Source organism: Pimephales promelas, chromosome 4, assembly GCF_988280905.1.
Source record: "Pimephales promelas chromosome 4, fPimPro1.hap1.1, whole genome shotgun sequence".
NCBI lineage: Eukaryota > Metazoa > Chordata > Actinopteri > Cypriniformes > Leuciscidae > Pimephales > Pimephales promelas.
The window spans coordinates 36,983,440-37,055,047 of NC_142772.1; the positions used below are offsets into that span (position 1 = coordinate 36,983,440).

Sequence of the window (71,608 nt, forward strand, 5' to 3'; positions counted from 1 at the left end):
TCTTCTCAAAACTCTGGATTATGATAGAGGGCTGTGAGACTTTGACCTGAGTGCAAAAATGGAGGCTCTAGACCCTTCCAGAGCTGAGATATCAAAATTCAAAAATTCGCTCCGTAAAAAAAACGACAGTGTTACCCCTTTCGTTTTTTTCCGTTTTCGGGCGAAAAATTTAAGTTTCTCCAATCTTCTCAAAACTCTGGATTCTGATAGAGGGCCACGAGACTTTGACCTGAGTGCAAAAATGGAGGCTCTAGACCCTTCCAGAGCTGAGATATCGAAATTCAAAATTTCAACCCGAAAAAAAAAACGACAGTGTTACCCCTTTCGTTTTTTTTCATTTTCGGGCGAAAAATTAAGTTTATCCAATCTTCTCAAAACTCTGGATTATGATAGAGGGCTGTGAGACTTTGACCTGAGTGCAAAAATGGAGGCTCTAGACCCTTCCAGAGCTGAGATATCGAAATTCAAAATTTCAACCCGAAAAAAAAACGACAGTGTTACCCCTTTCGTTTTTTTTCATTTTCGGCCGAAAAATTAAGTTTCTCCAATCTTCTCAAAACTCTGGATTCTGATAGAGGGCCACGAGACTTTGACCTGAGTGCAAAAATGGAGGCTCTAGACCCTTCCAGAGCTGAGATATCAAAATTTAAAAATTCGCTCCGTAAAAAAAACGACAGTGGTACCCCTTTTGTTTTTTTTTTTTCGGGTGAAAAATTAAGTTTCTCCAATCTTCTCAAAACTCTGGATTCTGATAGAGGGCCATGAGACTTAAACCTGAGTGCAAAGATGGAGGCTCTAGACCCTTCCAGAGCTGAGATATCGAAACTCAAAATTTCGACCCGAAAAAAAAAACGACAGTGGTACCCCTTTAGTTTTTTTTTTTTGGGGCGAAAAATTAAGTTTCTCCAATCTTCTCAAAACTCTGGATTCTGATAGAGGGCCATGAGACTTAAACCTGTGTGCAAAAATGGAGGCTCTAGACCCTTCCAGAGCTGAGATATCGAAACTCAAAATTTCGACCCGAAAAAAAAACGACAGTGGTACCCCTTTTGTTTTTTTGTTTTTCAGGCGAAAAATTAAGTTTCTCCAATCTTCTCAAAACTCTGGATTCTGATAGAGGGCCATGAGACTTAAACCTGAGTGCAAAAATGGAGGCTCTAGACCCTTCCAGAGCTGAGATATCGAAACTCAAAATTTCGACCCGAAAAAAAAACGACAGTGGTACCCCTTTTGTTTTTTTGTTTTTTGGGCGAAAAATTAAGTTTCTCCAATCTTATCAAAACTCTGGATTCTGATAGAGGGCCATGAGACTTAAACCTGAGTGCAAAAATGGAGGCTCTAGACCCTTCCAGAGCTGAGATATCGAAACTCAAATATTCGACCCAAAAAAAAAAAACGACAGTGGTACCCCTTTCGTTTTTTTTTTGGGGCGAAAAATTAAGTTTCTCCAATCTTCTCAAAACTCTGGATTCTGATAGAGGGCCATGAGACTTAAACCTGAGTGCAAAAATGGAGGCTCTAGACCCTTCCAGAGCTGAGATATCGAAACTCAAAAATTCAACCCCCCAAAAAAAACGACAGTGTGTTTTTCAGAGGGCCATGAGACTTAAACCTGAGTGCAAAAATGGAGGCTCTAGACCTTTCCAGAGCTGAGATATCGAAACTCAAAAATTCGACCCAAAAAAAAACGACAGTGGTAGCCCTTTCGTTTTTTTTTTCGAGGCGAAAAATTAAGTTTCTCCAATCTTCTCAAAACTCTGGATTATGATAGAGGGCCATGAGACTTAAACCTGAGTGCAAAAATGGAGGCTCTAGACCCTTCCAGAGCTGAGATGTCAAAACTCAAAAATTCGACCCAAAAAAAAAAACGACAGTGGTACCCCTTTCGGTTTTTTTTTCGGGCGAAAAATTAAGTTTCTCCAATCTTCTCAAAACTCTGGATTCTGATAGAGGGCCATGCGACTTAAACCTGAGTGCAAAAATTGAGGCTCTAGACCTTTCCAGAGCTGAGATATCGAAACTCAAAAATTCGACCCAAAAAAACCCGACAGTGGTACCCCTTTCGTTTTTTTTTCGAGGCGAAAAATTAAGTTTCTCCAATCTTCTCAAAACTCTGGATAATGATAGAGGGCCATGAGACTTAAACCTGAGTGCAAAAATGGAGGCTCTAGACCCTTCCAGAGCTGAGATGTCGAAACTCAAAAATTCGACCCAAAAAAAAACGACAGTGGTACCCCTTTCGTTTTTTTTTTTCGGGCGAAAAATTAAGTTTCTCCAATCTTCTCAAAACTCTGGATTCTGATAGAGGGCCATGAGACTTAAACCTGAGTGCAAAAATGGAGGCTCTAGACCCTTCCAGAGCTTAGATATCGAAACTCAAAAATTCGACCCAAAAAAAAAAAACGACAGTGGTACCCCTTTCGGTTTTTTTTCGGGCGAAAACTTAAGTTTCTCCAATCTTCTCAAAACTCTGGATTCTAAAAGAGGGCCATGAGACTTAAACCTGAGTGCAAAAATAGAGGCTCTAGACCCTTCCAGAGCTGAGATATCGAAACTCAAAATTTCGACCCGAAAAAAAAAAACGACAGTGGTACCCCTTTCGTTTTTTTTTTCGGGCGAAAAATTAAGTTTCTCCAATCTTCTCGAAACTCTGGATTCTGATAGAGGGCCATGAGACTTAAACCTGAGTGCAAAAATGGAGGCTCTAGACCCTTCCAGAGCTGAGATATCGGAACTCAAAAATTCGACCCAAAAAAAAAAACGACAGTGGTACCCCTTTTGTTTTGTTTTTCGGGCGAAAAATTAAGTTTCTCCAATCTTCTCAAAACTCTGGATTCTGATAGAGGGCCATGAGACTTAAACCTGAGTGCAAAAATGGAGGCTCTAGACCCTTCCAGAGCTGAGATATCGAAACTCAAAATTTCGACCCGAAAAAAAAACGACAGTGGTACCCCTTTTGTATTTTTGTTTTTTGGGCGAAAAATTAAGTTTCTCCAATCTTCTCAAAACTCTGGATTCTGATAGAGGGCCATGAGACTTAAACCTGAGTGCAAAAATGGAGGCTCTAGAACTTTCCAGAGCTGAGATATCGAAACTCAAAAATTCGACCCCAAAAAAAAACGACAGTGGTACCCCTTTCGTTTTTTTTTTCGGGCGAAAAATTAAGTTTCTCCAATCTTCTCAAAACTCTGGATTCTGATAGAGGGCCATGAGACTTAAACCTGAGTGCAAAAATGGAGGCTCTAGACCTTTCCAGAGCTGAGATAACGAAACTCAAAAATTCGACCCAAAAAAAAAAAAACGACAGTGGTACCCCTTTCGGGTTTTTTTTCGGGCGAAAAAATAAGTTTCTCCAATCTTCTCAAAACTCTGGATTCTGATAGAGGGCCATGAGATTTAAACCTGAGTGCAAAAATGGAGGCTCTAGATCTTTCCAGAGCTGAGATATCGAAACTCAAAAATTCGACCCAAAAAAAAAACGACAGTGGTACCCCTTTCGTTTTTTTTTTTCGGGCGAAAAATTAAGTTTATCCAATCTTCTCAAAACTCTGGATTCTGATAGAGGGCCATGAGACTTAAACCTGAGTGCAAAAATGGAGGCTCTAGACCCTTCCAGAGCTGAGATATCGAAACTCAAAAATTCAACCCCCAAAAAAAAAACGACAGTGGTACCCCTTTCGTGTTTTTTTTTTCGGGCGAAAAATTAAGTTTCTCCAATCTTCTCAAAACTCTGGATTCTGATAGAGGGCCATGAGATTTAAACCTGAGTGCAAAAATGGAGGCTCTAGACCTTTCCAGAGCTGAGATATCGAAACTCAAAAATTCGACCCAAAGAAAAAACGACAGTGGTACCCCTTTCGGTTTTTTTTCGAGGCGAAAAATTAAGTTTCTCCAATCTTTTCAAAACTCTGGATTCTGATAGAGGGCCATGAGACTTAAACCTGAGTGCAAAAATGGAGGCTCTAGACCCTTCCAGAGCTGAGATATCGAAACTCAAAATTTCGACCCAAAAAAACCCGACAGTGGTACCCCTTTCGTTTTTGCTTTTTGGGCGAAAAATTAAGTTTCTCCAATCTTATCAAAGCTCTGTAATTCTGATAGAGGGCCATGAGACTTAAACATGAGTGCAAAAATGGAGGCTCTAGACCCTTCCAGAGCTAAGATGTCGAAATTCAAAATTAAAAAAAAACGACAGTGGTACCCCTTTCTTTTTTTTTTTCAGGCGAAAAATGAAGTTTCTCCAATCTTCTCAAAACTCTGGATTCTGGTAGAGGGCCATGAGATTTAAACCTGAGTGCAAAAATGGAGGCTCTAGACCCTTCCAGAGCTGAGATATCGAAACTCAAATTTTCGACCCAAAAAAAAACGACAGTGTTACCCCTTTTGTTTTTTTGGGCGAAAAATTAAGTTTCTCCAATCTTCTCAAAACTCTGGATTCTGATAGAGGGCCATGAGACTTAAACCTGAGTGCAAAAATGGAGGCTCTAGACCCTTCCAGAGCTGAGATATTGAGATATTTATAATGGCATAAATGCTACGTGGGATCTCAATATCTCAGCTCTGGAAGGGTCTAGAGCCTCCATTTTTGCACTCAGGTCTAAGTCTCATGGCCCTCTATCAGAATCCAGAGTTTTGAGAAGATTGGAGAAACTCAAAATTTCGACCCCCCCCAAAAAACGACAGTGTTACCCCTGTCGTTTTTTTTTTTTGTGCGAAAAAATAAGTTTCTCCAATCTTCTTGAAACTCTGGATTCTGATAGAGGACCATGGGACTTAGACCTGAGTACAAAAATGGAGGCTCTAGATATATCAACCCGGTCACACTAAATGCGTCTCGCACGCAGTGCATTCATAGTGCAATGAATACGGGAAAATTAGTTTTTAAATGCATAGAAAACGCACCGTGTGTAATATACGTTTGGTTAGATTATGGCAAGCCAAGAGGTTCAGAATTACACCATAAATTAATCGCGTTTATTGCCATAGTCATTAACATATAGTAAGGATAAGCATGACGTGTACGTTGCCTAATTGCAAGCTTGTTTCAGAAATGGTGACAATTTTTTTTCCATCATTATTGAACATCATTATTGGAGTATTAGGTTGAATGAGTTAAATTAAATGTTTTATTAATCATTAGAAAATAGACATTAAGAAAATAAATTATGCAAGTACTTTTACTTTTAATACTTAAAGTACATTTAAAATCAGGTACTTTTTACTTAAGTATGGTTGTCATTGTGTTACTTCTACTTTTACTAAAGTAAATATTTTTCTGGTTATTTGTACTTTTACTTAAGTACTGAGATTCAGTACTTCCTCCACCACTGGTATTATGCAGAATGAATGAATGAAGGAGATATGATGACTTTAGACTTAATTTAATCCCGGTTCAGTCTGTGTTTTGGGAACTAATGAGCCACAAGAGACATTTTTTACCACCAGCTAGGATGTTCTAGAGATTTTCTGACCTCTGAACACCAAGTAAAATCAACTTAAATATTTTCGCATGGTTCACCGGTTCAAGATGTGGTAATAAAAAGAGTGTACTTTCAGCTTTGGATGAATCATCAACTGGAGAACTATCAAAAGATTAAACTGGACATTGGAGGACTAGTCCTACTATTAACATGTGCTGAATGGCAAAGTGCTAAATTACAAGTAATCATTTATGAATTCAGTAATTAGGAATAAATAAAGAAATGTTAAATTTAAGTCTTACAAACAACAGAAACTCTTCAGATGGCACTGTGAAAAGCTTTTGCTCAAAAATGGCACAAAGACCAAAAGACATTGGATCAATCAAACAATCTTCACAGGTTTCTTTTTTTATTGTGTAATGTTAAATATTGAGCTCCTGTGCAAAACCTGGAATGTAAGTTACCTAAGCACAGAATATTCAAATGAAAGATAGAAATCAAAATCAGTATGATTAGTACATTAAAAAAAAAATGGAATGAATTCAGTAGCTCACCAAAGTGTCACATTAAACTGAGTAAAAAAAAAAAAAAAAAAAAAAAGAACACTACTCTGATGAGTCAGAACAGAATAATTGAACAGGTCTATGATGGTTAAAATACTAAAACATCTCCATTTACGATAAAATTAAATGACTGACAGGATCACAACTCTCAGACTTTAAGCTTTGCCCAGAACAGCAACACAGATGATACAATGAATTTCATTAAATTAATAAATTCTAAATGACTTGAACTGAAAAATTTAATCCACCACCCATTTGAATAGATTCAACATGTTTGGCACTTAGGAACCTCTTGTGGGCCAAGTAGGGCTTCTGCAGGACATTTTTCAACCACCAAGAAGATCATCTGTAGAAGCATTTGAATAGAACACAGCCTTATGACGCTCTCTGATCTTTACAGCACTAGATCAACACTCTGAATGACCTTCGTGAGCCAGAATCATGTTTCAACACTGGATGCTAAAAACAGCAGGATGAAAATGAAATCCTAATGTCACTCAAGGAATGTGCTCAGCTATGGAGTGAAATGAGCATCTCTGCACAGCAACATGGTAGATATTCCAACGATATTCCAAAATTGCACTTTTGTGAAGAGCTGAGTCAGCTGAAAATACATTCAAGAGATCTAAAGCACTCAAGAGTCCTATTTACAGTCCCGAGTCTTTGCTTTACCTCAGAGTTGATGGTTGCAGCAGAGCATCTGATGTGGCTCAGTGTGTCGATGCTGATATGGAACATATATAATACGGAAAGAGTATTTGGTTGGGCCAGTTTGGCATGAAGTGCAACATCACTGTATATAAATCTGTTGCAAATTGAGTTCACAGATCCGCCCAGCGTCCCGCAATTCATAACAGCCCTTCGTTTTCAAAGCTGCTGTGCATGAGAGAGAAGGCAAACGGTACAAACTTGACACCAGCGCCGCTGTAGAACTTATTTTGAAACTCCACCCTGAGGAGAAAGAGTTCATTTCCATTTTAATCATTTGTGTTCAGCAACTAACTGATGTCTAAATCTCGCCTGAGCGTGATGGACAAACAATATTTGGTGATAGTGGTGTTGTACTGACCAGTGGAGTCTGAGAGCATGAAGAAAAGCTGAAAGTCCCTCCATCACCAGCAGGATGGACACAGTGAGCACAGCAAACAGACCAAAAGCAGGCACCAGGAGCACAACACCCCAACTGGTGTCCACACGTAGGCCATCCCGCATCACCATCGCCCACAATACCTCAGAGAGCTCTGGATCACAACAAAACAAGTTTAGCATTCTTTTATTTTAAATGGACCATATTCTAGCCATTTTTATGGCCGATTGGCACTTGACTGGCTGTCACAAATGGTAAGTAATTTGGATTTTTGAGTCTAGACCAGAGATTCGCTACCCATTTAATTTAAATATAGGCATGAAAACGGGTTAGGGGTAAAACAGGTGAGTATACACTCACCGGCCACTTTATTAGGTACACCTGTCCAACTGCTCGTTAACACTTAATTTCTAAGCAGCCAATCACATGGCGGCAACTCAGTGCATTTAGGCATGTAGACATGGTCAAGACAATCTCCTGCAGTTCAAACCGAGCATCAGTATGGGGAAGAAAGGTGATTTGAGTGACTTTGAACGTGGCATGATTGTTGGTGCCAGAAGGGCTGGTCTGAGTATTTCAGAAACTGCTAATCTACTGGGATTTTCACGCACAACCATCTCTAGGGTTTACAGAGAATGGTCCGAAAAAGAAAAAACATCCAGTGAGCGGCAGTTCTGTGGGCGGAAATGCCTTGTTGATGCCAGAGGTCAGAGGAGAATGGCCAGACTGGTTCGAGCTGATAGAAGGGCAACAGTGACTCAAATAACCACCCGTTACAACCAAGGTGGGCAGAAGAGCATCTCTGAACGCACAGTACGTCGAACTTTGAGGCAGATGGGCTACAGCAGCAGAAGACCACACCGGGTGCCACTCCTTTCAGCTAAGAAGAGGAAACTGAGGCTACAATTTGCACAAGCTCATCGAAATTGGACAATAGAAGATTGGAAAAACGTTGCCTGGTCTGATGAGTCTCGATTTCTGCTGCGACATTCGGATGGTAGGGTCAGAATTTGGCGTCTACAACATGAAAGCATGGATCCATCCTGCCTTGTATCAACGGTTCAGGCTGGTGGTGGTGGTGTCATGGTGTGGGGAATATTTTCTTGGCACTCTTTGGGCCCCTTGGTACCAATTGAGCATCGTTGCAACGCCACAGCCTACCTGAGTATTGTTGCGGACCATGTCCATCCCTTTATGACCACAATGTACCCAACTTCTGATGGCTACTTTCAGCAGGATAATGCACCATGTCATAAAGCTGGAATCATCTCAGACTGGTTTCTTGAACATGACAATGAGTTCGCTGTACTCAAATGGCCTCCACAGTCACCAGATCTCAATCCAATAGAGCATCTTTGGGATGTGGTGGAACGGGAGATTCGCATCATGGATGTGCAGCCGACAAATCTGCGGCAACTGTGTGATGCCATCATGTCAATATGGACCAAACTCCCTGAGGAATGCTTCCAGCACCTTGTTGAATCTATGCCACGAAGAATTGAGGCAGTTCTGAAGGCAAAAGGGGGTCCAACCCGTTACTAGCATGGGGTACCTAATAAAGTGGCCGGTGAGTGTACAAAATATCATTGCAGTTTCCTTTTTGTATTATTTTTTTTTTTTTTGGCACAAAATGTAACGATCATTCATGGATGTGTTACTCACGGGCATGTGCCAGGCTGAGAGCCCACAGGCGGAGGTATGATGCAGTGTTAGAGATGCAGCCCAGACAGTACTCTATAGTGTGGATGGACTGATTGAGGAACAGATCTGCAAAATCAAGCTGTAGAAGAAAGGAAACATTCTTAGGCTCATAGGGAAAGTTGTTTATTCACACCAAACTGGTTGGTTCCGAATGTCTCACCTCCTCTGATTGGCTGTCAGAGCTGGAGGAGTGGCTGTCCAGACTGCTGCCTTCCTCCATATCATGAACTTGCATGAGAGAGAGCTCCTCCTCACTGTTCCGTCGCACACGCTGATACCCCTACAGAGAGAGAGAACATGAGCCAACAGGCTTCAGCTAACTGGAGAACACACACAAAAAGAGGATCCCCTCACCCTGTACATGTTCAGCCGGTCTCTGCCCTTGTGTTGCCAGTAGAGGTAGAGAGGTTTTCCCAATATTAACACAGGCACAGAGAACACGGCCACAATGACCAGGAACACTTGAAGCCCGGCCTATGTGTAAGAGGGAAAGTAAATAAAAATAAACCAATCTTTTTAGCATGTAAAATTAGAATGACTGCACATCTGGTTCTTTGAGTCTAACCTGTCCAGGGAAAAGAGGTCGGTTAGTGTCTCCCTGCATCAGGAACATGTTGATGAAGTGGATGAGGATGCTGGGAGCTGTCTGAGAGTCTCGGACTGTGAAAAACAGCCACTTATAGATGATCATGAAGACCAGATAGCCGAAGAGACACAGCAGGAAGAGAAGCTCGGGAATGAATATCAGGTACAGATTATATGTCCGTCTGAAGTGCCTGAACAGAAGAACAAATGAAGCATTAGAAGGATCAAAGTCACAACATTTAACACGGATCTATTGAAAATAGCTTTTCAAATATCCCACAGGTGATTGAAAACGCCAAGGACGACTCCAAAAGTCATGTGGATTATTCCTACAATCACAGACATCTTCATCTTATAGGAGTTCAGGAAGGTGAGACGGTTTGATGCCAGGTTCCAGATCTACAGAGAGAGCAAATCAACTATTATAAAATACATTTTATCAAGACTCATAGCTTTTCATTCACCTAAGAAGTACAGTGAAATGCATACATTCCTAATCGTGCATTGTGGCAATATCCTACGTTAAGTTGCAGAACTCCTGCATTTCAGTTCTTATTATTGTGTTGTTTATATATACTGTGTCGTTCACTGGTAAGTACATTGTACATTGATATTCCACCCCAGTGGATACACAATATACAACATATAATCTATGCTATATACAAAACAGACTTTCTCTGTTACACTTGTTTTTATAGGTGATGGTAAACTGATTCATTTGTTTTGATTATATCGTAATAAAATGAAGTCAGAGACCTACCGGGTCTATTCCCACAGGATATGGCCCTTTAAAGACTCCTGTGATGTTTGGATTCAGTGCAAGCAAGCGGTTTGAGCTGACAGTGCTCCAACTTAGGAAGAGGAGAAAAAGAGAGCATATTAAAGTCACAAGAAATCTGATGTTCCCTACAAATAAAACTGCATTGCATCATCTCCACCAGCACAAGGCTTCAAATTTTGCTGTCAGCGTTGTGGATGTCTTGTAAAAAATTCAAGAGGATTTCAAATTTACCATTTATTGACTTCATTAGATATATGATTGCATGGATTACACTGCCATTCATAAATGTGGGGACAGTAACATTTTGGAATGTTTTTGAAAGAGGTCTCCTTTGCTCACCAAGGCTGCCATTATTTGATAAACATACAGTAAAACTATATTGTGAAATATTATTACATTTGAAAATGTAATTTATTCCTGTGATGCAGTACACTGTATTCTGTGAACACTCACTCCCAGTCTCCATTCTTGAACATGGCACTGACATTCCATCCCGAGCCGAATAGGTTGAGTGATTTGGAGAAGCAGTCGTTGTATATTAATCCGGTGTAGACTGAAAATAAGCCCATCAACAGGATGATGTAACGGCCCTCGAAAAAAATGTTCAAGATCTAAACAAATGAATACAATGTTAATCAAACTGCAGTTAACAGAAACATGAACAGTAAACTATTACTAATAATGTCTTCGAATTTAAAAAAACACATTTAAATGAGAGAATGAGAGAAGAAAGTTAATGCTTGGTTGTAGGCAAATACAGCCATGTCAAAAAAGCAAGCTGAATGCACCTCATTCCTGGTTCTCTTCAGTTTGCGGTCATTCTCATAGAGAACCATCCACAGAGCAAACAGTGCCATGATGATGCCGTGCCCGAGGTCTCCAAACATCACGGCAAACAGGAAGGGAAAGGTAATGATTGTATATGGAGCTGTGAGGTGTGATAAAAAAAAGCTTTCATATCACACACAGCATTGAGGACATGCATATATGATTGAGGATGTAAAAAAATGTCCCCTTGTTGTCTTTTGAACAGCTGCCCTCTCACCTGGGTTGACCTCTCTGTAGCTGCCCACGCCGTAAGCGTCCACTATATTCTGAAAGCCTGAGGTAAACTTGTTGGTGCGTATGAGGGTCGGTGGAGTGTCACTGCTGGGGATACGATTGACAAATGATGGAACTGTAGCTCCACTCTTCCTCTGATGAAACAAAACAACAAAAATGTCACAGGATATGTGCAGATGTATTTGAATTGAAATAATGTCACGTTGCTTACCGATCCATCATCTAGCGCTCTCCGAAGAGCAGGCAGATCGTTTACAGGACACCACCCCTCAGCTATGTGGCATTTGTTTGTGACATCAAAACTGCAGAGGTTGAGGATGTGGTATATGGCCTTCATTTTCTTAACCTGGATTACCCAAATGTACACAGACTCTGAGGCCTTGATCAACACCTGCCTCAGGTAATCCTCAGTGCGGTAAAGAACCTATGAAGAAACCACCAAAAGCATTTCAACAACGCAATAGAAGAGTGTTAATGTGCTAAAAATAAGTTGAAAACCAGCAACTTTGTCATAATCATAAGAGAAAAGATCTATACAGGTAGAAAACTGCTGTTCTAGAAGTATTAATTAGGTCTATAGGATGTGTGTATTTTCCAGAAGGTCAATAACACATGACACGAGCAGCCACACATGGCATTCATTGCCCTGGTTTCTGAACAGTGTGCTGAGATGAACATAAAACATTTAAAGCACAGAAATAGACGTTTCATTTTTGTAGGTCCTGTTTATGACACTTGAACAGGAACCTGAAAGGAACAGTGTGTGTTGAGAGTATCAAATACACATGATTCGCTAGTGGAGACTTATCCAGAGCCTAGAGCTCATGAATATCATGTGCTTAGCTGGGCCACTAACACAATCTTCTTTCTCTCTCTTACAGAGCGGTCACAAGCAAACTCAAATGCCTTTGAAACTAACCTGAATTTAAATGTGTATTAAAAAAAACATTAATGAATTAGTCTGATTTGCCTAACCAAAAGTCTCTTTTATTGCTTAAACAACTTAAACAAATGAGAAAACAAGTTCATCCTGACTCACCGTGTGCAAGTCCTGAATACGTGTGCGAAGCCCCTCCACCACATCTGTTCTCTCCTCGTTACTGTTGGGGTACGGGTACAAGTGACAGTGGTAGCTATGGAAACCAAAAAAAAAAACAATCTTTTTAAAGCTACAGCACTTCTACTTTCTAAAAATTAGAAATACTCAGAAAGAATTCAAATAAAATGAAGAAATGAAAGTCATGAACCTTCCCCTAAATGTAACAGGGAACAAGATTTAGAAATCTTTATAAACAGCAGCATCTCCTCCCCGTCTGTCTCAGTGGCGTTAGTGCGTTATAGTTAAATGCAGCAGATATATGGTAGCTCAACAAGTAAAGTTCTTTAAACCAGACTGATTAACAGAATCACTAAGTAAAAGTAGAATACAATAATTTAATTTAAAAACTAAGTTACCAGTCACATATCTTCTTAACTTTCTGTCCAATCTGATCTCCCCAGTAGGAGATGAGGAAGACCACATTCCTGGTTGGCTCTCCCTGAAAAAAACAGACAGAATAGACCATCACAAAAAACCTGATGGCTAGAAACTGAAGCAAGTATGCATTTGTGTTAGCAAAAAGATAAACAAATGCCAATTGGTCTCACCGAATCAGGGTCACCCAGAAGCTCGTCTACCTCAGAGTAGCTGAGGATGGTGTAGCCCTTACACACTCTCCAGAGCATACGCTCAAATGCCTCGATTTTTACGCTCTGGATGAGCCCAGAAATGAACCTGAGCAGCAGGGACAGAGGATTACAAGCTCAACTTTACAACAGTGGCATGAATTGAAAACTTTATTTCTTTCTTTATTTTTGGGTCAAATATCCCTTTAATGCCTGAGTATACACTGTCTCCTGCATTTCACTGCATGTTCACATACAGTTGAGCGAGCAAGCCCTTTAAACTATACAACAATGACTCAAAACAATTGAGCTGCACACAGAAGGAGTGCAACAGTGGTTCTGAAAATGAAATCACATTAACTGCTGGTGAGCCAGAGCAGAACGCAGACAAGTGAAGTATCCTTTCAACTTTATGTTTTATAACACTGCTCACCCAAGCTTGGCTCCAAGCCTCTGCATGCTGGTGTAGTCCATCACAGGTTCTTTCTCTAGAAACGGAAACTCTTCATACTGGGCCTGTGTCGACTCCCTCTAATCATACACAAGCAGAAACACAGAAACAAGATATTAGATTCACAAACACATATGTGGTATATTGAGTCATGTCCTATATATATATTTATATATGTCAATATTTTTTTGTAAACGATATAGAATGAGGCAATACCGTTTATATCAATATATATACAGTACAGTAGTGTGATATTATGAGCGCATCGGAAAAATAGTGGAGGAGACAGAGTGAGCTGCTGCGAGGAAAGTGCATTATACAATTTGCCCTAAACATGAGATTTGCTTTATATTAAGGGCTTTAAAATAACTCTTAAGATATAATTGATAATTATAGTTTGAAGCGGTTTGCCCCATCAGCAAGTAAATGACAGATACTTTTGAGATGTGGTGTTGTCCTTAGTGCATATCTTTTCAGATATATTCTTAATCTGTAAATGTTAGAAAGTAATGCAAATATTTCCATTTTGCTATTGGGATTGGACAAGCCTTCCCCAAGTGAGTCTCCGCTAAACTTCACACACTTAAAACTTCATACAATGAACGAGTGCAGTCACGCGCATGTGCGCCAAACAGACGGAGCGGAACAGGAAAGGATGCAATAATTCTGACTAAAATATATTTTTAATAGACTGCTATTGCTATAAATTATAAAAAGTAATTGTATTTTTATGATAGCAAAAACTATAAAGTGACTATCGTAATGGAGTAATCAAATTTATTTTCATTTTAGTTTAGTGAAATTATCTTCAGCTTTAAAAAACATAATTTTTGTTTTTAGATTGTAATGTTACATTGCAATGTGATTTTTTTACTTTATATTGTATGCAAACTTTTTTTTGCATACAATATAAAGCATTGCAATAGCATACATGGTTACATTCACTTTATTTGCATTCATAGCCTTTAATATGAACTTTTGTTCATGACAAACTTTTTTTTGCATACAATATAAAGCATTGCAATAGCATACATGGTTACATTCACTTTATTTGCATTCATAGCCTTTAATATGAACAATTGTTCATGACAACATTGGGGAGAATGTGAAATAACTTTTACTCCTTGTGTGTGTGTGTCTTTTTTTTTCCCTTTGCCATATTGGCCAGCCCTAGACGCATTATAGCCTCCAAGATCAAGAATTAAAAGTTCTGTCAGTCAGTGAAAATCAGGTGACTCCAAATTCCTTTCAATTACACCAAAGAGGTCAAACATGGTCATGTATCAAAAACATCCACAGACAGAGAAACAAAAAACAGACAAGACTGAACTAAGATTTTTTTAAGCCTTTGATTCATATGGAGCTGTTTGTTTAACAATAACACTAAGATAATGAATGACAAAAGCATGGTAAATCCTTCCACCAGTCAAACTTCTTTTTTCTTTAAGCTCAAACAAAAGCTACAAACTTGTGACAGGGAATCACATGTCCTACCTCTACACTGTGGTGCACAAAGTTGCGTGTGATGCGCAGCATATGTGTGTACTCAGTCAGTTCTAGAAGGTTCTTCTGAAGTTTCTCCTTGTTCCTGGTGACCTCACTCAACTCTAGTTCCAGTCTCTGAAGTTGCTCCTAAAACAAAGCACAAAGGCCTCAGTCATAACTAAATATCAGCATTCATATCAATACACAGGCATTGAGGAAAGAGTTTCTAGTAGGGAACTGCAAAAAGACTTCAATTGATTGATTGACATTAATGTCAAATACAGGCAATAAATTAATTAAATAAGAACAAGACGATGGATAGGCATTTAGATCTAAGAAAAGGCCAATGCCAAATATTCTATCAGTGTAAAGAAAAGGGATTTTAAGAAGTAAAAGTAAATAGCTCAGCTATGAAAAGACAGAATAAGAATTATTTAAATTATATTTATAGCAGGACTCTAGTTTAACTAAGCAACTGCCAGTGAGAATTGAGACCGGAATAAATAAATTTGAAAGGTCAACTAATAACACAAGAGCTAAACAAATGAACTGTGTTGAACAGATCTCACCATTATGACAATCACATGTTTGGGTAATGGTGCAGCTGGGTTCACCTCCCCTTCTGGCAGTGGGATGTCTTCTTTTTTAATTTCCCTCAGAAGATATCCTGTTACACAAGTCCCACTTTGAGTTCATTATCATGTTTCTGAGCTTTGATCAAATGCCATCACAACATATAAAAATGATACACCTTACTGAATAAACTCAATGTGAATAACCTTAGGTTCAATGATCATGTGTTCAGAAAGTATTGAGACCCTTTAACAGATCTATCATTTTACTGAAATACTGTAACATGATTTTGTAATTATGCCCTTGGCCTTATTAGAGTAAGAATTGAAAAGCAAAGCTTTCACCTAGAATCCTCTCCATCTCTTCACATTTCTTGATTTCATTGACAAACTTGCGCTGAAAAGAGTTCACACTTGGGTTGAGCTGAAACAAATATAAACATCACATTAGAAAATCATGTACATTCAAATTATAAGTTAAAATATGGAAATGAACCTTTCATGACATTTCTATTCTAACTATCTGAAATTACACAGAGTTAAACACTGTATAAATATTATTTGTTAATAACTAAATAAGAGATCATAAAATTGTGCAAAAGTTATTAGTATAAATTGCATAACTGTATATATATTTTATAACTTTATAACTAAAGTTATTAAACATTTTATCTTTTAGATCTGGTGCTTGATTTTAGTGTTCTGTTTTTTGTGATTGACTCTGTGCCTTATTCTTTAAAAAGGTTGTTTGAAATAAACACGATTTTTAAAAACTTGATCACTTGTTTCTGCTTTTAAAATTTAAATAGCATTAAATATCATAATTCATATCACGTCACACAAAAAGCCATCGAGTTGTGAGCCAGTCAGCTAAACAAGAGACAAGTCAATATTTCAAATAGGAAATATACACATAATCAACACATTATTGAGATTATACACTTACGTCTCTGAACTCCAGCAGGCCCAGTTCGCCGAGTTCACTGATGCAGTCATAAGCGGATCCGGACTGCAGAAAGAGCTGGGCCAGACACATCTCCTCACTCCGAAACAACGAACCCATGTTGACAAAACACGTCCTATCCTCACCAGGGGAGGCTTATTCAACAGACAGTGAAATTAAAGGTGAATATGAAACCCTACAGGTCCGGGTTATGTACTGACTGGACTCTTGGGCTGGGCTGATGAATAAATGTCTGTCAGCGTTGTGGCTCTAACTTTATCAGTGACACGTCTCCCGTCTCCAGTCCCAACAGCCACATCTGAACACTGAAAAACCGCTGTCAGTCCTTATATGAATCAGATTCAAGGCTTCAATACTGTTGGATCGTCCATCCCAGGTTGAAGTTCGACTGAAATCCCACAGCACCTATTATTTTAATAAACGTGTCTTTCCGTTGTAATTTGCGCTGTCTTGGTTCCAGATAGCACCGAGCTAGAAGCTAAGTTACTGTCGAAGGTGTTTGGCCTCTCATTCAATAATCTGTTCTCGGTGAGTTATTCCCCCTGTTGTCTTTTACAGACTATCATGTAATGTTTAACAACAGCTGATAGTCATTCGTGCTTGTTGTTTCCGCCAGCCTCTTCCGAACACGAACCTCTAATGCAGCCAAACTTCTTGGTCCGTCATAGTAGACTCGGCACTTTACTTTCCACAGTTGTGTTACACTTCAAAATAAAAGTCTCGGCTTTTATTGTGTTAGATCAAATTAAACGCTTCGCTGGAATTAAACGAATTTAAATGTCTAAATACAATGCAATTAAATTACCTGTGATATTTAAATGTAATTCGTATATTTAAAACAATTAATCTAAGAACAACATATGACCGGTTTTCCCACAATGCGCTGCTTTTCTATGCTTTTGACACGTGTTTCTGTCTCAAAGATGGCAGCTTGCATGTAACTTATGCGTAAAGTGCACAGTGGTGTTTATTGCTCCTTCAGGATTTAGAGTGAAGAACACAGAATACCAGGGTGATTTGACAGCGCAGGTTTGTTCAGGCGATGTGTAGAAATATCAGAAATAACTGCTTCCCATTTGCTTTGCATGTAATTGTCCTAAACATACAACTTGCTTTGTTTTTTAGTCTTGTCCCGTCCATTAGTTGACGTATAACATACCATTGTATTTTTAGAATGTTAAAATGTACATGCATATGTGTAAGGGAATCTTGTGTATATCCTGTATATAATTGTGCTCTAATTTTTGGTTTCAATGGTCCTGCTGTGTGAGAAAATAATTTTTAAAGCACAAATATCCAATTGTAGTCTCTCAATTAATGATGTCTTAAATCTATGTATAATAATTGTAGGTGAAGCTAGAAATTTTGGTTAGTTTCAAGTGAATTATAGCATAACACATTGCATAACGTTGCTAAAACAGATTCTTGAATTTGAAGGTCTAATAAGCAGATTTTTTTGGGATTTCATGCAGATCAAAATGACAGATGTTGCCATTGACAAGAATGTTCCAGCTGATTCATTAGCAAGCACAGAAAAGGAACCAGATGACCTGATGGAGGAGAAAAACGAAGAGAATCAGACAGAGGCGACAGCAGCAGAAGGAGAGGGTGCAGCCAGTGATGTGTACCGTTACATCAGAGGAGATCTCTTTACCTCAGAGATCTTTAAAGTTGAGATTCAAAACTTGCCCAAGTACATTGGTTTTAATGACCTGAAAAAGTTCCTCAACAAGCATGGGATTAATCCTCACAAAATCAAGCTGTTTAGCAGACAGATGTTTGCCTTTGTCACTTTTAAGAACCAGGAGGAAAGGGACAAGGCCATGAAGGCAGTGCACGGCATGCAATGGAAGAGTAAAGTGCTGAGTGTACGGCTGGCAAAGCCCAAAGCTGATCCCATCCTCAAGAAGAGGAAGCAAGAGGAGGAAACGGAAGGTGGCCTGCCGGGTGCAAAACGTGCTGCGGGTGGCCAGGAGGTAGAGGAGGATGAGGAAGAGCCTCTCGATATCCAAATTGCCAATGCTGTGACGCCCTTGTGGAACGTGCCTTATGAAGAACAGCTGAAAAGGAAAGAAAAAGAAGTTGAAGGTGTTCTCCTGAAACTGACCAGGTATTTCTGATTTTCTGATGGGTTGGTGACATGCATATGCATGAATGGCTGCCAGATATTTCTTTTAAAATAGAAAATATGTGCCTCTGTTGGTATAGAAAATTAGGTTGGTCAGTAAAAGTTCCTTCAATACAACTATCTTCCTTGATGCTTGTTCTCAGAGAAATTGGCAACAACAACAAAGCCATGCTTCCCTGGCTGTTCGTTCAAAAAGAGAAGTACAACAAAATGTGCTGCCCACTCGAGGCCATAAGACCATCACCTGTGCAGGTAAATCATCCGCATACTCGCATGTATTATTATAATCTAACACATAACATATTTAACTAAATAAATATCAGAAACTTTCATGGCATTACCACTGTATTTAGCGTAAGAATTATTCAATGGTATTCAGAAAGGTTGAATATTTAACATTTCTGTCACACCCCTTGCACATTTAACTTACCACCAACTTTATTAAAGACACTTAATACAATTAGTATAAATCTACTATAAAGTGATGAATAATGATAATAGGCTACTTATGGTTTGCCTTTGGGAGACCAATAGGGATCTAACGGACCACGCTCAAGCAGCTTATTCCAAGTATTGTTGCTATGGTTGGTTACAGATCGCGGGTGCTTATTTAGTACATTCTGACTGATTTAATGTAACTTTTAAAGTTAATAGTATGACTATTATCACTTTATCACTACACTACATGACTGAGTTCGATTGTCACTGTCTAATAAAGACCCTATACTTGCAGACGGAGTACAGGAATAAGTGTGAGTTTGTGATTGGAGTGGGAGCAGATGGAGAGGATAAGACTGTGGGCTTTCGATTGGGTAAGTATAAAGGAGGATCCTGTGCAGTCGTGAGTCCATCAGAAACCACCCATGTGTCTTCTGAGGCCAAGAGGGTTGTGCAGGAGTTCCAGCAGTTCATCAGGTGAATGAATTTACTGTTGACTGCTTAATGTGTGTAAATCTAATTATAGTTATGGGCCTATCAGTGAAATTTGTTTTGAAAGGGTGTTTCAGGTTGAAATCCTTGTCTGCATTACACATCAGCCAATGTGTATGTATTTCAATTTTTGTGTTATCCTGAACAGGACCACTCCATATGCAGTATACAGTCCAGAGACTTATGAAGGTCATTGGCGGCAACTGACGGTACGAACAAGCAGGATAAAACAAACCATGGCCATTGTTTTCTTCAATCCACAGGTAAAAAAAAAAAAACAGATTTATTCAGTGGTTATTTTTGTGTCCACTTAAGACATTCATTTGACTAATCGATCAAACTCAAAAAAAAATTCTTTTAAAAAAACTAGAAACTCCAAGAAGAAGAACTTGAGGAACTGAAACTAAACCTGCGTCAGTATTTTACCGAAGGAGAAGGAAAAGAAAGTGGCCTCACATCTTTGTACTTTGTGAGAATGGGACAAAGGTGAGCCCCCCCCCAAAATTTAAAATGAGATTAATTTAGATTTTGGGGCACTTTACATTCATTTATTAACTTATCTACCCAGGACTTCTGCGGGTACAGAGGACCTGCCATGTGAACATGTGACCGGAGAAGAATGTATTCTCGAAGAACTTCTCGGACTGAAATTTCGCATTTCTCCTCACTCATTCTTCCAGGTAATTTCTTGAGGATTAACACTACACTAAAATCAGGGTTCTCAAGTCTCACGCATTGGCAGTGAGACACACACAACCAGTTCACACCATGTATTCTAATATGTCCATTTGTTCAATAAATCATTATCCCATTTCGACTAGATGCATTCAAAATGCAAAAATATTTTTTTTTTCCAAACTGTTTGGAGCAATTTGTTATATTTTTGTATATTTGTAAATTTGAAATATAACATTAAGGAGTATATTTGATGTGATGTATTGCTCTGTAATTTATCAGATTTAACAATTATATGTTATAAATGAAATGTATATGTTATATTCATATATTGGGGGTCCATTAGGGCTCCTCCTCTAACCACATGCGATCTCACTCCAAGCTTTTGAACTTGAGAATAAAACTTGAACCCGGCTACAATAGTTAAAAAGGAAACTAATTTCCTTATGCCATCATGTATGTGATTCAGAATAATTAGTAGTAGGAGCATAGTAGCAAGCATATTCGTCTAAAATAATTCTGTATTTTAAGTCCAAGCATGTTTATTTCCACCCCAATATAATACCAAATTTAGTACATTTTTTGTTAACCTTTTTACCATATGTCTTGGTGCATTACAATAATATCGTATCGTGATATGTATCGATCCATGACATGAGGGTATCGTTACACCCCTGTTAAGTAGAGGATATGATTAAATGTCCTGCATTATTGCTAATGAAAAGTTTACAATATTATGATTTTTATTTTGATACTGCCAGACGAACACACCTGCTGCTGAGGTTCTGTACTCTGCTGTGGGTGAATGGGCTCAACTGGACCAGGACAGTACTGTGCTGGATGTGTGCTGTGGAACAGGAACCATCGGCATCTCACTGGCAAAGGTGTGGCGTTTGCTTCTAAAAATACACACACAAAAAAACAGAAAACTGTTCTCAGAACATCAGTTAGCCTTCTTAGAAAAATACAAAATTCTGTGTTGTGATTAACAGAGGGTGAAGAAGGTGATTGGCATTGAATTGTGTCAGGAGGCTGTGCAAGATGCTAAGGCTAATGCTGAAGCTAATGGTAAGCCAGAGTGCTATTTTTTCTCTCTATCTCATCTCCCATGATCTACTCAGACTTCAAATGTACATTTTCAGGCTTGACCAATGTGGAATTCCACTGTGGAAAGGCTGAAGATGTGTTACCCACTGTTCTTAATGCTGTGGTGTCCCCCAACGTCACGGCAATCGTAGATCCTCCGAGAGCAGGGCTACGTACGTAAAGTACTCTTGTAGTATCTTGATATTACTGCTTTTAACTTGTAGACGTGGTGTTTTTAAGTTTTGATCAATTTTATCACTCTTACCAGATTCCAAAGTTATTCTAGCAATCAGAAGAGCCGAGCATCTGAAGAGACTCGTCTATGTCGCCTGCAATGCCAAAGCAGCAATGAACAATTTCATTGAGTAAGTTTAATTTCCATTTATAGTCAACACAAAATGCATTTTTAAACTAATTTTACTTCCATAATGTCAAACAGGATATAACAAGTACATTTTTAGGGCAGGGACATCAAATCTATCACAAATTGATTGAATTGTTAAATATCAGTATTACATATGTAGGTGGTTTGAGTGGAAAAGGTGAATAATAAAATATAAATAAAGAAATAAATTGTTTGTCTAAAAGTCTCTGTAGAGCTCCTTCGAACCGTGTTAAAGGAGCCGCTTTCCGTCCGATGAGAGCCATGGCTGTTGACCTCTTCCCTCAGACCATGCACTGTGAAACCATCCTACTGTTTGAAAGAGTAGACTACAGCTCCAATACTGACAGTCAGCCCACAGAGACCTGAAGCCCTGCTGTCCTTACCTTCGAGAGAAAAAACAATGTATTTCAAATGCTTTTGTTGTTTCCAGATTTTACCTGACTTGATCAAAGTGCTCAAACATTACCATATTTTTGTAAATGTGTCCTTTTTCTCTTTTGTTTGCATTAAAACAACCCAAAAACAGCACAAGACATCAGTTTCTGGTCATCAATTTATTTGCATAAACAAAATCACTGTATCAGCAATCATGTCACATTAAAAGAAATGGATTTAGGCAGCGTTACTTGCAGCTAAATCATTCAACGTTATCCCTTCAACGATAGTGCATTAAAAAGCACGCATTTCTTCATAACTAATACTCACTTGGCAAGACTGACAGGACAAGTCGTACACCCCAGACATTTATTGGAAAAGCATATTCTAAGCACTCTTAGTATGGCAGCAGCCTTGTGCTCATTGAAAACAGGAAAAGTGTCTTCACAAACAGATAACATTCAGAAGCACACAAACTAAAACACTAAATTCACTGACAGTGCACTGCATTTAGTCGCTGTCCCAAGAAAACCTGATTCTGATTTTTTTTTTCTCCTTTAATAGTTTCTAGGGCTGGGCAAAAAAATATGAAATTTTCAATTTTTTATTTGGTCGATTCAAAATCGATTATATCAAAGGCCACAAATTATTTTTTTTTCCATATTTATCTATTACCCAAAGGCCAGTATTAGTTATTCTACATTGTTCATAGGCCTGCAGACTCCACGTTACAGATAATGCTGTGAGATTGTTTGTTTTATCTTACACATAAAATAACCTGATCCTGTTTGGTCAATGCATGCAACCGTTTTGACTTTCAGCATACATTTTTCATCTTGCATCAAAATCCTGTCTATTCATTTTATGCATTTGAAATAAAGAGTTGGGTTCTGTTTTATTGTACCCAAGTGTACCTAAAATAAAATGTTTAATATACTTAATTTATTTGTATTAATTAACTACTTGTGAACTTATGTTCACTGTTCTTTTTTTTTTATAAATATAAGATTTGTATTAAGTCTATATTCATTGAGTCGAATCGAATTCGAGCTAGCAAAAAAAAAAAACAAATTGGAACATCTGAATCGATACCCAGCGGTAATAGTTTTAGGGAAGTGGTGGTTTTCTTCAAACAGGGACCATCATTTTATTCCAGCAGTTATTGCATCTTTTTTATTATTTAACAATTCCATGTATGTTTAGATATATTATGAATAGCTATGCAGCAATATTCTATAAAAATGCATAAGACTTAAAGCTTTGGTTCACACTGCTCTTCAAGCTATTGAATACAACGACACGGTCTGATTTTCTTCGAGGTATGGAGTCACCACCTGTTTTTAGGTAAACTGCCTTCTGAAATAATTAATATGGTTCAAACTAATACACCATGATAATATCTGAACCAAACAAGCACAATCACCTCAGCAAAATGTCCACAAAACCATACAGAATTTAAGACAAACTCAAAAAAGCACATGCATAGAAGGCATTTTCTCTAAAATATCACAGCATAAAGCAAGCGTCACTCCTCAAATATCTAACATATAGCATCACAAATGCAGATTTAAGAGAGGTGTTTCCCTTTTGAAACACAAGGTACCATCAGGGAAAGGGGAACACACTAAGGCAACATTTACCATTTTTCCCTACCCTAATGAAGATTACCAACCAGTATCTAATGCAAAAAAGGAGCATACACAAGCATTCTATATCCCTGATGTCTTCCTCATCGAACTAGAGTACCTCAAACACTTGTGCTTTCTGAACAAGTAGAGCAACTGGTCAAGTTGACCATTGGTGTGCATCACCCCTTAATTGAAATTAAAACAAACGGCTTGTTCATTTCACACACACACACACACACACACACACACACACACACACACACACACACACACACACACACACACACACACACAAGGAAATAGTTCCAACATTAGTGCATTTCTTAACAGCAGTTGGAAGGTAAGTGTGCATATGAAATGCTTTAGAAATACAACATTTAAATGCGTCACATGCCAATAAGAACTAGACATGGCCACTAAAGAAAACCCACACACTTTAAGTCATTATAAACTATTTTCCAGATAAAAGATCACGTGCACTGAATGAACAACTCTGCATGCCACAGCTGACAAAGGAACCAATCCTTGTAAAATGTCTGAAAAACACATCAGTAAAGAGTACCGAGATCCGTAGTTGCACAGTAAATATGAAATGAATTTGCCGTTTAAGAAGGGAAAAGCAACATTTTTATTCACATCTAAAAGCCACAAACTTAAAAGCATCTGTAATACTTAATACACATTTTGTATGATTTTCATATAGGCATTGTCAACGGCCATCATTATTTGTGCACTTTTCAGGTGCAGAAGTGCATCTGGAGGTATTTAATGCTCACTCTACCTTCCCTGTGCATGTATACAACTCTAAATGAACCCATTCGTTATGGGCAATAATTGGACTGGGAATAGAGCTCAAAAATCTGATAGAAATGTAACTAGTATTGCCATTTTGCACAGCAAAGTAATGCATAAGTCAGTAACGCTGCGATGACCTTTTGTTATAGAACTATTACCATTGGTCAGTGCTATCTGCTATCACAAGTTGCTGGATGAGGGTTTGCTAGACGTCAACAGTACACAAAGGTTCACTGCCAGGTTGAGCAGACTCCATTATAGTCATCTTCGGCTTCTTTCTTGCCACCTCCTGAAACGAATAGAAAAAGACAAATTAGTACGCACTAGAAAAGCTGTTTAGCTGTCACTTTACAGAATTTATTTTTGATCGACTGCAATGGATCAACTCGTCCAAAGAGGAGTTCATTTATCCAAAGTGTCCAATATTTGGCTGGGAGTGGCTGGCTATACCCTTTCTTGAGCCAGTTTCATCATCTCCTCTCGTAGTTTGTTGAGGATGTGGAGGTTTGGCTTGTTCTTTTTGGCATACTGCTGAAGCTCAATCACACTCTTATCTGAGTTCTCCTGAAGACGACGAGAATTCAACATTACAACCACATAAAAACAAAAGATTTCCCCTTCTAAACACATATGCAGAGTATGATTTGATAAAGACAGCGCTGACCTTTTTTACCATCTTGTTGCTTTCTCTGCCATACATGCGCAGCAGTGAGCCCCAGTTCTTGACATGAGGATGAAGCATCTGGAGAATCTTCTGTGACGCCAGCTGTTTTCCAACCCTCTTATTTTTACCTGCGGTCAACAAGAGTTAACAGTATTAGCTATGTGGCTTGTGAATAACCTGCAGGGTTGGAACAACACTTATTGCAAAAGTCTAGCAGTGTGAAACATAGGTTTTTACTTCCGTGCTTTAAACAAACCTATACGGACACACTGAAGCTTGAGTCGCCATTGCCTAGTAAAATTTTTTACATGGAATGCAAGAACAATGCAAAGATTCAACATTAATAAAATATAAATTGCAAACACTATTAAAGACAGGTAAACAGTCTGTAATAAGAAAGGACAAAAAAAAGCGAGCGAAAAGTACTATGCGGGACCATTCCGACAGCAAGGGCCAAGGAAGTTAGTATGAAAAATATGCTACATGGTATTAAAATACAGCAGCAGTAACAAGTACAATGCAATATCATTAGCGAAGCAAACCTCCAAATGATGGCAAATGAAAGTCGCTTCCCGAAGAAGTACTCTGGCGAGGCGTTATCTCAAATCATGTGTTTTCTGTCACGGGTCAAACTCAACAGGCTGTGCACTCCATACTAACCCCACAGACATGATGTTACTTTTTTTTAAATAAAAACTCAACAATGTGTTGATCACATTTTTTTTTCACAGATTCAGTGATTTATTTTGTCAATTTAATTTGTTAATTTAAGTAATAAAAAAAAGTGTATACCTATTGTATATATATATTTTTTATATTATTTTATTCTGTTTTTCTGTTGCCACTGTCAATTGCATGAAAATTTGATGTGAATCTGGGTTCTGTTGTTCATCTGTTCTGCTCTTTGCACGTTAAAATAAACCCGAGAAAAAAATGTTTTCTATTTTTAATGGGTCAGACACTCGTCAATTTTATTTTTATTTAATTCAATAGGCTATTATAATCTTATCGGTTAACAGTTTGGTGTTAGTCAGATAACGAGTGACGGCTGTCGGTCGGGAAAATTAGCCGAAATGAGCATCCCTAGTGTTAAACTTAACTCAAATCACAGGCGACTGCAATCATGCAATTTACTAGCCATTGGCGAAGTTAATTTGTAAACTAAAATAGACAAAGAATATTTCAAATGAGTCACCTAGCGTGAGGTTTTGGGCGCATATGCGAGTGATTTACTCACAATTGTACAGAGTTGTTAAAATAAAAGTTTTTTTTTTTAAGCATGGATACTCACACCAGCCGCGCACAGTGTGCTTCCCACATGTCATGACGTATTCACTCTTCTGGTTCTTTCCTGGAATCACCTCAAACTTGATGCTGGTGTCACCCATGCCATGGTTTCTACGGAACAGAAAGCAACAGATCTTCAGATGCTTTTCAAACAGACATGATGATAATAATAAGCACCCACAGACTGTCTGGTTGTATAAACTACATCATAACATACCTCTTAAGGCACTCATGAAGGATCTGATATGGTGAGAGTAAACCTGCTTTGTTTGTCAGCTCGTACACTCTTGAATCTTCAATACTAATATGATTAAAATACTGTGAGATGGGAGAAGGAAATAAACAACCTTAAGTACCACAAAGAAAAGACCAAAGATCAAATGTCTTCATTCAGAAAGAAGAGCAATACCTCCAGTTCATCTCCCTCCGCGGGCTTCTCCTCTGACGTCTGCTTCACAAAATCAGGAATGAGAATCTCCAGTGTTGCTCGAGCTGTCCAAAAGAGAACAACAGTATGAATAATTACTGTTCTCGTCAAATAAATGTTTATAGTAATCTATTCATACAAATATATATTTTTGCAAAAGATTTAAATGAAGAGAGGGGAGAAGGTACCAGCTTTATTCTTGGCAAGTTTTTTACTACTTGCTGTTCCTGTGCCATAAGTAACACCATCTATAATGACTGAGGCTCCGAAGGGTTCACTTGGGTTTTCTGTGCAAACAAAATGTTACATTAAGGCCTTTATATTTCATTTAAAAAAAGATAATACCTCAATAGACCATATATTACAGCAATCTCACCATGATTAGAGGAAATTGGCACAACATCAAGCCCAAAATCTTTTCAACTGTTCGGCATGGCCTTAAGGGGCTTATTGCTTTTACAACAGCATTGAAATAATCAATTGCAATAAAACCACAACCCTTTCTGCCAAGTGACAGTTCATTAGCATAACTGCAAAATGCAAATTATACTGCAGATGTGACACACTAACAGCTCATTACTGGCTTTCTTTTAGTCTTATGCATTATTCTACTTACCACATTCAAAAAAGTTGTAAACTGGTCGAACTTTGAGTACTCTTTGCATATACTCATGTAAAATGCACACTTCTGACTTCCCATTGGGGTTGATTACAAACTCTGAAATATAAACATGGTCAGTCTTGTCAAAACGCCACGTTCTGTGCTATACATTTCATATATGTACAGACTCTCAGACAGGTACCTTTCTTTGTGGGTGCGTCTTGTACCGACAGTGTGATGAGTTTCTGATTGGCCGGCAGGATGGGCCTCTCAGACTCAGCCTGCTTCCTCTTCATGTCCCTGTTGAACTGTCTGCGCTCAGCCCATGTGCGAAACTTCTTCACTGTCACTTGCTCAAAATCAAAGCACTTCTCTAGGTAGCTTCTAAACTCTTCAATTTCTGGAATGCAAGTCACAAGAAGATTATTATTCACAAACCATGTGTATATTGAATAATGATGCACAAGAGAGAATAAAACCTAATTCTCTTACCAATAGACTCATCTTTGCAAACCTCCACCTTGGCTCTGACCTGGCCCAGCGCTCCCTGTGCAGTATCACAGGCTTGGCTCTCCTTCCCCTCGGAGGATCCTCCTGGTTCCATGATGTCAGGATCTGGATCTTCTAATGTTGGTCTGTCAGTCAGCTCTTCTGTGGCAGTGGAGTCAGGCTCATCAGCTCTCTCTGATGAGACGCCCTCCTCTCCAGATTTGGCAGGAGACACCTCTGCTGTCGGAGTCACCTCTCCATTCTGTTCCCTATCTTCATGTTCCTTCATTTTCTTGTAGTGCAAGCAGGGAATGCTACTGGTTGGTGGGTCATGTTTCTAGGGGGGAAATGAGTAGAATACAGAAATGAGGTGCATTAGAACATAAAGATCAATTCAATTGTAAGCAGAAATGATGCACCAAGACATACTATCATGAAAGTCTTATCTTAGATGACTTAAAACATTTACTCTAATGCTTCCTGTTCCAAGGAAGTATGGTCTGGACCAGGTCACAACTCTGGTTTCCCGGTGGAGGTAGACTGGAATGCCAGAGTTATGGAATGTCATGATCCACCCATCGGGTAACGGCTCAGTTGGCGGACGCCCACGACCTTAAAAAAAAAGCAATAAAAATAAATAATAAAAATAATAATATTAAATGTCAATCAATGATGACAAACTAGAGTCACAGAGTCCTATGCAAGTATCTGTTCTGAATTATCATTAAGTCACTCACAAAAACTAAAATAAGCATTTGTTAACTAAAACAACATTAAACAGTATAATTGAAAAACTCATTTATTTTCACAATGCCAAAATTGAATTTAAAAAAACATGACAATTTACTTTTAGTCTGGTACAGAATATACACTACAATTTTTTTTTAATTAAATTAATATCCTTACTCAGCAATAATGCATTAAATTGTTTAAAAGTAACCGAAAATACTTTTACATTGTTACAAATGATTTCCATTTTAAATAAATGCTGATATTTTGAGCCAAAGAATCCTGAAGTGAAAAATATTTATCAGTTTCCACAAAATATTAACCTGTTTTTAAGCTTTGAAAAGAAATTTCAGCTTTTGCTGCCACAGGAATAAATTACATTTCAAAATATATGAAAAGAGAATGGTTATTTTAAATTGTAATATTTTCTTTTTAAATTACAGTTTTACTGTATTCAAATAAATGCTATTTTGGTGAGCATGAAAGAATTTTTACCGACCCAAAACTTTAACAGTATGCAGCTAACTGAATGATAATGAGAAAATTTATTAATGTATGCGCTGTCAACGATTAAAATATTCAAATCACGATTAATCGCACTGTCATAGCTAACTCGCGATTAACACATTTTTATCTATTCTAAATTTCTTTTTGTCCCATTATTTTTTCAAATTTCAATGCTCATCAACATGGAAAAATGGATCGGCTTGCTTTGTGCAAATGTTTTTTATTGAAAACAACATTGGCATTTACTGTGTTCAATTTCACACTAAGATTCTCACTTGGAACAAATAATCTCTCACACAATCACTGTCCATCAATAAAAGGGTGAAAGAAATACTGACGAGGTCCTGATATTGACGATATTAACTTTTTAAAAATACACTTTCCATTCAGAATTTACTAATATCCATTTCGGCATCTCGCACTATCCATCCACTCCAAACTTAACATTAACCTACTATTTGGCGGGCTCGCAAGCCCAAACAAGTGTGCCTGTTTTGTGCTGAATTTCGACCCCCTGCCAAATTATTACCCCCCTAGTATTGGTAGGTTTAGGATTAGCTGTGGTTAGGATTAGGGCTGGGGTTAGGATTAGGCAATCAGAAACTGACTTCAACGAGGGGGTAATAATTTGGCAGGCGGGCGAAATTAGGCACAACACCTCGGTCTAGCTAGATCCACACTTGCGCTTTGGCAGACGAAGCAACACAAAATCCTGTATGCGCCACATCCTGTTGCAAAACCATGTGAAAAAACACAAAGTGTGCAAGGCCAAAAAGACTTTTAATCGTGTGATTAAAAAAAATTGACGGTGTTAAATACGCGTTTAACTGACAGACCTAATATAAATAAAAACACACAATGAGCTTAATTTAATTCTCAAAGAGAATAAAAGTACAGAAAACTATAATATACATGAGTTTGAAAAGAGCCATCACCTTTGGGTATTAATATAAAGATAGAGGTTCACCCAAAAATGAAAATTAAACAAGAGTTTTCATTTTTGGATGAACTATCCCTTAAGACATTTTAAAGTAATGCAGTCTAACATTTTAAAGTAGCAACTGCATTTATGACTAGAGGGCTCACTCTTAAGAACGGTCTTAATTTTGGTCATCATGGGCTGAACTCCGGACTCCCCATCCGAATGGTGATCACTGTCTCCAGCGAACTTGTCTTCAGCCAGACGCCTCTTCTTGGGCATGGGCATGCCTTCCTCCAGCAGGGCATCTACATCATTGTCAAAGTCCTCCTGGAAGAGTAGGTGGGTAAGACACTGGCAGCCAATGACATGTCATCATGTAAACATACGCTGAGAAGCAGATTTGAATCAAGCCCACTTTGGGAGCTGTAATTCAAATGTTCTTCAGATGGACCACCTTGTTACACTCCAGTATCCATCTTGATGAATGAAAGACACGTGCTCTATTTGTGGTAAATACACATTTCAGTAGATGTTTTGAATGATGGGCATTCAGAGGTTTAGATGACAATAATTAACCTACATTATAATGTAATTTTTTAATTTGAACAGAAAGTGAAGACCATGCATTTTACCTCATAGCAGTAATTCAGGTCCTCTTCTTGCGCGTGCTCCTGCTGAGCTATCATCTGAGACCTGAAACCACTCTGCTCTCCATCTTCTGCTTCCACAAAGTTCTCGCTGAAATCTTCCAGGTCGTCCAGCACGGCAAACTCAACCTTGTTCTCCTGCTCTATCTCCAGCTCTTTGCAGTTTCTAGCTAAACCCAAGCTCATGTTCGAGCTGCCCGGAACACTTCTCTGCTTTAAAGAATCATGCAATTCGCCATTTAGGCCCTGATCTTCATTCCTAACCTGCCCTAAACCAGTATACAACACCTTCCTGTCTTTGATCTTGCTGCTGTCAGAGAAATTGACACTAATCTTGACATCTTTGAGGAGTTTTAGATCAGGTAAGAACTTGGTAACTGGGGGAGCGTGGCGAGCGGTTCGAGGGCACTTAGCCATGGGCTCAGAATTATCTGACAGGCAGCTACTAACGGACAATGTGCGCTTGTTGAGGAGAAGCTGTTCATCCCTGTCCACTGCTGGGGTGTGTTGGTGTCCATCACCACCAGAGCTAACGTCCATTTCCTCTGCGTCACTGGACGTTTGCAGGGGAGGTGGTGGAGGTGCTATACAGTAATCATTCCCCGCAAATACTGCGTCTGGTGGCTCCAATGGGAGGGGAGGTAAAATCTCATTCAGATCCATGTTAAATTTCTTTAAAACAAGCTATGTTAAAAATTATACGAGAAAGCAATTGGGAAGGGAACTGTCTAATTCAGCTAAAAAGCCTTAACACATGCATGAACACATTACACAACTCAAGACACCTATTTAATAATAGTCATGTGAATGGTTGAACATGCTAAGCTGACTACATTGTTCTTTTCATTAATGTAGACAGCTTTTTAGAAATCACTGTCTCAATTATTGGAAATCACAATGCATTCAGCTTAAAAGATCACCACATCTAAACTCTGTCCATCATGGAAAGCCAGATCTTCTGTCAGTGCTGAAAGAAAGGGAAAAAAACGAAACATCAGGAGAAATTCAAAGAGCACCATAAAAACGTCTAGATGGCTAAACTTCTCATATGCATATTTAATTAACGTTACCCATACGCTTATGATGTCGTATGCCACAGACCGTATTAACACAACCGACTAAATGTGCATTTGTATGTCGCGATGAAAATAATGGAGTGTTGTTGCTAAACAAAAGGCTCGGCAAGTAAACACTGTATTTGAAAGCTGTTATAATGAACCACAAGCCTAAAGGCCTTTGCTAATTGGTCGGCTATGAGTAAGTAAAAGCGATATGGTTACATTTTACACAGCAGATACCAAAAAACCCAGCATTTTAGTGTCGAATCTTCTCGTCATAAAACAATTAACGTTACAAGGGCGCTTTTTGTTTTGCTCTGCAGAAACCGATCTATGCTTCGATTAGTTGATCCGTGTGTTAGCCATTGAAAAGAGCCGTGTGCGGCACTCAAACCTTAGCGTGATTCTGCTAAATGTCGACAGGAATAAATATCAGAGAGTTTTCGACACACTCTTCTCTTTTACTCACCTAACTACACAAATGCTCTACAGAAGACCGCATGCACTCAAAGGCTTTCTCTGTTAGTAGGCTTCAGACAGCCGTCTCTTCTCTCCGCCATCTTCACTGCAGGGCGGCATCAAGACAGGAGATCTGATTCTGAACACGCCTCTCTCAGCCGGTGCCAGCCAACGTCCGTTTGATTGGACCAACGTGGTCAGTTTTGGTCAAATCTGCTTCACATGCTCCTAAATTGCACTTTAGGAAGATTTGATACAATTATTTGTTTCTTGGCTTGGTGAAATTAAAGACTACACCGCAGCCACATAACACATTTACAGAGTTTTGTGTATTTAATGAACAGTGAGAGAAACTTCAGGCATATAACGTTAGTTTGCATGAGTGTTTAGTGGTGTACAGTTATGTTATAAAAGTACTCAGTGGATATGGCTATTACAAGTTTTTTTCTAGCTAAATGCAAAAGGCATGAAATTAAAAACAAAAAGGGCTGGATATGTGTCAGCTATGTACGTACGATTCGTGATTCAAATCGTGCTTTTGAGTCGGATCTTTTCAATGAATCGGTTGACTTGGAGACAGTCGCTGTTCAACCTAGCTTCTCCTTGAATGTCTTTGGTCTTACCCTTAGGTCTTACCCCTATTTTTATGGGCTCACCCTCTATCTTATATTTTAGAAAGCATCACTTTTATGTGAAAAGTAAGCGATACAGAGGCGGGTCACCAAATCCGACTTACGAAAATCTGTAATTACCTCTGCTATTTCACACAAAATGGTTTATTGTTACCCACATTCATTCTGGTGATGCCTATACACTCTTTTAAATTTTTATATTCTAGAAAGCATTGCTTTGGAGCTAACAACACATAAATAGTGCACTATTTCAGAGATATATGAGTTATAGTATGAGTTAATGTAAATGCAAATAAAGTATGAAAATTAAGCAGATTTTCTAAATTACCAAATTTTTTGTAAACAGATTCCCCCCTGGAACAAATTAAATTGGGACAGATGAAATCACAATAAATGCCTTTATAAATACAAATTAATAGATTTACTTTATAACGCTTTATAATGCTTTGCCTTTACTGGAACGTTTGACCATGCAATGCCTCGATGTGATGCAAACGATTCACTGAATCAAAAGAGTCGATTCGCGGAATTGAGGCACCAGGGTCAGAGCATGATCTGATAGGGGGCAGTAATCGGTCTATTTCTCCAAAAACAGCAGACGCTGAAGAGGAACGCTTGCAACGTCATGTGATGACGTTTTATGAGTAACGTCAGAGGAAGTTATTCCAGTAAATTCGCGTTAACTAACAAGTTAAAACCTTAGAGGCTTTATCCACTCCAACGTTAAAAAACAGAGCAGTTTTTAATCAAAGAGTCAACCTTTTCCCACCAGCACGATGATGATGATGGACGAGGATCAGCCCAGGACATTGTGAGTGCTGCTGTAGTTTAGTCGGCCGCTTTGCGAAGCCAAACTCGTGTTTAAACACGTTTATTAAAGCGGCTCACAGGTCGTAAGCACAGCGAGCCAAACTTCACATTATGAGCTCAAGAGCATGAGTCCGTTGATTACTCAGTGTTATATTATATATTAATTGTTATATGGGCGTCCATGCTTTCAGCGCCTGCAGCAGAAGCCGGCTAGACAAACACAAAACTGGGGCAGCGGAACCGAGCCTAGCAGCAGAGGTCTCGGACATTATACTGTTCGTCTTAACGCTGTTTTAATTTGTCCAGTTATAACCAAATGGCTGAACTAATCTGTCCGCATTATGAGTAATTATAGTGCAGAAGAGGGTTTTGCTAGCATACAAGTTCCGTAGGTAGCGCTAGGTTTCCGTTACCCAAAGAGCTAACTACTAAAAAAGCGCCTAAATGTAATTATACCCCCCAACAGGGCCTTTATCGTGCTTTTCTTTGATGTAAAATATGGCATCAGAAAGACAGCATGTTTGTTAGGCGTCGTTTCTAGCACATATAGAGCTTTAGGATCATATTAGCTGTTTGCTCTCGTGCGCTGAAAACGTGGCAGAAATGAAACCCCGCGGAATGCGCTGTTGGCGTGAGAGATGGAGGAAAAACGCAACGCAGTGACCGTGTTTCTCAGTTGGCTTTGCTCTCCTGTGTTTTTAGGTATGTCGGGAACCTCTCCAGGGACGTGACGGAGGCCCTCATCCTGCAAGTGTTCTCCCAGATCGGACCCTGCAAAAGCTGTAAAATGATCATTGATGTGAGTTAAAAGAACATCTGAAATCCAGGGATCCCACTGTCATGGGAAACTGGGAAATACATTTTTTTAAATTGTGCTTTTCAGGCCTGTTTAAGTGATTCAAGTTAGTAGACTCTATGGGCATTTCTAGTGATACACTTTTCTATTTTCAGGTCTAGCTGTTACTCTTTAGTTGTTCTTTTTGAATTGATGAATCAGTTCACAAAATGGTCAATACGATTTGATGGATGAACAGTGGATTGATCTGTATCAGAATGATTTTCAAAAAAATGCGGTAGCTGGCTTGGTCATGTAAATTCACTGATCAAAAAGAGGGGTTACTTTAGAAACCTGTAACTCCCTAAAATCAGTGTTTGACTTGGTTCAATTGGTCTTTCTTTTTAGACGGCCGGCAATGACCCATACTGCTTTGTGGAGTTCTATGAGAACAGACACGCTGCAGCAGCTCTGGCTGCCATGAACGGCAGGAAGATCTTAGGCAAGGTAAGAATATATCTCTTATACACCAACAAAAGTAAGCTAGATGTGGTTTGAAATGAAGCTTCACCTCTTAAATGTGGTGTCAAATGTTTTCCCAGAAAGTCCTTGCAACAAACCAAAACCCTTAATTTTTCCAATGTAGAGTTTACTGTCATTACTCTGTCATGTTCCAAACTTCATAAAGCATGCGAGAAGGACATGGCACATCCTCTGATTCTTTGAGTCATCCTTTGGATGCATGCAGGTTGACCCATTTTAATTTTTGTTCCATGTCTGTTAACACAGTCTAGCCTTGCTTTATAATCATCTACACCTGTACCAGGCCTTCAAATTTAGCAAATTATTGGCGAAAATATATTCAGTGCAAATATTTGATCATGGATGACATTTTGAGGAGTAATTCAAGTTGATCTCACTCTGTAAGTCTTTTGTTATTTAGACAAGCGTCTAATAATTCAAGCGTTTTAAAAATGTTTCCTTTTTATTTGAGCTTAAGTGATCACCAGGGTTTTTATTTTTTGTCAGATTGTTTTCTTCTGCATTTGGAGGCACACCATATTATGTGGCTAAGTAAGATGAAGGTGATGTTATGCTAATGTTTGTCTCACTCTTCTCGGTCTCTATTCTGCTTTCTTTCATAGGATATGAAAGTTAACTGGGCCTCAATGCCAAGCAGCCAGAAGAAAGACACAAGCAGTAAGTGTCCTCCTTATGAGATGGGTTTTAATTTGACTTTTGAATATTATTAATGGATCCATGTGTGGTCAAACGGTAAAGCATGAATTATTTATCTTTGTCTAACTGTTTCCCCTCGAACCATTATTGTAGATCATTTCCATGTCTTTGTCGGTGACCTGAGCCCAGAAATCTCAACAGATGATGTCAGAGCAGCCTTTGCACCATTTGGAAAGATATCGTAAGGAGAATATTGTATTGTGTATATCAGGTGTTATTTAAAACTCATTGGAGCTGGATTGTCTTAACTTTTGGATTCTTTATTTTTGGTGCAGTGATGCCCGTGTGGTGAAGGACCTGGCCACAGGCAAATCTAAAGGATATGGTTTCATCTCCTTCATTAATAAATGGGTACGTTTTCACATTATCCATTAACCTGTTTAAGTACACCAAGCCTGACTGCGGGCTTGACGTCTCTTTGTTTACTTTTCTTTACATTTACTATATAGACTAAAAATTATACATCATTTGGAAGGTCTGGGGGTTTAGTGTCAATACACAGTGTCTGTTTTATGATATAGATGCTCCAGCGACAGTAATATAGTCATTTGTGTTGGGAGTACAAATGACAACATAGAAAATCAAAACACGATTTCATACCTGTGATGAAATCGCTGCTGTGAGATAAATCGTGTTTGTCGCATTTGGGTTAACTGTCCATGACTAGAGTCCAATGGAAAACATCCAACAGCCATCCAATCTGTAAAAAAATTACATAACATTATTTACATACAGCTTTTGTTGTAAAACTTTATGAAAGTACTACTATTATAGTATACATGACACTACAAACAAGTGATCCTGCCTTTTTTTAATTTATTTTTAATTTAATTTTATTTTTGGTAGTTTTACTCAATATCAATCCAAGGCCATTAGATTTTGTGACATCTTTTAGAGGAATAGCCAGTCATTTACTCAAATCAGCCATCCACTGTCTTTGTGGTAAAAATCTTGATGGACATTTATCAAATGCGAAGACTATTTCAACATGTATATCTTCCGTGTGTGAAGATGGAAGTTTGATAATTATGGACGGCTGTCTTGACCATATTCATCTGCGAGCTATCGAATGACGCGCACCTGTGATTCATTGTTTTTCTGCCGCATTCAGGTCAGGCTATCATTGCTGTTTTGGATCCATGTCACTCAGTTTTTTCGCCTCATGAGAAAGTTGGTGAAATCATATCAATGGTGGTTTTCTATGTGGGCGAACACAAACACCCGTTGAATGTCTATTGAGACGAAATACTTTTTGGAGACTGAATTCTTTCTGCTGCCTGAATGACATGCCATCAATGGCATGCAATTTGTGTATGAATGGAGACAATAGATTGTTTTTGGAGGTCGATTGCTGTCTGAATCGGTCGCCATTTAGCATCTGTTTATGTAGCATGTTTATATAATGGAGCAGGGATTCTAACAATTGATCAACGATCGATAAGATTTATAAATTAAATTCTAATCAATGGTCAATTATGCAAGGTCATCGTTTAAGTAGTTAAGGCGCGTCCAGCTCATGCACAAAACGTGCAGCACAGACACGAAGAAAAATTCAAAAAATCAAACCAATCCAAGTGCACTCCAGCTGTAAAACAGGGACCGATTACTCTATACACATCATCCTTACCAACAATACCCACCCACCTTACCCAGGATCCAGTTTCCATTGGTTGAACTTACAAATGACGTTGGAAAACACTGTCATGATCGCAACGCAATCAGATCCCGGAAGTCCTATAATTTAAGCCAAGCAGTATGGCATGTCACACCATGATCTACCAATTGTCTTATGTTTGTTTGGGCTCGTTCAAGACACTATTTAGAGCAGGTATTGATCTACTGTGGTTTACTAATGTTTCATGAAACTTGGCAAAACGCATCATGTCTATACTGCTTAAATGTGGATTGTGGCAATTTTTCATACAAATACTTTGTATAGTTGGCTAATAATATGTCAGCTAATTTTAAAGCACCACCTTATTTTGTTATCATGCTTAAATTTGAAACATAACTTTAGACTTGTGGCTTTTAGCCCATTGTTTCTAGGTGCTGCAGCCATGTTTATTATTATTATTAAGACATCTCCATACCAATCTTCTTCAGATTCTCTAACTTTTTTTAACTTGTAATAACTTGGAAAAAAATAGATACCACAACTATGCACAGACTCCAAAGGGTTCAGGAAATACAACCATTTGAGTTTAAGTATGTTGTTTTCATTGTGTGGGGTGGCTCAAAAGGGGGAGTGGGGTGCAGTTCAAGAGGTTAAGTGCCAAAATCATTCTCTGTTCCAACAGGTTAATATTAATGTAACATTTGTGTCTTGTTTTTTTTGTTATTGATAAGTTTGATCGGTTTTGTTGCAACTGATAGGATGCAGAAAGTGCCATTCAGCAAATGAATGGCCAATGGCTGGGAGGAAGACAGATCAGAACAAACTGGGCCACACGGAAACCATCCGCTCCCAAACCAAACAATGAAGGTAAATCAGTTTAAGCTATCATTTGACAGTTTTAATTTCTTATTTCTTTACCACCTATTATGGAACTACCGTAAAACTTCAAATAATAGCCCAGGCTTTTATATTTCCAATCGTTGAACTGCATCGGCTTGTATTTGTGACAGACGTCTATATGAGACAGGCCTTTATATTTTAGTGTTGTTCATTGAGAGTACTTGTAGGCCTATACTTGAGTATCTAATCTCTAAATTTGGCGGGTTTTAGAAGATTAATGCAACCCAAAACTAAAAAACAGACCTGGCCTCTATTTGAGATTTACCCAAACTTGTAGCCACACCAGGCGTGTAAAAGAGACAGGCGTCTATTTGGGACTCGGCTATTATTTGAAGTTTTATGGCAAGTCTTTTTTTTTTTTTTGATCATATTTTTGTTCTACTACTCTAAAATGTTCTCTGTCTTTACTTTATAAAGCATCTAGCAGCAAACACTTGTCCTATGAGGAGGTTCTGAACCAGTCGAGTCCTAGCAACTGCACCGTGTATTGTGGTGGCATTGCTACTGGCCTTTCAGGTTTGTATAGATGTCTAAATGTTGTAAATTAGCATGTGTTGTGAAAATTATTATTATTGCTATTTTTTTTTTTATGTGATCCTTTAAGCCACAGTTTCATTGAATGAATAAGTGGCATTTAATTAAAAGGTCTTAAAAGATGAATCTTTCAATATAATGCAGCTCTTATATGCAGTCAGTGTTTTGTTTTGTTTTTTGATCGTTTTTTTTCCCTCATCCACTGTAGATCAGCTGATGAGACAGACTTTCTCTCCGTTCGGCCAGATAATGGAGATCAGAGTTTTCCCAGAGAAAGGCTACTCATTCGTGAGGTATGCGTCACTACTATACTGTCCTTCCAGTTTTTTTGTGATTGTTGCCCATTTTCTTAAATACGATGGAATATCCAGCAGATTTGTGCAATTTTATGCAATAAAACTTGCGGAAACTGCGGTTTGAAAAAGAGAAAAAACTAGACTCTTTTTCTCACTAGGCTACTACCTTAATGTAAAGAGTCATTTCTTATTACTTCCTATGATGAGCATACTACATCAGAGAAAGTGCTGGGAATATTTCTCATCTTGTTTTATTTCTGACCTTAATAAAAAGTCAAACAAGTTCTGTAGCTTTACAAAAGTAATATGATACAACTTCTGTAAAAATGAATAAATAAAATAAAAATAGTGTGCTCCTGTTTTACAGCTTTTCGATGACGTTCACGTCACGTAATTACGTCACTTCATAACGTTCTCATGGCAACGGGGAAATGGCTGCTCTTGTGAAGCAAACTCTTTTGCAACAAAAATACGAGGATTATGAAATCATGCAAGCCCTGCATATTTTGCACGGAAATTGGCAAAAGTCCGGCGTATTTGAAAAATTGCGGACTTTGGCTGATTATGCACTAAATCATGCGATCGCATAATCGCGTTTTTCTGGAGGGACTGGCTATAAGAATTGAAATATATGAAAATTTAACATGTTGGTTTTTCAGGTTCGATTCTCATGAGGGTGCCGCCCATGCCATAGTGTCTGTAAATGGGACCTGCATTGAGGGCCACACTGTGAAGTGCTACTGGGGAAAAGAAACGGCTGATATGAGATCCATGCAACAGATGCAGATGCCCCAGGTACCCCTTTACCCTGATCTTGACCTCTCAGAAACATGTTTTTTCCTCTGCCCTATTGCACACTCAAGTCTTACGGTTTCTTCATGTCCACAGCAAAATAAACCCACCTATGCTGCCCAACCTTACGGACAGTGGGGTCAGTCATACGGCAACGGTCAGCAGATGGGTCAGTATATGCCCAACGGCTGGCAGATGCCCACTTACGGCGTCTACGGGCAGGCCTGGAATCAGCAGGGATATAAATAAGTACAAATGTGGCTGACTAATCCCTCAGTCCAATCATTAAACCCCACTTCAGTGTGGCATCTGCCCAATGGGACTCACCATTACACCGGTTCAGGGGTTATTGAAAGGGCTGCATTCAGCCCACTGTACATTATATTCAGCCCATTAACTTGGAAGGAATCCTGTCTTTTGTTTTTAGGCCCCAGGATTTTTTTTTTTTTTTTTTTTTTTGTCAGATTTTCTTTTCTTAAAAGTACTGCATTTCGGGGACTTTAATTGTCTAGTTTTGCAACAGATGGAATGTCTTTTCAATGTGTTGAATCTGCAGGCTCAATTTAGCTCACTCCTCAAACGGTGTAGAAAGTTTGAGGTCTAATATACTGCATTCTTTCTATGGAGTTCTTGTCTCTAAACCTGAGTTGTTCACAAATACTTTTTTCTTTTTTTTCTGTCAGTACAGCTATGCGTTTATATTTTTACAAGAAAGGTTTCAAGAATTGAGTTGTGTGATCCTGTTAATCAAATATAAAATATTTTATCTTGTGACGCCTAATGATAAAAGTATTCTGCATATATAGAGGACATTGTTCCGTGGCCTTGAATAATTTGAGGTTTCAGGAAGTTCTTGATAAAGTTTTGGACACAATTACTAAAGCTTTTAACAAGTTGTATTAACACAGAGGTGCAGAAAACATGCTTCCTTTTTGTTCAGTTTAAGCGTTAGACTTATTCATTTTGTAACATGGAATTGTTAGCTCAATTTTTAAAACGTTTTGTTTCATGTTTTTACAAAATCATGTTTGCTCGGATCAGTTGAGGGTATGACGGCACAGCGGCTAATCGGCGGGAACGGCAGTGCTGTAGCATCTTTGTAAAGATTTTTGTAATTCTGTGTAAAATGAGGTTGTGAATTATTTCTTTAAATCTTGTAAATTCAGGGTTTGTTGAACATCTGTAATGTAATAATGTTGCATGGACATTCTGAGCTCTGTTCTTGTTACAATCTCTTGTGAAATCCATAAAAAGGTGTTCATTAGAGTTGCTGAGATGATGATTTTTTTTTTTTTTTCAATGCTCCCTCCCTGTCCTTCACCCTCAAGAGTCACTGTTGAATTCACAAGCCAAAGACATTGACTACAATGATGCGAGATCTTGCATGCTTCCACTTTGCTGTATTGAAACGAGGATTGTAATGTCAGTGTTTTCGAGAGGTGTAATATGGAAAGGTGAAGAAATGCGAGATGCTCCTAGGTTTCAGCCACACGCTCGAGTTGCTCACAAAGCCTAATTATATACCGGACACTGATGTTTTTCCTCCTACCATAATTCACTTTCTTTTTTTTCTTACTGGGCCCTAAAACTGAGTCATGCTAAAAACGGATTGAAACAAATTGAAAATGAGCAACTGTCTTTTTTTTTTCTTTAATTTTTCTTCTGTGTCATGTAAATTTATCAACATAGTTATTTAATGTCACTTTTTTTCTCTCTAACTGGGTTTTTTTTAATTTGTAAAAAGCTAGAGAGATTTACTGTTATTTTTAAAACACCCCGATTATATGCTTCCATCTAATGTTGTTCTATTTACTCTATTTCATGTGTAAAAACACTTAATAATAACCATTCAAAACTACTTTCAGTTGTCTCGAGTGTTCAATGAATGAATATCTACCAGTATTGCTTTACGTTTATGTGATAATTCATGATGCTTTTTGGTGAAAGATGACCAATACAGATCAATTGTGGGAGAGTGGGGTAAGATGTGGCCTTTTCTGCTATGATGCTTTTACACGGTGAGAGAAAATGCATCAAGCAAAATACATTAAATTATAAGAAAAAGTGTTCAGGTTATATTTTTAAAACAGGAATTTTATTTTTTTATTAAAGGGTTAGTTCACCCAAAAATGAAAATTCTGTCAGTATTTACTCGCCTTCATGTTGTTCCAACCCTCTATGTGTTTATTTGTTCTGCTGAACTCAAAGGAAGATATTTGGAAGAATGTTTTCATCTAACAGATCTCAATCTCCATTGACTCCATTCAATGGGGAATGAGATCTGTTTTATTAAAACATTCTTCCAAATATCTTCCTTTGTGTTCAGCAGAACAAATAAACACATTGAGGGTTGGAACAACATATGAGGGTGAGTAAATACTGACAGAATTTTCATTTTTGGGTGAACTAACCCTTTAAATTGAACCTATGCTGCCCAAGCCCAACCTTACGGACAGTGGGGTCAGTCATACGGCAACGGCCAGCAGATTGGTCGGTATATGATTTTTACATGATTTCTGCTAAATCACAATAAATAGCCTATAGGACTACTGTATTATTTCATCTGTGTTTTTGATTGTAATGTAAACAGTACAAAATGTCAGATGACATCAATAAAGTTAAATGTATGTCACATTATTTCATAACATTGGCCGTTATGATTTCATTAGACATGATTATTAAAATGTATCATAATAGTTAGCAAATTGTGCTCAATTACACTATTTACAACCTCTAGGCTTATATGTCCTAATATTTATGTGAGATATTGATTATGTCCTCACGATAATTGCGGGAATCAACATAAACAGCGTCAAGATTTAATTGACTTATAATCAACACAATTTGAAGTGAAGTTACAATCGAAGTTTGTATAAGCACAGTACGCACGCCATAAGAAATTCGAACCAGACACGGGGACTAACGTCACGTGATAAATACACATCACAACACCTGAGTTCAGCTGAACATAACAAAAAAAAACCAAAACTAAACGTGAGATTTGTCAGGGGCGCCGCTCTTAAACTTAAACAAAAAAAAAAAAAAAAGGAGACTTAATCAGCCTTTGATCTTTCTCAAAATCTGGAGCTGGAATATTCTCAGTTACGGTTATTTGGCCATGGTATAAACTTTTTGTCGAAAATTTGAAGTAAATTTAATTAGCATAAATATTTTTTTTTTCAGTTGACAGAGACAGAGTACAGTTTCCGTAAAATAATTCACACCGTGCATGGAATGCTGTGACCACCATTTTTACCTCATTTTTTTACGCACAAGGTGTTACACCAAAGTTGACCACTAGATGGAAATAACACACATATTCTTGAATAGTTGACATATTCTTTGAGATCCGAAAGGATGCAATACCATTTGAATATCATTTATATGTTTGATAAGGTAGATAGTGAGATGGGGCAGTAAATGAATGAGAGAGAAAGCGAGACAGCAAGGTGTCTTTGGTCTGAAACATCATTAGTCAGTCTGTCAGTGTGATTCAGAAGAAAAGTAGAGAGAGATAGTGTGTGTGTGAGTGTGTGTGTGTGTGTGTTGCTGAGAACAAGGTGTCTTTAGTGCAAGCCATCATTAGTCAGTGTGTCAGAGCAGTAGCGTGGAACAGAAGAATGGATTGACAGTCTGATAAATGAGGGCAGCTCCTCTCTCAACAGCACAGCTAAAAACAGACAGTGAGAGAGAGAGAGAGAGAGAGAGAGAGAGAGAGAAATGTCAGCAGATGAGTTACTGAGCAGATCAGAACTGACATAAATCAAATCTGTCCATGACTTGCTTCATCTTCTCTCCCTCTGTCTAACGTCAGCTCTAAAACTCTCAATACATCATAACAGTCAAAATTGAGAAAATTTGTATGAGAGATCTTGACTGATCTCTTGTACTATCCAGGTAAATGAGCTGAATTCTGTGTATGGAAACACACACACACACACACACACACGTTGGTGCATCTATCATTATGAGTAGCCTACATGCATAGGCGTAATGGCTTTTATACTGTAGCCTTTATATTATATCTCCCTACATTAACCCTACTCCTAAACCTATCACAGAAAAACTTTCTGCATTTTTACATTTTTAATAAAACATTGTTTAGTAAGCTTTTTTAAGCCATTTTAATTATGAGCACTCTGTGTTTACAACACACACACTCAGTAAGAATTGTATATCACTATCAGGTTAGTGATATTTTAAGTATCATATTTGCTATTTGATATTGATATTTGCCCATCACAAATCTGCAAAACACTACATTTGTGACCCTGGATCACAAAACCGTTCACAAGTAGCACAGGTATATTTGTGGCAATAGCCAACATTGTATGGGTCAAAATTATCGATTTTTCTTTTATGCCAAAAATCATGAGGATATTAGGTAAAGATCATGTTCCATGAAGATATTTTGTAACTTTCCTACTTTAATATATAAGACATTTATTTTTGTGAGTGGATGCAGTACAATTCCGAACATAAATGGACAACTTTAAAGGCGATTTTCTCAATATTTCGATTTTTTTTTGCACCCACAGATTCCAGATTTTCAAATAGTTGTATCTCGACCAAATATTGTCCTATCCATACATCCATTGAAAGCTTATTTATAAAGAAGAAAAAATCTCAATTTAAGAAAATTGACCGATGTGACTGGTTTTGTGGTCACATTTAAATAAAAACATGTTTGGCTGATTTATTTAGCCTTTTTAACTAGTGAGGAGAGGACTAGTTGGTAGTCATAATATTTCAGAATTAAGCAAATGTTGATATTACAGAGCATGAACCAGCACTGGATTTTTTTGCTTGTCTCTATTTAGAGGTTTTATCTAATTTAGCTCACTACAACTGAGTATACACACACACACACATATTATTTAGGCAAGAATGCATCTTAAACATATATAAACTGAATGTTAAGTACTGTTTTGATCTTGATAAAAGATAGGCCTTGTTTATTAAAAATCCACAAATAAAATTCTGACAATGTCAACCATCGTTTCTTATGTGTCTTGTTCTTATAAATGACGGGTAGTCGTGAGTAAAAACCATTCCTCCAACACTCCAGATGTATGAGAATATGAGAGCACAGATTAAAGCGAGAACGAGAGATGTATTTGTTACTGCTGTCCAGGTTCCTCTCCATGTAGCTGTGTGTTTGAAGACTGAATCCGCAAGTGTGTGACAGCTCACAGCAGAGGCTGACACAAAATAAACACGTTACAGTAATTAACCTTGACAGGCTCAATGCGGCCGCCAGCAGCAACTTACTACTAATGATACAATTAATTTATAATTAAGGCACTGTCTAACCAGAAACAGAGAGTGCGAGAGAGAGAGAGAGAGAGAGAGAGAGAGAGAGAGATTTGATTTTTGGCCCACTTTTATTAGGTCAGTGACAAAAACCCATCATTGCATTATCTCAAAAACAATCATAACAGCAAACCGCTCAAAGTTAAATCCCCCTCAAACACAGCACAACAAACCTCATTGAAACACCACTGCAATATAAAGGTTGCCAAATCTTGCACCTCCTTATAATACTTAAACTCAACTGAGATCCTAGATCTAATAAATGCCTTAAACAACAGTACACTATCCTGGCAAAGCATATTTTGAATCATATTTTTCCTTGAAATATGTATTGCCATTTTTGCCTGGCCAACAATAAATCAACTTTAAGAGAGAGAGAGCGAGAGAGAGAGAGAGAGAGAGAGAGAGAGAGAGAGAGAGAGAGAGAGAGAAAGAGTGAGTGTAAACTCTTTCATTCATAGACTATGGTCATACATTTGGATGGCTGTATTTACTAACACACATGACCCTCAGATTGTAGACTACCACAGTTGACAGGAGCGGATTAAACACCCGTAACTCATATAGCCGTTGTTTGTCAATTTCTCGACAGATAGCAGATAGAATTTTTACAACACCAAACTTGCAATTTCAAGTTCATTTGTGACTGTGACTGTGTGGTGAATGTTTGGCTGCTGATAGATGACATTACTATACACATCTGGTTTCCAAAAGTATCTTTCTCCATTGATTACCATTAATTGGTTGTGTATTCCAACAAAAATAAACGGCCCACTGAGTGTAGAGAATATGTCGTTACATAGTGTTTTTTTTTTAAACAATTTTAGTGTTATTTTGCAATGTTTGTTTCTTTGCTCTACTACTCAGTTTTGTATCTGGTATTTGAATTTTGTTGGTCCCTCTGCTGGTGAAACAAGGAATTACACTGGACTGCCTGTTTTGTGGCATGACACATTTATCCTAGTGCACCATTGAAGACATTTTCGAGAGTGACTTTTTAAAAGCCTGTGACTCAAAGCAATCCAACAGCACTTTTTCCAACATTTGCTACCCATCATTGTCCTTTAACAGAACTTATTATATAATTCCCACCTCTCTCACATTCACTGGTGAGTTTTTGACTCTGCAAAGGCCAATCACACTGTTCATCATATCTGATTTATGTAATATTTTTTGTTGAGCATAAGGATTCATTTGTAGTCTTCAGAGAAGACAGTTTTATCAGACCATATGGCCCTGTCTGGAACACACACATTCCATCTGTAGGATGCCTGTAAAACACACACACACACACACACATGCTCAGAGTCAGGCAAACACAAGCCTTTACTAATGGTCCAGCACTGTTTTTTTTTTAAGGATATAAATACGGAATGTGTCATGTAAGTCAGAATTAGGCTTGGCGTGAACATTTACTGCAAATATTTATGAAGAATATCACGATTTTGAATCAAAGCAATGCATTCCCATAAAGTGTTATTTTTATATATAGTTTTTACTTATAATAAGCTTTAAGCGTTTTTACTTTAATTATTTGGTTATTTTGCCATTTTTATTATATTTTGTTTTGTTAATTAATTCTAAATCGTAATTTTAGCACAGATAGTAGCCAAGGCATATTACCAATATATTATATACAATTAATTTACAGTTATTTTTTTGTTTATTTATTTTTTATTTATTGTCGTTTTACTTTTAATATAGTTACTACGGGGATCTGTATTTTCCATTTCAAAAAATAAAACATTAACATTATGTCAGCTTAATTTCATTAACAAAAAATGTTTTTTTAATATTTTTTGTTTTATTTATTATTTATTTATTTAACAACATGGCATGAAGAAATTCACATTCGAGATTAAAAAAAAATGTGTCCCAACAACTGAACTCATTTTTTTTTTATCACCTGTTTCAGGAGTTTACCTGTTCACACGATTCTTGCATAATGAAGGTAAACACGTTTGTACAAGATGGAGGGTGGTTTTGTCAGCTGTTTTTATACTATTGCATTATGACAGGATAAGATGAACAAGATACTTTACAAACTTGAAGCTATTTTTTCAAGAATGCCCTCTGAACTCATTGATTGATGTATTGTTGGGCTTAAAATAGAAAAATTGGCAAGACAAAAGGGCAACCGAAAGCATCTTTTCTTCATTTATGTCCACCTCCCTAAAACATGAGTGAAGATTTTCCACGAAACAATCCCAATAAGAGGGATTGAGTTTCCACTTAAATACCACAGAGAGGGATCTAGTTTAGCTTCTGGTTTTCTTTACCTTTTAATACATGGAAGTTCACTTAGTCCCTTTGCTCAAGAGCAGGAGACAGGGATCAGGAAGGGAAGACAGCAGAAGTGAGGGAGAGAGAGAGATGTCTGTATCTGTCAGCACGAGGGAGACTAAGCTCTGACAGGTGTGCAAGCAGTCAGTCACCTGTCAGCACTACAGAGAAATGAAAGCGAGAGAGGGGACAGAGGCTGTCTGCCTTTGAGCCTGACCCATTTACCACACGCACACACCTGTCCTCATACACCACCAAAGACACACACTCTCTGTCAGAGTCCACCTATGTAGGTCAAAGGCTGCCTGAGGCTATCCCAGAATTCCCATAGATGAGGACAGAGAATATTGTGTCCTTCTAAATCTTTCTTCATCTTGTTCTATTTCTTTTTCCCCCCGTAACACACCGATCAAAATTTGCATCCTGTCATCCTCACCTTGTCAGAAAAAGCAAGACAAAATTAGAGAGTCTGGATGTCTACACCAGACAGGCTCTGCTCTGTGTTTATGCACTTTTTTTTTACAGTGGAAAATGAGATGTGCAAATGGAGCCAAATAAATGCATCTTCTTTGGCAGGCCTTTGTGCTTGAGCTCTCCCCTCCGACACCACAAGAGTGGGACTGCTGACAGTTTTATGGCTGTATAGAACCAGAAAGGGAATGATAGAGGGCGAGTGGAAGCAAAAAGTTATGCCAAAATGCTGGATGAAGCTTATGGCTCCATCCGAAACCAAAGACAGCTGCCTTGCAGCCTTGATATCAGTCAGTCATTGACTTAACAGATGCCGTTTTTAACCAAACACATACATATTAATACAAAGCATATGAATACAATGCATATTTCTTCGCTGAAGTGGAAACATGTTTTTTATGAAGTATTTTTTCTTTTACAAAATAATAAAATTATAATATAATTGAAATATATAATATAAAAATAGAATATAGAACATAGAATACACATACATTATATACATATATATATACAGTATATATATATATATATATACAGTATATATATATATATACACACAGTATATATATATATATACACACACACACACACTATATACGCAGAGGCGGAGAGAGTAAGTACACAGCTTTATTACTAGAGTAAAAGTACAGATACCCCTTGCTCAGAATACTTGCTGAATACTTCTTGAGTATTCGTTGAATGAACCAAATGACTCGAAAAAAGATTTGTTCATTCAGATGAACGAGTTCAAACAGGAGAGTCACGAACGTGCATCACAAAACAGAGCAAGGCGAGCATTTGAGCTTATAAAACTTAAACTTTTTTATTTATTTTTTAAATGAATGATCGTTTCGCTAGATAAGACCCTTATTCATCGTCTGGTGTCGTTTGAAACTGCAATGAAATTGTCATTTTTTGGACCTTGAAACGGTTGGGGTCCGTTGAATGGAGAAAAATCCTGTATTGTTTTCATCAAAAAAACGAAATCAAGTCAAAGTCATTTCTTTTTGACTAAAGAAAGACATGGACATCTTGGATGACATGGGGGTGAGTAAATTATCAGAAAAAGTTTTTTTTTTTAAAGTAAAGTAATTCTTTAAGTAGGCTACTGTACTCAAGTAAATGTACTCTGTTACTGTCTGCATGGCTCTGACGATGTGTCACAAACCGAACAGGAGTCAGACAGGTCAGTCAGACAACCTATTTACGGGTTGCAGATCCAGACAGATATATAGTGAGTATGCAAGTAGATGATGTTCAGGATGAAACTCAGCTGAAGGATAACCAGAGTGTTTGTTTACAGATGGGGATGGAGAGTCACTGCGAACAGGCTGATGACCGGAGACTGAACTTCCATGTGAAGGTTAGCAGGTGATCAATGGATGGAACTAGAGGTAGGTTGCAGGTAAGTAGTGTGATAGACACAAGACCAATGAGTGTGTAAAGAAGAGTTGTACTGATGAGGTGATGGTGATTAAAACTCTGATCTGATCTGATCTGAGGACTGTGATCGAGTGGGAGGATTGAGTGAAGCTGGTGGATAATATATGTGTGTTTTTAAATAAATTCTATAATTTTTAATTGGACATTTCTTCAGTGGCTTTCTGCCCCAAAGCATTTTTCAGATTTTGCACATGGCCTATGTGTCTCAATGTCTCACCCAGTCCAACTTTACTGAGTGTACAACCTCCCTTTTACATTCAACACAAGTTCGTAATCATCCAATGACGTCTCCTGGAAGTAAGTGTTTGTGTGGGAGTGTTTCTTTCCGTGGCCGAGCGCGGCTGTCCTCGTTCCTCAGAGAGACTGCCACTCAGACTGATGTTCCAGGGTCTGACAGCACCCGCTTACACATGTCACTTGACATTACACACACACACACACAAACACACGCATACACACACTGACTGCCAGGAGGATTGGGAGGGGTGCCCACATCCTGCTGGGAGCCCACATATAGACACATACACACTGTTCTCACTGTCTCACGCAGCTTGTGCTTTCTGTGAAAACGTCTTTACCCTTGTGATCTGACCAAAATCACATTCGCTATTTTAGTCGACAGACCACTGAAATTAATAAGACATGGTTTCGGGTGGAAAGGAGGGTAGCGTATGCTGAATTAGTGTGTGGGCAGGTGCCCAATGCGGATCACATGACCAACTGGATGCCACAGCACCGTGCGGTCAATCAAACTGTTATCAGAGCGATCAGTCGTGTTGTTGTGTGTATGCATGCATGTGCCAGTGGGTGGTATGATGGCAGATGGAAATAGGTGTGAAAGTGTGTTTAAAAGATGTAGGCAAGCAAGTTAATTTGTGTTGAGAGTCTGCGTACGCGTGGGTGAGAAAAGCGAGACAAGGGGAAGATGAGATTAATACACATAGGAGAGAAAATCACCAATGAGATAACTCGTTGTTGCTCTTAGACGGCAATGAAATTACATGGAGATCGAAAGAAGACTAAAGACTCTTGCCTCTCAGATTTGTCTTGTGAAAAAAAAGTTTCAGAAGAGATCTCAACAGTGTCTCAAACTGTGTTCAGTCTGCTCAGAAACCGAATTCTGGAATCAAAAATGTGACACAAAGATTTCTTATCCAATTCATCCAGGTCAAGACCAAATAAGCCAAAATCATTATGGGCGGGGGTGTGGGGGTATTAAACGGAACAAAAGTGGAGGTAAATATATTTCTAATATTACAGGAAATTTATGAAAAAATCCTGAAATAAACATAGGTTTTAAGTAAAAAGAAGCAGCACAACTGTTTTTAACTGTAATAATAATAAATGTTTTATTGACTGGATTAATGATGCTGAAAATTTAATCAGGAAATTCCTAATAAACATTACTAAAGCAAGAGGCCCTGCCTTTGTAAATAAACGTATTGTTTATTCAAACACTTGAAATTTTCAAATTAATGACAGGTATCTAATGTACGACATGTATCTCATTATAGTCAGTCACAACATGGGCTGTGTCCATTTAAAATTCCTTCGGTGGCTGAATTCCATGGTTGGAAGGCATCAAACCATGACCGAAAAATCCATAGTTAGCTTCACATCCTGTCTCCTGAGATACCTTCATCTGATCGATTTTTGAAGGCAGTATGGGCTATATGCACGCATAAGTTCCGCATTTGACGCAAGGATGCTCGTCCATTTCCGGTTGTGGAGATTTAAACGGAGGAGAACCATAGGAGAACAGAGGAAAACGGGATTATGGCAGAGTCTTCAAAATTGACTGTCCTCCCGTCTTTGAAACGAAACGTACATACGTTTAGATGTAATTTTATATATAGTTATGTTTATTTAATATAATTTTAAAAAGAAGCATAAACACAACGAGGGGTGTCTGTTTTATCTGTTTTTGTGACTAACGTTTCTTTATTATAACCATGGAGTATAAAATTCAATATAAATTGATTTTGGTATTGCATTGGACTCTACGATCGGTGGAAGTTATCGAGCATCCCTAATCCTTCACCGGAAATACCGCCGTGCATAGAGCCCATAGATGGATCCTTTGCTACCTTTGATATCCCACAATCCTGTGCTTTCCATTCTGTGACAGTTGAGCTACAAAAAGAAAGATGGCGTTTGAAAGTTGCGGTTGCTGGCCAGTTTGTGTGTAAATGTAAGTTTTTGACCAATGTTTTCCACTTCTGAAATCATTTCTTGTGAAAAACTGCTATAGTAATTAAATATCCGCTTAGTTATCAGTAAAGTGCGCTCTATTGTTCTGTATAGATTATTAAACCATTAAACTGCCTCAGAAAAGAAGTCTTGTGCAAACGCTGCCTGCCAGTGGATTAGAACAAATCGTGTAAAGCGGTTGATACCCACCATGGCCCCACAGATTAAGAAACACCTGCTAGCATTCCACAGAGAGATACTTTCATGATCTTGTGGTCAACAACAACAAATCAATGCTAGTTCAATATCACTGTCTCCACCCATTGTGTGCTGGTGGCTTTCATCAAAATGTCAATGTTGATCCAACATACTTTAAACAATGAAATCTTCATCTCAATGAAAATGATGCACCTTGTCAATGTCTGGGCTCTGAGAAATAACATCGTCCTCTCTGTAACGTTGTAAGTATGACTGACATGGTAAGACTTATATGTCAATGTGTTTATTTAGGTGTGTATGGCCTGGGTTAGGGAGGGCAGGCAGGTCTATGATTGGTTAAAGTGTTAGTGTCAGTGAGAACCTGCTGTGTGTGTTTGTGTCTCGGCTTGTGGTTTGTGGGGAGGTCATTCAATCAACAGCTCTGTCCACCCGACTGATATATTTAGAGAGAAACTGGACGGAAGACAAAATGAAAGAAAGAGGGATCACTCCAAGCAGGCAATGTGCAGGTGTGAGTAGGGGTCGCTTGTGTTTGTACAGGTTTGGCTGTTTGTGAGTGCCAAATTTTTGCATATGCTCTAGTAAGAGATGTTGAAAACTTACTTTTGAAGTGGTTTTCACTATTTGAAAGATTCATAAATCAAGCCTTGCCTAAATCAAATCAAGGTTTTGCATTAAATCAAATGCTGTCAACAGGTTTCTGAAAAGGTTATGTTTAGGGGTGAGGTACAGTAAACAATGTCTTCATATAAAAACCATTGCGTCCTCACTAACACTAATGTGTGTGAGTGATGAATGAAAGAGAGAGAGGATAAAGAGAGAACTCTTGAAAGATCGCTGTGTGTTTGTATCTTATCCAAACACACATATTCCCCAACCCCCGCAACCGCAGAGTGAGTACGAGATGATATCAGAATAAAGAGGTATGCTGAAAGCAGACAAATCTGACTGCAGAGAGAGAGAGCACAGTGAACACAGACATCACCCATCACAAACACTCCTTCACCCACAGCAGCCTGACAGACACAAAGGGAGGGAGGCGAAGATGAGAAAGAAGTGATAGACAGAGGGAGAGAGTGAGTGAAAGAGTCATCACCAGGGATCACTCCATTGCGTACCGTGAAAAATGTGTCTCTTTTTGTTGGCGGAGGGCTGAGATTAGGCTGTAGCCCGTGGCCATAACAGTGCCGCCTGAGACGCAAGAGTATTCTCTTTAACTAATGAAGATCCGCAGACCGTATGATTGTCTGTCTGACACTCTAAGATGAGTCCGTCATCTGTTGGCACGGCTTTTAAACCGTGCCTGAATGTCTTCGGAGAGAGCATCAGTGTCTCAGCTATTAAAGTCTCAGTAAAGCCTGTATGATTTCCTTCTTTGAACTTCTGTTTGGGGAGAGGGTTTTACCCCCCCCCCCCCCCCCCCCCCCCCTTGCTGAAGACACTTTCTGATTGACAGTTTTGGTTTGAAGGCCTTGAAAGAGGTAGAGAAGGAGAGGAAGACTATCTCTTACTGGCAGCCTATCACACTTATCTTTACCTCAGTGACAGGCGTAGTCTGGTTAGGGATTATGACTCCAGCGCACAGCCGAGGATGTGCTATGGGCTGATCATAGTGATTGACAGCTGTCTCTGAGTGAAGGCGGACTCAGACGGCACAATCTGGGCATCGCTCATGCGTACCGACGCTTCCGTCCAGCCGACCTCAGATCAGACTGGGCGCTCTGCTTTACAATGGTGTCATTCAGCACTGTACTGTGGGCTCTCTGTTGTTTCATGAAAGGAATTATAGGGTGTTTCTATTCAGCATACCCATCCAGAGGACTGATAAATCACAAATGGGATCTCTTTAGTATTGCAATAGTTTCTTCTAGCCTTCAATTAGTTTAAGTGGAGTTTTCTGTGTTGTCTGGTCCAATGACCTCACATGTGCCTCACATCTGCCAAAATATGAAAGTCTATCAAAGGAAGATTTCAATGTGAACTCAGGTATTTCTCATCAAAATTCTCCAATGAACAAAATGTATATCCAAATTACATGTATAGCTCTATACACTTACTACACTGTAAAAATATTTTCGAAATTGTAAATAAATCAAAGGTTATTGGAGTATGTTCTACAATACAATACCATTCGTTCTACTTCATAATAAAATAATTTAAATAATTTATTAACTTCAAAAATTCACTTCAAATTCAATGTCTTACTCGCCGATTCTTTGTAATTTTTGAGGAAATGATTCACCGTAAATCCTTCACTCTATTTTGTTTTTCTTTCAGTATATGTGTCCACAATTCTCTCAGTCATGTCTCAAACTGGGGTCCGGGGAGTCCATAAGTAACTTTAGAGAAAGAGACGGTCAACAGAATGTTAAGTTTTAAATTCAAATAAATTGCACAATTGCTTTCTAAAAACTGTCAAACCAGCAGGGGCCCATTTCATACACAGGCTTCCGTGTGCCCCAATAATAACCAACTGCAGAACCGCAGAGCCATAGATCACAGCAGTCTGAGGACAAAAGCACCAGGCCAGCAGTCTCACACCGGTTTTAGGGGTGGAGCTTATAGTATCATTAAGGGCAGGTTTAGTGGTTGGGTGGGGTTAGTGTAACACAATCAATCAGCACCACCCTAACTTCAGGTCTGATGCTGTTGGCCTGGCACTGTTGTTCTCAAACTGTGTGACGTGTGGTTCTATGGTTCTGCAGTTACAGATATATATCCAAAGACTTTATATACAGAAAGATGGTGCACTCTTATTATTAAGAATGGGAGAACGTGCAACACGCAATGTGGCGGAATAAGTCCCTCCTTCTAGAAGAAAAGAGCCAATTGCCAATTGTTAAAGTCACCGTGCCACTGCAGCTGCCATTAGACGCTTCAGTTTCAATAGAAACACATGCGCATTGGTTGGTCCAGCCTGAGTTTTTTTACATTTGAGCTTTTAGATAATAGCATTTATGAAACAGTTGTTGTCAGATTTCTTTGATGATTTCAAATCAGACTATTATCACTCCCTCACAAACTACATTTCCCATAACTCACTGCCCAGACTCATCACTGATTGCATTCACCTGTATCTCATTACCCTGTTTAGCTCACCCCTTATAAGCCTGGTTTTCACATTCACTCACTGCGAAGTTTTGTATGTTGTTACACTGCATTCCCGAGCGTTTCGCTCTGGTTTCCTGTCTCCTGGTTTTTGGATTTCTTGCCTGTTCCTTGAATTATTCTTCTGCCTCTGACCTCTGCCTGTTTTGTTTGTGTGTTTGTTCATAGACTGCTTACCTGTGTACTTGACCTTTGCCTGTTTATTGGATTACGTGTCTGGATTGTCCCTAATAAAGCTGCATTTGGATCTTAACCGCCGTGTCGCTGAGCAGTTTCGTGACAAATACTACAGTATCACATGAAATAGACGTTGAAATTCTGCAGCAGAGCGATGACATCTCAGATCATTATCTATTCTCATGCAAACTTCACTTAGCCAAAGCAGCAAATCCGACTCCATGTTATAAATATGTTAGACCTATAACTTCCGCATCAGGGTAGTCTGCCTGAGGAAAAAAATGGTTCATTTGCTACTGTAGGAGGCGAAGAATTTTGCAAACTCGTTAATTCACCTAAATCAACAACTTGTATGTTACAGTAGATCCTATTTCGACTAAGCTACAAGAGATGCTTCCAGATGTCATAGATCCTCTTCTTACTATCATTAATTTGTCTTTGTCTCTAGGATATGTACCAAAAACCTTTAAGCTGTCTATGATCAAACCACTTGTTAAAAAAACATAACTTGATCACACAAAATTAGTCAATTACAGGCCGATCTCGAATCTGCCTTTTCTGTCAAAGATACTCTTGAAAGAAATGATATAAGTACAAGTAAAAACACTGTAGCACATTCTTTCAGAGCAGTTTGCAATCACCGAATAACCCACATTAATGCCAAGCAATTTTACCAGGTAGGCCGATTGAGAACAAATTCTCATTTACAACGGCAACCTGGCCAAGATAAGACGAACAAATGTCCAAGACAACATAGAGTTACATAATAAGTAGACAGAACACAGGAGTGCAAATTACAAATTACAGTAAAACACAATACAGGTTCAAGAGAACAGGATTAGGTGTATGTGGATTCTGTTAAGCAGCATAGCTAAGGCACTTGCGTATATATTTTAAAATATTTAAAATATATAAAGTACAAAACATTTTACATACAAGGAATAAAGTGTGTCTAGCAGGTAGATCATTTGAGTGCATGGATTATATGACTCTGATTATGGGAAAGAGCATTAGAGAAATATCTGAGCAACAAGAGTAATAAAAGAAAGTCAGCAGGTATGACAGTAGTGCAGGTGAAAGAGGTCAACTGCAATGCGGGCATAGCATAAGGGAGAGAAGTTGAAGACAGTTAGCAGGTAGATCGGACAGTTGTTCAGTTAGGAGTAGTTTAAAGGGAACTGGTGATATGAGTGTTTTTTGTAGTTCATTCCAGTCATTGTCATTGGCGGCTGCAAACTGGAAGGATTGGTGGCCGAATGGCTTTCGGAGTGACAAAGGGGATATACCTACTAAATGGTAAATGGACTGCATTTATATAGCACCTTCATAGACCTAATGGCCACCAAAGCGCTTTACATTTGCCTCACATTCATCCATTCATACTCATTCATACACCGACGGCGGTGTCAGCCATGCAAGGCGCCAGCCAGCTCGTCGGAAGCAGCTGGGGTTAGGTGTCTTGCTCATGGACACCTCGACGCTTGGTCAGGTGGAACCGAGGATTGAACCACCAACCTTTCGGTTCGTAGACAACCCACATGAACCACTGAGCCACTGCCACCCCTACTAGATTGTAAACTGCGAGTAGGTAGAGCGATGGTAACTAGACAGCTTAAGTACAGGGGGACTCTGCCAAGCAGAGACTTATAAATAAGTTGGTACCAATGAGTTAAATGCAGAGTAGTTAATGACGGCCAACTGACTAATACATAGAGCTTGCAGTGGTGGGTGTTGCAAGGGGCATTAGTAACAAAACGTACAGTTTGACGCTTTGGTAAATCACGTCCAGTTTTTTCAGCAGAAAGTTTGAGGCAGTTCTATAAATGACATCACCAAAGTCGAACATTCAACGCATTCTCACCCCAAGGCGTCACCTTTGACCATGCTTCAATATTTGACGTTTTAGGCGCCCTTTAACGTCACTTACATGACGCGATACTACGGCGTCATCTAACTGGCGCTAAAGGAAAGCGTCAGTTAGAGGACGCGGTTAGGTTTAGGTCTGGGGTGGGGGTAGGGTACGTGCGATCCTAGGGCGTTATCTAACTGACGCTAAAGGGTGCCTAAAGCGTCAAATATTGAAGCATGGTCAAAATGCTTCAAAGTGAGAATGGGCTGGAACATTGGACTGAACTGTAAACTCGTCACATTTCGACCGGGAATGTTCCGATTACATTTAAAAAAAAATCTTACCTCCTAATAATGTAGTGTAAGCACAGCGCTGGTTATTCTGCTGCTCCAGCGTCACTTACATTAAAGTGCCGCTGCAGACCAGATATGATGTTTTATTACATGTAAAGCTAAAACTAAATCTCCAAAAAAAAAAAAATATGGTCTTTTGGTCATCTGAAACATAATATGGGTATAACACACAGCTTTTCAGACATAGGCTATGTTGTGATGTGATGAGTGAATGTGTGTGATCTAATGTGCGAGACATAATAGGTCTTCAGTGTCTGAGTTTCAGTGTGTGTGCGATAGTGGGCAGCTTGTGTGCATCTACCACCAAAAGAGATCAAACACACTGCTCAGCAGCTGCCAGAGTCTGCCTTTTATCTCACTCTCTCGCTCTCTCTCTCTTCCATACTTTCTGAATTAACCGTCTCTGGTTCACTTACCATGAGCCCATGTCTCCACCCATATCTGTCTTTCTCTCCTTATTCTTTTCTTTACTATCAATCTTTCTTCCCTTTCCTCAGTCTCTCATCCCTGTTTCTCTGTCTCGATCCTTCATAACCCCCCTCCTTCATCCTACATCACAATTTATCTTTCCCCACTGTCTCCCCACTGACTCCCTCCCTTAATCTCTCTCTTTCTCCTCTCTCGCTCTTAATCTCTCTGCATCCCATCCTTCTTCTTCTCTCTCTCTCTCTCTGGTGTTAATGTGGGGGTGATTGAGGAGTGCTGGATGTGTGCTGTGACAGGGCTCATCTCTTGCAGTGATGCATGGTCCGCCCGCTCCTCCCTGTAGCCCCATTACACCCTGATTAATCGTCCCTGTTTAACTCAATAATTCATCCCTTAAAAAACAAAACCTCCACTGGGAGCGATGCTGGGAAGAGGGGGCTGAGCAGAAAACAGGCACACACACACAAAAAAACAGCCGCAGAGCAAGAGATATGGGTGGAATAAAACGAGGGAGGCAAAAGGAATGTGTCCTTGTTCTTTTATGTGATGAACTAGACCACAATGAGGCGTGATGTTATGTCACTGAGGTGATAGCGGAGCCTTAAATTTGATATGCTTACAGTGTGATTCAGACGTGACTTTTCATGCTCTGTTTCCTATAGAATAGCATGTTCCAATAAGTATGCAACTCGATGTTCTCAAAGTGGCAAGTTTGTGCTCTCTTGCAGTTTGTTATTTGATGTCTCTGTTCGTTTAAGGGACAGTTCATCCAAAAATGAAAATTCTGTTTCAAACCTGAATGATTTTCATTCTGAATCTGCTGTGGAACACAAAATAAAATGTTACGCAGAATGTGTTTTTTCCCCAATGCAAGTTAATAGGGACCATAGTTTATAACAAGAAAAGCACCATTAAATGTAGTACAAAAACTTGTGCTCTATTATTTCAAGACTTCTGAAGTAGCTTTGTGTGAGAAAAAGACTGAAAATCTTTTCAAATCTCATTTGAATGAATATTCATTAGCAAGAATAAGAATTTTAAAGAAAAAAAGTGCACTACCTTTCAAAGGTTTCAGTAAGTTTATTTTTCTTTTGAAAGAAATACTATGTTTTCAGTGGTGTATAATCATCAATCAAATCAATCATAATGATTTGATCATAATCATAATCATAATGAACCGTTATGTTTTTATTACCTTAGAATGAGCCATTCTATCCATCTACTGCGTGTCCCCTTACATTGAAATAGCCACTTTGCGACGACATGTTTCTAAAGTAGCCCTAAACGGACAAACTACTTTCGTAGACTAAGTTTCGTCACTATGTTGTTCTTCAAGCAAAGAAGTCAGCGAATAAAACACTGACACAATGATGAACAAGTAACAGTAATATATATTAGGGCTGCAACTAACGATTATTTTGATAATCGATTAATCGGACGATTATTTTTTCGATTAATCGATTAATCGGATAAAAAATTTATTTCATTTTTTTGTTTATTATAACTAAATAAAACCCTAAAAACCACACTCTTTTGTGTGTTAAACAATCTTCTTAATACAGACAACTTCATTATATAGAAAAACAACAAATAAAAAAAATATATGACCATAACCTATGACAAAAATGCTATTGTAAACTAGATTAGTGGATAACTCAGAAAAACTTAGCCTAGATAGAAAAATCACAAGTGCACAATAATTTTATAAAATCTGAACATTTAGTGAAAAAAACATTCCTTAGTGGGGAAAAAATTAGAGACAATAAGTGTAGCACTATCTTTGGTAAAACTATCTCTTTGTATTGTTGTACATTCATGAAAAACATCGTAAAAATCAGATGCACAGCTGTTTAGTGAGGAAGCAATATTGACTGTGTATTATACAGTATCTTTGCAATAGTTTATTAAGCCTTTTCTTTTAACAGTTTTAAATTTCAGTTAGGCTACTGTGCACGTGAAGAACAATTATAGTGCGCCGACTCTACTCTAGTGTTGTGATCTAACAGACACTCAGTAGAAAGTGATTAAGTTACAGCAATAAAAGTCTAGCAAGATAGTCATTATATTACGAAACCATAGACCTTTATCTACGGATCAATTATAATAATAACATTGAATCATCTTGGAAAGAGTTTCATCATGTTATTGTTAACTGTTGTAACTCGACGCGCTGTTTGAACACCGAATAGAGAATGACTGACAGCCGCAGTGGAGGGAAAAGCTTACGTTAACTTGAATTTAATTACTTAAATATACATTTCTTTCTCACATTATACTACAGTATGGCTTCATAAAGTATACACGATTAACGCAGGTCACCTATTTTGGTTTCAAAACGGCGAATTTGCCGAAAGGTGAATGATTTTCGTGTATGCTGCATATTGATAGCGGTTTCCTGATGCCCGCAAATTAGTTCAAACTCACGGAATCAAGAGCGCGCATGCGAGACAGAAGATAATGTGCTCCAAACCGTCCGTGTTGCGCACAGACCGGCGAGGGAGAGAGACTGCGTGTGTGCCTCATGAAGCGTATGTAAGAAGCGCATGTAGCATGTAAACAATCCCTGTGACGTAATCAGACCAACTAATCGATAATGACATTCGTTGACAACGATTTTCATAATCGATTATAATCGATTTTATCGATTAGTTGTTGCAGCCCTAATATATATGATATAATAACGTATCGTTTTACTGAATAATTAAGTAAACATAATTTCTTAATTTATCTTTGTTAAGAAACCTCATTGCTTGACTGGCTACTATCAGCTGTCTCAGACAACATCTTTTCCTGCCGGTCACCGTAACTTCTGTTGGTTGCAATTTGCAACCTCACCACTAGATGCCGCTAAAATTTACACACTGCACCTTTAAATCGATCAAAAGTGACAGTAAAGACTTTCACATTGTTAATTTATATATATATATATATATATATATATATATATATATATATATATATATATATATATATATCATTCTATTAAGCAAAGAATATTGAAAAAATGTATCATGGTTTTCCTAAAAAAAAATATAGCAGCACAAATGTCTTCAATTTTGTTTGCACTAAGTTGGCGTATTATAACGATTTCTGAAAAATCATGTGACTTAATGGCTGCTGAAAATTCTGCTTTGCCACCACAGTAATAATTTACATTTTAAATATATTAAAATAGAAAACAGTTATTTTATTGTAGTAGTATTTCACAATGTTATTTTATGTTTCACTGTATTTCAAACAAATTTAACAAACATTTAAAAAATCTAACTGACATCAAACTTTTAAACGTTGGTTCTGTCTGTTTTTCACACAATGCTATTGTATTTGTATTTGCTATTGACTCATCTGAAGACTGCTGTACGCTCAGCCATCAGGAAGTTAGTGCTTCTAATTGACTTCACTTTTCCCTGTTGAAGTCTATGGGGTCGCTGTGTCCATTTCTTTTACCGTATGGTCCAGACAAAATTCTCAGCTTTTGCGATTTGCTTTGCCGTGTCTTTTGACTTTGAGCTACTAAGGAGAGAAGTAGAAGGAAGGTTGTATGCCGGTGCGAGTACTTGTTGTTTTTGTATGGCAGTGCTTCACATTGCCACCTAGCTGCCTGGAGTGCATACTACATCAAATTTCACACACTCACACTTTTGCGTCACCACATGCACGCAGATTTCCCACACATAGTGTTCGTCTAACCGCAGAATAAAAAGTGATAACGCACTTACTTTTACGTTTTCTCTTCGGATCATTTCAATGTAAACAAATCCTAAGAAGACTAGCACATTGTCATAAAGAAAACTTTATAGTTCCTTTTTGTAATTTTTGGAGCACCAGTCATCATTCATATTATGGAAAGGATAACAGTAGTGAACATTTCCAGCTAAACTTTTCCTTTTGTGTTCCACAGAAGAAAGAACGAAATTCCTGCAGGTTTGGAGCAACACGAGTGTGAGTAAATGATCATTTTGTGTGAACTGTCCCTTTAAGGGAACCTTTTGTTTTCGGGTATGTGTAACAGCAGTTTGCAGTGAAATGTAACTAACCTTGTCCTCCCAGCTCTCCATGTTTATCTCTCCCAATTTCTCACCAACATTCTTGCCTCCACTGCCCTGTGCTAATAACCTTTCCCCAAAAGTGCTCTAAGGGAAAACCTGAGCGATCAAATGAGGTCATGAGTTGATGGCAGAAAGGAAAAGGGCCTGGTGCCAATCATTCAATCCAGCGAGGAAAGTAAACATGGACAGGTTAGACATAAAAGACCTCATGGAGTTTTGTTACGGCTCATATGGCTTAGTGTCACGTGTTTGACAACTGCACTGGCTTGTAGCAACATTATGACATGTCCAGCTCTGTCTACAATATGGAACTTGTTTTGCAATGTGTTCAGAAATGACAGTGCTTCGCTGAGAGGATTGCTTTTCAAAAAAGCTGGTTTATTCACTGTATTCAGTCATGTGTAGATCTTTCAAAGGTGAATCGAAATCATGTCTTACATTTTTAAATCAAGAGTAAAAATAATTTTATATCAGATACTGCAAGATTCCTGAGAGAGTCATGCATAACTTGGATGTTTAACTTTGAATGACTTCTCATTCAAAGTTAAGGCTAAATAGTGGACAAAAGCAACATTCTTAAAATTGAAGGTGCTGTAAGTGATGTCACATGTTTTTTGGGCCAAAACATTTTTGTCACATACAGCAAACATCTCCTCACTATCCGCTAGCAGCCTGTCCCCTGAACACACTGTAAAAATGCGGTCTCTGTAGACAACCCAGGCTCCACAAACAGTAACAAAAACCAACTGGGCCAATCCGCACCGCGAAACATAACAGTGTTCCAGCCAATAACCGACAAGAAGGATTTGTGGTGGGGTTTAGGGGGTTAGTGCGCAGATGAGGAGGGAGGGTCTAGCTAGCCTCCGTTTTGTTTGACAATACTTCGAACGTCAACAAAAAGTGACGTCACCCAGCATCACTTAGAGCACTTTTAATAAACAGAATATACATGAATCAGTAACTAAGTCACTCAAAGTTTACACAGTTTAGATTTCACACAGTTCTCGCAATTCTGATATTTATTTCTCAGAATTGCGTGATATAAAGTCGCAATTGCATGTTATAAAGCCAGAATTGCGTGATATAAAGTCGCAATTGTGTGTTATAAAGTCAGAATTGTGAGATATAAAGTCAGAATTGCGTGATATAAAGTCGCAATTGCGTATTTTAAAGTCAGAAATGCATGACATAAAGTCGCAATTGTGTGTTATAAAGTCAGAATTGCATGATATAAAGTCAGAATTGCGTGATATAAAGTCAGAATTGTGTGTTATAAAGTCAGAATTGCGTGATATAAAGTCAGAATTGCGAGATATAAAGTCAGAATTGCGTGATATAAAGTCGCAATTGTGTGTCATAAAGTCAGAATTGCGAGATATAAAGTCAGAATTGCGAGGTATAAAGTCAGAATTGTGTGATATAAAGTCAGAATTGTGTGATATAAAGTCAGAATTGTGTGATATAAAGTCAGAATTGCGTGATATAAAGTCAGAATTGCGTGATATAAAGTCAGAATTGCGAGATATAAAGTCAGAATTGCGTGATATAAAGTCGCAATTGTGTCATAAAGTCAGAATTGCGAGATATAAAGTCAGAATTGCAAGATATAAAGTCAGAATTGCGAGATATAAAGTCAGAATTGTGTGATATAAAGTCAGAATTGTGTGATATAAAGTCAGAATTGCGTGATATAAAGTCAGAATTGCGTGATATAAAGTCGCAATTGTGTGTCATAAAGTCAGAATTGCGAGATATAAAGTCAGAATTGCAAGATATAAAGTCAGAATTGCGAGATATAAAGTCAGAATTGTGTGTCATAAAGTCAGAATTGCGAGATATAAAGTCAGAATTGCAAGATATAAAGTCAGAATTGTGAGATATAAAGTCAGAATTGTGTGATATAAAGTCAGAATTGTGTGATATAAAGTCGCAATTGCGTATTATAAAGTCAGAAATGCATGCTATTAAGTTGAAATTGCATGTTGTAAAGTCAGAATTGTGAGATATAAACTAAAAGTTAGTCTTTTTTCCCCATTGAATTGGCCTGATAACTCACCATTGCGAGTTTATATTTCACAATTCTGAGAAAAGATGTCAGAATGTCGAGATATTAACTCTTTTTTTGTGACTTTATAGCTCGAAATTGTGACTTTATTTCTCACAACTCTGACTTTGTATCTCACAATTGTGAGATAAAAAGTCGCAATTATTTATTTATTATTTACTTTTATTCAGTGGCGGAAACAAGCTTCCATAGAAACCGTACTTTTTGTGGAGACATTTTTTTTTTGGTTGTTTTTTTTTTTTAAAAAGCAAAAATTCGATTTTTTTTTCAACATTGTGAATGTCTTTGCTGTAATTTTTGATAAATTTAGTGCTCTTTGCTGAATATTTATTTCTTAAAAAAAAATCTTACTGAGCCCAAACTTTGAACAGTAGTGTAAATTAGCATTTTTTTGTGCGCGTTCATATTTACAACCTGCGATTTTAAACTAGCAAGGTTTTACTCTGAGTCGCAGGGATGAATCCTCCATCATTGATTTGAGTATGAGTCTGAGTGTCTATAAAGTAAACACACAACACAAGACAATGACAGTAAATGTGTATTCTGTCTGTCTGAGAAAGCAGAGATGGTATCAGTTGTACTCCTGCTGTACGCCAGCTGATAACAGCCAGACTCCGGCTCCTTCCTCTCACAGATAAACACGGCCTCCATACCAAACTGTGTGCATGTGAGTGATAGGCGATGTGTGTTTTTATTGTGCGAGTGTGCACAAGTGAAGTGTGAGGTGTGTTGCACAAGATTATCCGGTCGGAGTTCATCTAACAGATGTACATCGCACAGATATATCTCTTCATTTGCTGAGAGACATGTCTATCTATGCTGGAAACAACAGATCAGTGTTTGGTGTGAGAATGCTTTGGTGTAATATAAAAGTCCAAGACAAAAAAAAAAAGAAAAGAAAAACACAAGTTTTGATATGTAGCCTAGAGATTAGTACACACTGAGCTGTGGTGTTTATGTGAGAAACAAGGGTTTAAAGGGTTTAGTCTGTGTCACATTCTGATCTCATTCCCCTCTGTTTTCTTTCATCAATGAAAAAAAGAAATAATAATTGAGCACGTTTAGAATAGCATACTAGCTTACAATTTACTGAGCACGTGCTGCATACTGCCAACCACTTTTTAAATAGTTGGTGAAACAGTACTTAAATGATAAATGAATTTGAAAGAAGGCAAATGAAATGAAAATGAAGCATGCAAAAAAAATCGTGTACTACATTTTTTTAAGTGAGCTCACCGATTGTCACACATGCATATCACATAATGGTATCCGATTATGTGTCAGTCTGATCAAATAATGGGTCAGGAAGAGAATCACAGCCAATCCTTCCAATTCATCCATTCCTTTGCTAACAATTAAAGCGCATGTGAGAAATTACTCTGTTGTGTACTACACTTATTGGCAGATCTAGTACACACAGATAATCTACATTCGATGCATTCCACTCCATTCTATATTCTGCACAAATAGAAAGCATACTATGGTAGTATGCTATTCTGAACTCTGTTGTATCAAACGCATTCAGGCACGTGATAATGTTCAGGGGTGTAGATTTGACTCGCTCTCTTTTTCTATCTATCTCTACTTGTCACACTGAGTGGAGCTGTCATGGCATATATCAGCAGTGCTACATGGCCTGGGGAAACACAGGGCAATTATGCTAATAAATAATAATAGGATTGGCTACATGACATCATGAGTGATGGGGCCTCTCAGAACTCATTTACATGACTTTGTGCAGCAATCATCGGCCCCACTAATGTAATGCTAAGCAAATGAGCCCTTTCTGAATATTGTGCAATTTATGGCAAGTCGACTGGCACGGAGAGCGAGTCTATAAATCATGTTGAAACACATGCCCCCAATGACAGCTAAATCAACATAGAGTAATTGCTTTGAAATGTGCTGGAACAGTGCTGGCTGGACAGAAAGAGAGAGAGAGAGAGAGAGAGAGAGAGAGAGAGAGAGGAGAGGAAGGAGGGAGGGAGTGAAAAATAGAAGGAAGCAGTCTTTGAGTGAGTGTGTTGTGATTCTGACCTCCCGGTGACACCTCAGATATACATTACAGAAGTTTTTTGGGCATAGGCTCCTCTTTTCCCCAACAAGTTGCATGATGTGCATGCAGCCTTACTGCTGATGAATGATATAGTAATAATCAAGCATGCTCTTCTAAACTGTCTACTCTTTCAAGCTCTTGGAAAGTGTCTCATTTAATCAAGTGAATAAGTCCGTTTGCATGATTCATGTCAATTAAGGTTTTATTTATTTATTGAAACAACAACAGCAATAATAATATATTTAGTTTATTTGTTTTATAATTTATTTATTTAAATTTATATTTAAATTTAAACATTTAATCATTTATTACTGGGTTAATGTGTATTCTAGGTACTTTTATAGTTTTATTTATTACAAAGTTCCCACATTTAGCCCTCTAGGTTAAAATAAAACTGCATGCATCTTGTGATAGAGTGTTGTTTTGGTTCTCTGCATGAAAATAAAGCGGTCTGAGGCACCAGTGTACACAGTTACAGGACATCTTATCAAAGTGGATAGACAAATACATAATGGTTTGTTTGTTTGTTTTTACAACCAGTTATTCCCCAGAGGTTTACCAATTGGAATGATCCATGGTTGATTTTTCTCATTCGTTGCGAAAAAAAACTTTCAGGTTCAGGCTATTCCCACACCAAAAAAGCACCACAGTGTCTGGATCTTCTTTTTTCTAGAACCTGTTACAAATGTTTTTGGTTAGAGGCATAGATTGGAAGTTTCACTTTCTTATTTATTTTCCATAAAAGTTACATAGTGTAGCTTAAAAAAGATATAGACCTCTTAAGTCGTCGGCTACTTTTTGTTAGAAAGTGTAGTTTAACAACCTTACCAACGAAGCGAATTTTGACGTAAGTTCTCCAATAATACACCATGGAAGATTTTTTTTTTTTACTGAGAGCGAGTAGAAATGATTGGCCGAAATTCCCCTCTCCTCCACCAGAGGGGGCGGCTGAGGCCAAGGCATTAGTGTTTGCCAATGTGCCACAGTGAGTTAGTGAGCTACATACAATGACCGTGCTGTATCACAGAAGGGGCTTACTGCTAACACTTCACCTCTACACCACACTTCCACAAACACACACACTTCAACAGTATACACACACACAGAGCGCAGATTTACCATCAACCCACTGACTGATTGCTTTAGACACTGTCAACAACTGAATGACTGAGGGTGTGTGTGTGTATGTGTGCGTGTGGAACTGTCAGTAGGGCACCATGAGGGTTTCTTAGAGTATGTGTGCAGTGATACGTAGCAAACACTGGCTTGTCCATCATCATCCATTACCCTGACAAGGAGAGAGATTAATGACCATGGGGTCAGCGAGGGGCGCCCACTGCCCCCCGCCCCCACCTCCCACACACACACACACTGTCTTTGAAGCAAAGTAGTGTGTGCTTCACACACACAGAAAACCAATAACTTATACAGTATAAAAAAGTACAGACTCAGAGTGTGAAGGAGAAAAGAGAAAGATCTGGATTAATAGTCATTTTCCCTGGGAAGTACGTGGTTATTCTCCTGCATTTCCATGTCCTTTAAATGTACTCATGGTAGCATATTGAGTTACGCAGCGCTGTCAGGTCTTTCAGCAGTGTTAAGTCAGCTTTTGAGTTTGTGGAGAGGTTTTCTTTCCAGCTCTGGACTTTCTCCGACTTTCAGTTCATTCCCTCTGTCTCTTTCCTCAGCTTGCTCTGGACATTATAGACCTTGAGCCACACAGAAATTATTTGAAGTTGATTAATATTCATTCTACACTCAATTGACTGGCTATATGGACAGAAAATTTGCTTTTTTATGACTGTGGGGTTTTTTAATGAAGTACTGGAGTGTCAAGTTAGAAGTGTGATTATGATGTAAGCAACTTGGATGAGTTTAATTGCCAGACTAATATAATGTATTGAATTCACTGAGTCAGTTTGGATAAACAGCATCTGCCAAAAAATGTCTTAGAAAATGAACCCTGCTGACAAAAAACTGCTGGTTTATGCTGTTCTGGTGCAGCTTGTGAACTAGCATCGCCACTACAGTTGTCCTGGTGGCCACTAGCATGCTAGCATCTAGTGTCTAAGACTTAACAAAGTGACAGGTTTGTTCATCCCTGGATCTTGGTTAAAAAAAAAACAAACCTATACCCTCGAAACCACCTTTAAACATAAACCACATCATTGTCACAAGCGTGTTGAGGCGATACAAAAGCTCTGCTAGATCCATTAAACAAAACTTGGCAGCCACTTCAGTTATTAATTTCTATGCTGCTTGATGATCTTTATTATATTTGCATAATGACGGAGACTGCTGATAAGCAACATATCACGGCTAATGCAGTGGGCCTTAATTAAAAACAGCTCGTTAAGATGAGTGTGTTCATTACTGGGACAGATGGCTTCTATTAGTTCTCTTGCCATCACTCATTCCCATGTAATCACACACTGCGGCCATTTTGAAATGTCGTCCTCAATGAGCCTGAAGGTCTCGTGAAGATTGAAGAAAGGAATACTCTACACTTAATGTTCATTGTTTATTTTGGTGTTTGCACTTGTACTGTGTTCGTTAACTAAATCCTTGATGGTGTAACTTGCGCTGTCATGTAGGTTGGTGTTTGGTTTCATTGCTAGCAATAGCCGATTGTAAATTTACCTTGGTAAACAGGCCAAAAAAAAAAAAAACACTTAAAAAACGGACTGTTGGAGTACCATGGTACAGTCATCCAAAAATTCCATGACACTTTGATACATGATACCGAAGTACTGAATGCTAACCATTGTATTAACCAATACCATAGAAGTAGCCAGTAGTATAGTATAAGTCCTAAGAATACAAGCATAGACTCTTATCTAAAATTTCTACAACCATGGGTCTTTTTGGGAAGTGTTAGAAACTTTCAGGATCATCAAATTTTTGCATGACAGTGGTAGATTATATTAATTTAACAATTTTCTTGTAATAACTGGAATTTTGGCTCATGATTACCATGCTAGCAAATGTTAGCATTTATGCTAATGTAAGATAAGTTGTGGCCGGCCAGCAGTGACAGCACTGCTAAGGCCTACAGGCCTGAACTCTCAGCCTCGAACAGTGACTCTGTAGGACAAATCACGTTCAGCGGCCCCAAGAGAGATATTACATCAGGTTAACTGGGAACCAGCGTGTGTGTGTGTGTGTGTGTTACTGCTGAACATTATTATCCTCTGAGTGTTACGTAGTAATTGTGCCTCGTGCTGTTCAATCGAACTGTCGCTTTAGCTTAGCCCTCTGCTCCCTGGCCTGACAGGTTCATACACACACACATTCGCTCAAGTTCCCGAAGGCTGAGTAGACTTGACATAGGAGTCCTTGGAGCTTGGCAGTAGCGACTAGCCAATGCTGACTATGAGCTCTAATTATCCACTCTTCGTCCTCATCTTCCTCGTCATCGTTAGTGCCTGCTCGCCTTGTCAGAAGTAATCGGGCAGCCGTCACCTCTCCCCACTGCCCACAGGGTTGTCAAGGCGACCACGGAAAGGTCAACGCCACGCAATTAAATCTCCCTGCGGTGGGCTGGAGAGAGAGGAGGATAAGACCGCTGACTGTGACACCAGGCCCCTAATGCCTCAAACTGTAGCCTACTTATGCTGCTCATCTTAAGAACACACACACAGGGGTATCTCTTTACCTCCTTCTTCTTATCTCTTTGTCCCTTCTTTTATCTTCAACCTCCTCTTTTCACTCTATTTCTTTACTTTTTCTCTTTCATTGTGAACCGCTTTTAGAAGAAATGGATGTGTTTGTTTGGCTTTTTCCAAGTTGAAAATGGAATGTATTCTAGATTACTGCAAGATTAGACAAGAGTGTTCATTTATTCAAACGGTTTGCGTTTCTTTGTTTTGTTTGGATCTCTTTTAGCCAAGAGTTCTGTTCTGGGTCTCTCTCTCTCTCTGACTTTTCTCTTTTCTCTCACCCTCTTTCCTTTGGTCCTTCATTTGTCTTCAGGGCTTCTTTTTGTTAAAGGGATAGTTCACCCAAAAATAACAATTCTGTCATTATTTACTCTATTTTATGTCCATTTTGTTCCAATATGTATATGTATTCCTCATATTTTGTATCATTCAACAGTTCGTAGTGATGTTAAGTGCCAGAAAGTACCAACACACCATAAAAGCACTTGTGGGCTATATTCAGAGTAGTTTTGCTATGGTTAACTAAAACTATTAAGAATGTTTTTTAGTAATTGAAATAATATGCTTAAGTTGAAGTTCAAAAATGACTATATAAAAAATGCTATATAAAAACTTGGCAAAGGCACATAACAAAATTGCAAAAATTAAAATGAAAACTAAAATAATAAAATTAAAATATGTAAATATAAAACATTAAATATTAATACATATTCTAATAGTATATAAATAGTACTAAAAGTACATTGATTCAAAGCTATATGATGGAAATGTGGAAAATATGGTACTGTTTTGGTTTCAATCAAATCAAACCTGGTGCAACAAAATTGTCAAACCATTTTTGATATGGATTAGATTTCAGAGAAAAAGATTTTACATTTCCTTCAACTCAAGTCTAATGGACCACTTCTGTTTTGTTTGTTTTTTGTCCTTGGGATTTTTGAGCTTGACTGGCATTGTCAGTGTGTAAAATGCTTCAAAAAGTTTTCCTTTTGTGTACCACAATAAAAAATAAAAAAATGTTTTGAAATGACATGAGGGGGAGTAAACAGTGACAGAATATGAGCTATTCGTTTAACCTTGTGTCATGTAAGCATCATACAACTCTTCCATTCCATCCTAATGTCCTGTAACCAAACACATACATGCACACACCTCTTTCTTTGATCCGAATCTCCCCCCTGACCTTCTTCTACACACACACTTTCCTGTGACCTTGTTGGCTCTCTCCCTCTACTCCCCTTTGCCGCGTGAGTGTGTGTGTGCGGCAGTGACTAGCCTGAGTAATGTGCGTGCAGGCCCCCACCCTCAGTGTGTGTGTGTGAGTGTGTGTCGTCAGTGGCCAGCCTGACTAATGTGTGTCCTGGCCCCCACCCTTCCCATCCATCAGGCCCTGCACATTGTTTTGACGTCTAGTTAATTCTCGCCTGATGATTTATCAAACTCTTATTACGGCCCGCTGAAAGCCTCATTTATTGTCTTGATGTATGGTAATGATAGGCCTACTGCAGCCCTCCTGAATCTTAACTAACTCCTCTACTTCTCTCCCTCTCTCTCTCTCTCTCTCTGCTTTTATCATCCCTTCCTCTCTCTCCATCTCTTCTGTTCACATTAGGTCATTGCCAAGTGCTTTATCACTTTCTAAGTCATTGTTTCTACAGTAATCTCTCTAGTTTTAATATCCTCTCTCTCTCGCTCTCTCTCTCTCTCTCTCTCTCTGTTTTAGTTGAATGTCTCACCACAGGAAATTATGTGTGAGATTATTCTGTTCCACCTGTGACTGAAACGGTTCCTCCATCTTTAGCCTAGTACACCAGTAAATGTCATAGATTTCGCCACATCGCATTAGCTTTATGTTAGCCTGTAAATTCTATAGGCCATTGGTTTCCGTTCTGCCTGATTGCCGCTGACAGCAGATCAGAGAACTGCTAGGGTGTGCGACTCCTCGGGAGCATCGGATATCAGCTGTAATAAATCTACAATGACTTTGTTACTGACACATAACAAAACACTCTGTTTAATAATTCACCATACAGAAGGAATGAGGACTATTAGCTATTTGCTGCAATGCAATAAAAGGCTTGTGGAAAATCAATACAGCCAGACTATTTCCTGGCCAGTCTTTCGGCCATGTTCTTAATGGATCTGCGATCATTATCATTGTGCGCACGTCATTTAAATGTGGCCGTGTCTTGGATTTTTCAAGTTTAAGGTTTGAATCGATGTCTT

At 38.4% G+C, this 71,608-nt stretch overlaps 4 protein-coding genes across 5 annotated transcripts; 2 read left to right on the forward strand and 2 right to left on the reverse strand.

The window, feature by feature from the left end:
- Positions 1 to 5,812: 5,812 nt before the first annotated feature.
- atp6v0a2b (ATPase H+ transporting V0 subunit a2b) lies at positions 5,813 to 17,016 on the reverse strand. Its single transcript, XM_039659608.2, has 20 exons — positions 16,319 to 17,016; positions 15,718 to 15,796; positions 15,370 to 15,467; positions 14,810 to 14,947; positions 13,298 to 13,395; positions 12,847 to 12,973; positions 12,655 to 12,737; positions 12,239 to 12,332; positions 11,411 to 11,623; positions 11,183 to 11,333; positions 10,926 to 11,065; positions 10,591 to 10,748; positions 10,117 to 10,207; positions 9,637 to 9,755; positions 9,337 to 9,547; positions 9,126 to 9,245; positions 8,932 to 9,051; positions 8,733 to 8,850; positions 7,053 to 7,224; positions 5,813 to 6,934 (listed from the first exon to the last, which is right to left on the reverse strand). Exons 1-20 carry the CDS (start codon positions 16,433 to 16,435, stop codon positions 6,832 to 6,834), a joined length of 2,550 nt encoding a protein of 849 aa, XP_039515542.2. The 5' UTR covers positions 16,436 to 17,016; the 3' UTR covers positions 5,813 to 6,831.
- A 17-nt stretch (positions 17,017 to 17,033) lies between these two features.
- On the forward strand, positions 17,034 to 22,907 carry trmt2a (tRNA methyltransferase 2A). The gene is made up of 12 exons (XM_039659612.2): positions 17,034 to 17,365; positions 17,809 to 18,446; positions 18,608 to 18,716; positions 19,198 to 19,379; positions 19,543 to 19,657; positions 19,765 to 19,880; positions 19,963 to 20,074; positions 20,831 to 20,953; positions 21,062 to 21,137; positions 21,212 to 21,328; positions 21,424 to 21,520; positions 21,744 to 22,907. Exons 2-12 carry the CDS (start codon positions 17,815 to 17,817, stop codon positions 21,904 to 21,906), a joined length of 1,842 nt encoding a protein of 613 aa, XP_039515546.2. The 5' UTR covers positions 17,034 to 17,365; positions 17,809 to 17,814; the 3' UTR covers positions 21,907 to 22,907.
- dgcr8 (DGCR8 microprocessor complex subunit) lies at positions 21,555 to 32,296 on the reverse strand. Of its 2 annotated transcripts, XM_039659611.2 has the most exons (15): positions 32,139 to 32,296; positions 30,597 to 31,578; positions 30,129 to 30,291; positions 28,276 to 28,418; positions 27,810 to 28,143; positions 27,520 to 27,717; positions 27,333 to 27,434; positions 26,905 to 27,003; positions 26,699 to 26,781; positions 26,507 to 26,607; positions 26,294 to 26,400; positions 25,003 to 25,130; positions 24,789 to 24,902; positions 24,497 to 24,627; positions 21,555 to 21,923 (listed from the first exon to the last, which is right to left on the reverse strand). In XM_039659611.2, the coding sequence occupies exons 2-14, from the start codon at positions 31,272 to 31,274 to the stop codon at positions 24,544 to 24,546; spliced, it is 2,334 nt and encodes a 777-aa protein (XP_039515545.1). In that variant the 5' UTR covers positions 31,275 to 31,578; positions 32,139 to 32,296; the 3' UTR covers positions 21,555 to 21,923; positions 24,497 to 24,543. The 2 variants fall into 2 exon arrangements, with proteins under 2 accessions (XP_039515545.1, XP_039515544.1); XM_039659610.2 differs by lacking the exon at positions 21,555 to 21,923 and having other exon boundaries at positions 24,148 to 24,627.
- Positions 32,297 to 33,369: 1,073 nt separating this feature from the next.
- Positions 33,370 to 40,063, forward strand: tia1l (cytotoxic granule-associated RNA binding protein 1, like). Its single transcript, XM_039659446.2, has 11 exons — positions 33,370 to 33,571; positions 34,273 to 34,369; positions 34,754 to 34,852; positions 35,491 to 35,545; positions 35,678 to 35,765; positions 35,860 to 35,935; positions 37,958 to 38,066; positions 38,517 to 38,615; positions 38,842 to 38,926; positions 39,589 to 39,724; positions 39,818 to 40,063. Exons 1-11 carry the CDS (start codon positions 33,537 to 33,539, stop codon positions 39,968 to 39,970), a joined length of 1,032 nt encoding a protein of 343 aa, XP_039515380.1. The 5' UTR covers positions 33,370 to 33,536; the 3' UTR covers positions 39,971 to 40,063.
- The last annotated feature ends 31,545 nt before the right edge of the window (positions 40,064 to 71,608 follow it).

Coding starts and splice junctions, on each gene's coding strand:
- atp6v0a2b (XM_039659608.2), bottom strand. CDS start 16,435: ATGGGTTCGTTGTTTCGGAGTGAGGAGATGTGTCTGGCCCAGCTCTTT. Junction 12,974..13,297: donor AGGCTTGGAGCCAAGCTTGG/GTGAGCAGTGTT, acceptor CCTGCTGCTCAG/GTTCATTTCTGGGCTCATCC. Junction 8,851..8,931: donor CTGACAGCCAATCAGAGGAG/GTGAGACATTCG, acceptor TTTCTTCTACAG/CTTGATTTTGCAGATCTGTT.
- trmt2a (XM_039659612.2), top strand. CDS start 17,815: ATGACAGATGTTGCCATTGACAAGAATGTTCCAGCTGATTCATTAGCA. Junction 18,447..18,607: donor GTTCTCCTGAAACTGACCAG/GTATTTCTGATT, acceptor GCTTGTTCTCAG/AGAAATTGGCAACAACAACA. Junction 21,329..21,423: donor TCCTCCGAGAGCAGGGCTAC/GTACGTAAAGTA, acceptor CACTCTTACCAG/ATTCCAAAGTTATTCTAGCA.
- dgcr8 (XM_039659611.2), bottom strand. CDS start 31,274: ATGGATCTGAATGAGATTTTACCTCCCCTCCCATTGGAGCCACCAGAC. Junction 28,419..30,128: donor AATTAAGACCGTTCTTAAGA/GTGAGCCCTCTA, acceptor TTTTTTTTTAAG/GTCGTGGGCGTCCGCCAACT. Junction 28,144..28,275: donor TTGGAACAGGAAGCATTAGA/GTAAATGTTTTA, acceptor TTTCCCCCCTAG/AAACATGACCCACCAACCAG.
- tia1l (XM_039659446.2), top strand. CDS start 33,537: ATGATGATGATGGACGAGGATCAGCCCAGGACATT. Junction 38,067..38,516: donor TCCCAAACCAAACAATGAAG/GTAAATCAGTTT, acceptor TACTTTATAAAG/CATCTAGCAGCAAACACTTG. Junction 39,725..39,817: donor AACAGATGCAGATGCCCCAG/GTACCCCTTTAC, acceptor TCATGTCCACAG/CAAAATAAACCCACCTATGC.